Below are 72,089 nucleotides of genomic sequence, written 5' to 3'. Positions count from 1 at the left end.
TCAGGTCCAGTAACCATGGGGACTTTGCCCCTACAGGTCGTTATGGAAGAACACACAGAAATGATCATCTTTGATGTCATCAAGGCAGCACACCTTCCAGTTATACTTGGAATCTCCTGTTTAAGACAGCACAACCCAGATATCGACTGGAGCGCTAATCGCTTGAGTTTTAACTCAGACTATTGCGACAAGAACTGCATTGAGGAACATCGGGTAGTGGTCTCTGGCTTCCCTACAAACCAGTCAGCCGTTTCCATATCTGCTATACCTACCCAATACAAGGAATGCGAAGAAGTCTTCAAAGATGTGGTACCCAAACTCCTCCCACCTCACCGTCCCGAAGATTGCAGAATTTACCTCAAGGAAGAAGTACCTCTGCCCTTTGGTAGAATGTATCCGCTGTCACAACAAGAGCGGTCAGTCCTGAAGGAGTATTTGGATTCGAATCTCGAGAATGGCTTGATAAGGAAGTCACGGTCTTCCGGAGGGGCATCTCTATTTTTCGTTGCCAAGAAAGGAACAAGAGAGTTGCGCCCTTGCATTGATTACAGGGAATTAAACAGGATTACGGTACGTGACCGTTATCCCATGCCCCTCATAAGAGACATCATCGACGCAGTAAAGGACTCTAAGGTCTTCACTAAGATCGATCTACGTGGGGCTTATCATCTTCTCAGAATCTATCCAGGGGACGAGTGGAAGACTGCTTTTCGAACACCGTTGGGGTTGTTCGAATATTGCGTGATGCCGTTGGGACTAGTCAACGCCCCAGCGGTGTTCCAAAGGTTTATGGACCATGTTTTTTCCAACATGCTGGGTACTTCCTTTGTGGTATACCTAGATGACATTTTGATATATTCCACAACTCTCCAGGATCATTGGAACCAAGTGAAGGAGGTGTTACGAAGGCTACAGGAGAACCATTTGTACGCCAAGGCCGAGAAATGCACTTATGAGGCTACCGAAGTACCTTACCTTGGGTTTATCCTGTCCTCCAAGGGTATCCGGATGGATCCCGATAAGATAAAGGCCATACTCAGATGGCCAGAACCTACCTCCATAAAAGTGATCCAACGATTTCTCGGTCTGGCGAATTTCTATCGCTGCTTCATTCCAAATTTCTCTGAGATGGTTCTTCCTCTGACTTTACTCCTTAAGAAGGACAGCATCTTTGATTGGAACCCAGCAGCCCAGTCCGCCTTTTCTGAACTGAAAAGACTATTCACTACTGCTCCGGTGCTTATACAACCGGACCAGTCTAAACAATTCATAGAGGAGACTGATGCCTCAGGTGGAGCCATAGGAGCAGTTCTACTTCAAGAAGATAGCGAAGGTGCAGAACGTCCTATAGCCTATTATTCACACACTCTGACGGCTAGTGAGAGGAACTATTCCGTACTCGAGCGTGAACTACTGGCTATGCGACGAGCATGCGAAGAGTGGAGGCACTTGCTTCAAGGAGCATCTCAGCCATTCCTTATTCGCACGGACCACAGAAATCTGCGGGTTCTCCAACAGATGGAATGCCGGAACGCACGTCATGCCAGATGGGCTTATTACTTTTTGAATTTTGACTTTCTCATCTCCTTCATCCCAGGTACCCAGAATGGGGTAGCAGACGCTCTTTCTCGAAGCTGGGCCAACACAGAACTAGAGATCGGATCTACACCTACTGTAAGGGATAGAATACTACCTAACCCTAAGATCATAACCACCATCAACAGCTTTTTGCAGAATGTGCAGTGAGCATATAAAACCTTGTCTAGACGAGAGGTCTTGTCTATGAGTCTCCAAGAAAGAGAAGGATTGTGGTTTCTTGAATCAGCCCTCTTCCTTCCAACAAAGGACCTCCAGGAGCAAGCCCTTCATCTCTGTCATGACCTACCCTTGGCTGGTCACTAGGGGCAAAAAGCCACCTTTGAATTACTTACTAGAAGTTTTTGGTGGCCTTCTGTACGGATCGACGTCAACACATACGTCAGATCATGTTCAGTTTGTGTAAGTGCCAAGGTCTCTAGGAAAATGCCGCTCGGTTTGTTGCAGCAAGCAGACTTACCTTCTCGTCCTTGGGAGAATTTGTCGATGGACTTTATAGTTGAATTACCTCCCTCTGAGGGAAAGACAGCTATAATGGTCACTGTCGATTCCTTTTCCAAACTGGCTCATTTTTCCCCCCTTGTTGGGGTACCTTCTGCCACTTAGACTGCCTCTGTGTTTCTCCGGGACATAGTGAAGCTCCATGGACTACCTCGTGTCATCATTTCCGACCGAGGAGTAGAATTTACCTCAAGGTTTTGGTCCATTTTGTGCAAAGAGCTGGGAATTAACAGGGCATTATCATCGGGATATCACCCCCAGTCTAATGGACAAACAGAACAACTTAATGCCACTCTGGAAGAATACCTGAGGTGCTTCTGCAATGAAGAACAAGACAATTGGGCATCTATGTTGTCTATGGCAGAATTCACGTACAACAACACCGTTCACACTGCTATCGGTATGAGTCCATTTTACTGCACCTATGGGTACCACCCCCACTCCCTACCGACATTACCTTCTGGCGGTAACAAGGCACCGGCGGTGGACGAGCTTGTCTCCAGGATCCAACGGATTCATAAAACAGCTCTGCAAACTTTGGAAGAAAGTTGTAAGACATACAAGAAGTATGCTGATGCAAAAAGAAGACCTAACCCTCAATGGAATCCTGGCTCAATGGTCTGGCTGTCCACCCGATATTTACCTCGTTGGGCACGAATGGGCAAGTTCTCACCTAGATATATAGGTCCATACAAGATTGAGGCCAAGATAAATCCCGTTGCCTACAAATTGAAGTTACCTCCTCAGTTCAAGAGAGTACACCCGGTCTTCCATTCTTCTCTTCTTAAGGGTCATGTGGAAGATCCCTACCAGAGGTCTATCAAGAAGACACAGATAGATGTACCAGAGGAAACCCAGGAATACGAGGTTGCTAGACTGGTGGATTCCCGTTATCAACGAGGAACCTTACAGTACCTAGTACACTGGAAGGGTTATCCCAGTTCTGAGAGGACCTGGGATCCCAAGGCTCATATCAGTGCACCAAGGCTGCTTCAGAGGTTCCACAGATTGTATCCGTGTAAACCAGGTGGCCCCGGTCATAGAAGGGGGCATACTGTAATGCATCGCCCGTGGAAGATCTGGAGTCGCTGGAGATGTGCCTTGTCTGGCGACTGGGAACGCCTTTAGCGGTCTATGCTTCTCCCAATAGGGCCGCCGACACGTATTTACATGGGATGCACCGAGGCTTTGGTGCGTTGTATCTGTTTACCTTGTTAATACTCAACGCTAGTTTTTTTGAGCCTTCGTGCTATTCTGTAATACTTTCAGTTTCCTGTATTTCCATTCAGTTGTTCTTTCCCCACCGCGGTTTCCATCTTAATGGGTTTATTTTCTTGCGGTTTGTCTTTGTTAAAGTGCACTGAGAGGTAAGCCCTACACCTCTGTCTATCTCCCCTCCGTTTCTCTGCGTGTCCTGGCTCTTCCGGTCTTCAACTCTCCTTTCCTTCCTATCTCTCCCTCTCTCCTTCAATCTTGCTCTTTCCTTTGCCTTACCTTCGTGCTCTTCTGTCCGACCATCGGACGCCTGCGAGTGCTCTTCTGTCCAACCATCAGACGCCTGCGAGTGCTCTTCTGTCCGGCTATCGGACGCCTGCGAGTGCTTCTGTCTGGCCTCCGGACGCCTGCGAGCTCCACAGTCAAGTTGCATTTCCTTTTGGATTGCCGTTTCCTCTCATCTCTATTCCTCACCTTCACCACCGGTAATAGGAGTTGGACTTCTAAAGGACTCCTCTCCCAGACACTGGAAACAGTGTGTTCAGTTTCATTGGACTATTTATACTACGGATTCACTGCTTGAAGCCTATGGAAGGACTCCATCTCAACAGGGTTTTTTCTAGCCTAACAGCTTTTTCCCTGACATTGGGGACTGACGCCCGGGGGCCTCCCGGGGCTTAGTTCCCCATCCGGTCACGGTGGCCTCTGGGGAGTCACGTCCATATCTGCATCAAAAGAAAAGCAAGGAACTCAGAAAGCCTAGACGAAAGGACTCCACCGGAGATTCAGGTGAGGAGGAGTTGGAAAAGAGGGGATCCAAAGGTTCAAAGTCTAAGAAACTGCATAATGAAGGCGGTGGTCATAGACCCCACAGAAACTCACACTTGGGAATCCTCTGTGATCTCTCTGATGCTAAGAAAAAGGGAAATTCCCTGGAGACGGTGGCTAGTGACATCAATAGCAGCAAATGTATTATATAGTAAGACATTGTAAAACCACCATAGGTTGCCTGTTTATTTACAGAATGGTGGGAAGAGATTAGACTTCTGGCTAAATACCTGGCCCTATAAACAGAAGAACTGGTCAATTATTGTGTGGAGAGTTTATAGAGAATATGAAATAATGAGCAATGACTCAGGTGAAGAAGAACAGAACCGCCACAATAGCAAGCAAATGTACAAGCATTAAAGCAGGGTTGGAGTAATACATATATTATTGCCCACCCCAGTTACTGTGTCTATACAACCCTTTGCAAACAATTACTTACCTGCATCCGACCTTACTACATTTCTACATCCTTTTGTATGTATATGACACATTCTTTGACCCAATACTACATTTTAAAACACAGGTCACACTGACATGAACAATTTTCTGTGATAAATCTGAAAACGGATATTTATTGCATTAAACTTTTTTTCTAAGCATTTGTGAGGGGTCTAAAGAGGTTAAAGTGGAATAGGAGGGTCCATTTCTCTGCAGACCTCATGTATTCCGAAACATAAATTGCATTACCAACACGCTCCGCACAAGCACACAACAAACTCATGCAGCTATCACAGTAGCAATAAAGATTGCCCACGCTAATAGCTTAGGAAAGTCTTCATTCTATTAAAGACAAGGAGGTGAGCATTATGCTTATACTTTCTTTAATACTACAATCTTAGCATTTGAAAACTTTAACTTTAACATTTTGCTTTAGTTTTTCTTGCATGTCATTAGGAAAAACAAATCAACAAGTTATACGTTCCATATTTGAACAAAATGTAAATTATAGTTCCAGGGATCACGACTCCCATGATCCTGAGGCTCTTTGTAGTCCTGTCCTCTATCCACCCACCAATCAGTGACCAGTCCGGGGTATAAACCTTCTCCCCCCCCTAGGTCCCTTCCTCTTTCTTTGCCATCATAGTTCTAGATCCACAAAGAGTCAACAATATGTTCAATACAATCCATCAGGTCTGCCTTGATCTGCAGCTGGCGTAACTTATCGGTCCGAAAGGGACAACTTGCCAGAACATCACTTGTTCACAGTTTAACTTGCTCACAACGCCTTCTGATTGTCTCCTGTGACAACAGAAAAAGTAACATGAGGGCAGGAATGCACCAAAAAATGCCACACAGTACATCACAATACTCATTAATTTTTGTCATTTCGTATGGGATATAATGCTCGCCTCCTTGTCTTTAACAGAATGAAGACTTTCCTGAGCTATCAGCGTGGGCAATTTTTATTCTATGACAAGACAGGAGGCTTGCATTATGCTTGTTCTAAGCTTGCTATTACTCTATTCGGTATATCAGATACTGGCTCGAAATAAAACGTCTTAAAGGAGGACCAATCTGCTGATTTCATAATATCTTGCAAAGACACTCCTGTCGCAAATGCTCTAGAAGCCATTGCTCCTCTAGCAGAATGTGCACCAAATAAGGATAAGTCCATCCCTGCCCTTTGCATCACCTCTCTCACCCATCTCGCAATGGTCACTGTTGCTACCGCATGGTGGGGCTTCCTACGCGCTATAAGCAACTGGGTTACGTTGCACGGTCTAATCTGTGCTGTTGCTGCTCCATAATCTTTAATTCACTGTGTCATACATAACTTCTTATTCTCTGCAAAATACGGGTAGGAAATTCTTTGTAATCGGTCTTCGTTCTTTTTGCGATAGTAAACGCTACTCCTTCTGGATAAAATATCTTTCTATCAATTTCTAATGCTTTCACGTCCGATACTCTCTGGCATGCTACAAGACACAGGAGCATAGCTAATTTGCCTGACAACTGTGAAGGGGACAAAGCCTCATTCTCCAGCCACCTAAGGAATAGTTGAAAAACGTCTCTGACATCCAATAAAACCGCATACTTGGGTTCTGGCGGTCTTCTCAATTTTATGCCTTTGAGGAGACGCAGGACTGCCGGATGCTCCCCCACAGGATCATCTTCCACTTTGTTGTGTCCTGCTGAAATTGCGGATGTAAAGTCCCATTGTTCTGTAGGTACAACCCTCCTGAAACCTTGCAGCTGAAAAATTGAGGAAGTGCACTAGAGGTGCTGAAACAGGATCCAAACTGTGTTCTGTACACCACCGCGTCCAACTGTTCCAAGCTGTGTTATAGCTCCTAATGGTGGAAGGCACCCAGGAATCTCAGATACAGTCTGCAGCGAGGTCCGAAATTCCTGGCAAGTTCCATCTTCTCTTGAAACCTTGCAGGCAATCAGCTGCAAGGAGCCCACTTCTATTAGCAGATGGACTCGACCGGACGGGTCGAGTTGAAGGCCGGCGATGTTCAGAACTATCCTTGGAAAATCCGTAGAAAGTTCCATTGCTACTGGAAACCAGGCCTGCGCTTTCCAACAAGGCAGCACCATCACCACTTCTGCTTTGTCTCTGCAGACTTTCGCTAGAGCTCTCGTGATCATTACGAATGTCGGGAAGGCGTAATGGACTGCTCTGTTCCATGGATGCAGAAAGGCGTCTGTACCCGCTGCTCCCGGGTCTATCCTCCACTGTTGTATTTCAGAGTTTGCACATTCAGCCTGGACGCAAATAGACCTATGTCTAGAGGTCCCCATATCCCTTGTAAACGCCTGAAAATCAAAGGTTGTAGCTTCCAATTGCTGGAATCTACAAGATACCGAGAGTACCAGTCTGCTATGCTGTTCTGACTGCCTGGAAGGTATTCTGCAGTCACTGCTATGTTGTTCTGGAGACAATAATGCCAGAAAACCTTCACTTGTTCCGCCAGCATTCTTGATTTCGTGCCCCCTAACTTGTTGGTGTAGCGGATTGCTGAGATATTGTCCATCTTGAGCAGTACGCAGCATCTTATTTTGTCTCTCGTAAACGCTCGAACTGCGAAGGAGCCTGCTAGAAGTTCGAGGAAATTTATGTGAGGACTCAGTGCTCCGTCAGATCATTTCCCACCTGTCTGAGTCTGCTCGTACCTGGCTCCCCAACATGATCTGCCTGCGTCTGACTTAATGGTCAGCTCTGGCACATCTCCGAAAATCGCTCGTCCGTTCCAAGCTTCCATATTCTCCAGCCACCAATGAAGCACTGTAATGGCTTCCTGATCTAGGCTCACTAGCTGATGGTATCCCAAGCCTCCGCGAAGATGCTTGATTTTGAGCCTCTGTAATGCAACGGTCCCGGGAAAATGGCTTGAATGGAGGCTGCTAGTAGACCCACTACTCTGGCTAGACTCCACAGCGAAATAGTTTGCTTTGCTATCACCTTCCTGAGCTCCTTCTTTATTGCTCTTACTTTGTGACATGGGAGCTCTAAAATCGCTTTTACAGTATCTATGGTGAAGCCTAAAAATTGATTTCTCTAAGTTCACCAAAAATCCCATAGAGGATAGGAACTTGAAAATCCACTGTACATCTCTCTAAGATGTCGTCCAGGTAGATCATCATACAAACCCCTCTCTCCCTGATAGCTGCGGCTACTAGTTTCATCACCTTCGTGAAAGCCCAAGCGGCTGACACCAGACCGAACGAAAGGCACATAAAGCGCAAAATCTCCCCTCTCCATCAAAACTACAGATACTTCCAAAATGCTGCTGCTATCGGAATCGTTAGATAAGCGTCTTTGAGGTCTAGGCGTGCTAACCAATCTCCTGAACGCAATAGGTCTCGGAGGAGGTGTATGCCCTCCATCTTGAAATGGTTGTACTCTAGCCAACTGTTCAAGTCTTTCAGATTTATGACGGGACAAATCTTTTCTCCCCTGCGCACAAGAAACATGTTGCTGAGAAAGCCTTGACCTTATATGCTCTCGCGCTCTATCGCATTCTTCTTCACTAAACTGACTAACTCGCTGTGTAAAAGCGCTTTCTCCTCTTGCGGCATGCAAATGGGGTAAGGCTCCCTGTCCTGCCTTGGGGTGCCTACGAAATCTAGCTGAAGGCCCGCTTCTGCTTGCAACACCCAAGCATTGCTTGATAAAGCTTGCCTTTCTTTCAGAAAGTGGAGAGTTTTCCATCCCATAGGAACATTTGGTGTACTCACCTCCCTCTGCGACATTTCTGATTCCTTCCTCTAGTTGGGAAAAAGGTATCCTGCTGGCGGCCTTCCAATATTGTGCACGTGGACCTTGAGGCCTTCTTTGATAGTTGTAGTGACCAGACGAGTGACCTCTGAAATGTCCGTTCCCAACAAAAACATGTCCCGGAAATATCTTTCTGATGGAGCTCTGGGCTTTTTCGAGCACTGAGTATGTACTCACAAATTGGGACATCTCCTTTGCAAAGGCTTCCCCGAAAAGAAGACCTTTGGTGCTTTCACCAGCTTCATATATGGCTAGGTCGCTGAGTTTGCCATCGATCTTTAGGAGGACGCCTCTTCTCCTTTCAGAGGAGAGGGCGCAGTTGGCGTTTCCCAATAGGCATACTGCCCTCTGTGCCCAGTTACCTAGTGCTTGAGTATCTACTGGGGTACCAGTGTCTTTTGACTTCTCCACCAAGTCCATAATTTTAGCAAGCGGTCCTGCCAAGTCAAGGAGCTTGTCCTGACAAACTTTCCATGCGCGATCAACCCCTTTTCTAAGGTCATGCACGGATTGGGTAACAAAGGTGACCATCTTTGGGTCTAGGTCTCGTGTATCCGCTAGCTTCCCTGGCAACTCCGGCCTTGGACATTCTGATCGCATGCGGGATCGAACTTCCCTGTCTAGAGGCTTCCTAATGTGTTGTGCCATGTATAATGCCACTCTGGGCGAGGACACCCATTCAGATGACTTTGGGTACCTAATGGCCTCTGGATCAAACATATCTATTATGTTGTCTTCCTCTTCGGGAGCGTTCTGTGGAATGGGCTGAGGAATGGGCTGAGGACTATCTTCTTCTTCGCCACCTTTGTCATCGGGGGCATATCTTTCCTCATAATCCCCTGAATTGTCCACCCCTGGGGCAGGGGGTCTGTTATGGCAATCCACCATTTTTGCTAGAAAAGCCTCTTTCAATCTGGCGACTGGGTCACTCTGGCTTTGGGGAACAGAGTTAACCCTATCGTTTGCGCCCGCGGGGGTCAAAGAGTCTGCGCTCTTTCTGGGCTTTCTTACACCCCTTTTCTTCTGAGGGTGTCCAGCTGACGTCCCTTCCCCAGGGCTGTCTGCCCGTCTTTTCCTGGCTGCTAGCTGTTCTTGCTGCTCAGCCATGCATGCTTCTAGCATCTCCAACCTTTGTGTCAAAGGTTGCACCCCCTGAGAGACCGCTTGTGTGAGTGAATCTCCCAGTACCCTCTTGAAGCTGAGGGACAAATCAGTATCTTATCATGCAGGCTCTTCCTCCCACTCTTGTTCACTCCACTCTGGTGTGGTGGATTGAGAATCTCTGGGGTGCGATGAGTGAGCCATTGTATTTTGTTAGCAGAGCTAACTTCTTGAGAGTCAGCTATTAATAGTGGCTCTGAATCAGAGTTTGTCTGAAGTGCACTCTGTACCTTTCTAGCTGTGTCTGTGTTAACTGCCCAACGTTCACTGCAGGATACACAATATAAAAATATATATATATATATTTTTTTTTTTTTTTTACATTTATAAAGCGCTCACACAGCCCGCAGGCATCGAGGCGCTGTTACAGGAATTGTTAGTTTTTCTTAGTTGTGTAATTGTGTTTTTTCTTTGTCTTAGTTACGTATTTATAATGCGCTTAAACACTCAGAGGTTTCTAAGCGCGGACCCGGGGATCGAACCTGTTGTTGCTTTGTGTCGTCTTGCTTCCAAGACGCGCACGCTGCCGCTGTGCTATCCTCCCGGGACATATATATATATATATATATATATATATATATATATATATATATATATATATATATATATTTTTTTTTTTTTTTTAAATCCTTCAGAACTGTCTCACACGACTCTCCGCTTCGTTTTGCTGTGTTCTTGCGCGAAAACGAGATTTGGAGGCCATTAAGGATGACAGGAAGGCTTGTAGGCAGGCTCTGATGCCACAGGGTCCTAAATTCCTCCGCGTTCGGCCGTGCGAGCCACCTGTACACACACACGTGAAGGCAGGCCCTGACTCTGCAGGGTCCTAAAGCTCTCTGTGTTTCGCGGCACGAGTCAACCGTATAAACACAAGAGGAGAACGGGGTGGCTGCCTGAAGCGAGCGGCTTTGCTCGCGGCTCTGCCCTGCTTCTCTTTACAGAATCTTGCGTGTGAAGCAAACGCTTACACTTCTCTCACAATACGGGAAACCTGATATTGCGCACGCGCGCCTATTACAATTCACCACAGCGTCGTGAAACGCTCTAAAACACGGGATACATTCTTCAGGGATATAACAAATCACCTCAACAATGTGAAATGCTCTTAAACACGGACTACATCCTCCATAGAGGAGCCGTTAACCCAATCTTTACCCTGAAGAAATTGCTATACCCTTAACATAATCATTAACCAAGTAAATCACACTTACCTCTAGTATGGCAGCAAAAAGAAAGAAGAAGGGACCTAGGGGGGAGAAGGTTTATACCCCAGACTGGTCACTGATTGGTGGGTGGATAGAGGACAGGACTACAAAGAACCTCAGGATCATGGGAGTCGTGGTCCCTGGAACTATAGTTTAAATTGTGTTCAAATATGGAACTTGTAACTTGTTGATTTGTTTTTCCTAATGACATGCAAGAAAAACTAAAACATAAAGTTAAAGTTAAAGTTTTAAAATGCTGAGATGATATAAGCATAATGCGAGCCTCCTGTCTTGTCATAGAATTCAGATTACTGCACTCAATAAGCAGTCAAACATAAACACACACCGACGAGGCACACACCAGGTGCACCAACGCGGTTCTCCCACACAAACAACACAATGCCAAAGACAACAAGAATGACAACATGTCACGATAAAAGAGTATAAACCTTAAATCATTATTTCACACTATCATACAGTTAGGAGAACTGGACCAGGCTGCTTGTTGAGCCATGGCCTCTGGATCTCAACACATCACACGAGACACAATCATGTTCCATCCCACTACATACTATCTACAGGGCACCAGTGCAATTACAGTACTTGCCTACAGCATAACACAGATACCAGGCAGTGGGCAAACATTTGGCATCATATGAGATGAAACCACTGAGATACGACCGTGGATTATATGGTGATTCATTAGATGTAAGACCAGAGTCCAGAATTCCAAGGTTGTATTAAGAAAGGTTTTGTCAGGTGTAGCACTCATAATGTTTCCTGGTCAGTAGCCACATATCTCAAAGCCCCAGTATCCGGAATGGCTATTAACATTGACAACCATTCCCAGCAGGTCATGATTGTCCTTTCAGTCTATATAGTCTATATGTGAGGTGCATATATGAGCATGGACTTTAATGCTCAGCATGCAGTTGTTTTCCATGCACTCTCTTTATCAGATGCATTAGATAACATGTATGACACTTCACCAACAAGCAATGAAGCTCCTTTCAGTCGCTTCAGCAGATATAGTTGGGAACTTTGAATTTGGAATTCAATTTCCAGTATAGAAAGTTTATTGCTTCACTCTCTGTGTTAGACATATCTGGGAATGTTGACTTCAATTCCTGGCATGCATTGATTCTCCTTCCATCTCTGTGTTAGATAGGCAGTGATCCTTTGACTTTAATTCCCAGCATGCACTAGTACTCCTTTCAGTGCCTTTTGAAGAGCTTCTTAGAACCTGGACTTCAATTCCATGCAGCCAACATTTCTCCTTTCAGAATATTTATCAGATGAATCTGAGAACAAGGACCTAAATTCCTAGAAGGCATTAGATCTTCTTTCAGTATCCGTAGAAGATGTGTATTAGAATTTGCACTTCAAGTATGAGAATACAGCACTTCTCTGTTCAATCACTTTTTGAATAGTGCTAGGATCTTTGCCCTAAAGTTCCATCAGGCCGAGATATTCTGTTCAATATTTTTGTAAATGCATACATGCCAACCCTCCTGATTTCAACAAGACTCTTGATTTTTCAACTAAAAATATTGCTATTTTTCCTTTCTCCTGCCTAAAAGCATCTCAACCCAATGCAAGCCTATAGCAAAATTCCTTTCTCCCGCTTTCCGTGACAAAATCCCCCTCCCAGGTGCATTCATGTGCATTTATGTAAATGGCTCTGGGTAGCCTGCTCTCATTTTCAAGAAACTAGTAGTAGTCTGCTCAATCACTTTATCAGTGAATGCAGGGTCTTTGCTGTGAATTTACAGAATGTAGGTATATTATGTTCAATCACTCTAGGTCCACTGCCATACCCACACCCTTCCTTCCAGTCTTAGTCCCTACACCATCACCACGCACCTCCAGCATCCCAACCAACAGCCATAGGCCTAAGTCACCACTGATAAATCCACTGCATCCCTCATATGCATCCTGCCTTACTGGCACCACAACAATTAGCCACTCCACCTGTTGCCCACAACCATCCTACAACCAAATTGGTTTGGCCAACTTCAGATCCTTGTTTAACTGGCTTCACAGCCAATAATGACTTGATGAAGCCACCCAGAGCATACACCTCTGGCCCCTCAGCCAGTATCCTCTTGCCCTCTCTGTCTTGCACTACACATGGCCTCTTAACTATGAGCCAGCATGCTCTGAAACCCACGGTACCCTGCCTGCAGAAATGGAGTAAGATGGCCCTCTCCTATCCATGCTTTGGAACCCCCGATTACACAAGCTCCATGCCAATCTGTAAGGACGTGTTGTATATGTTGTAGTTGAGAAAGATGTGTAGGGAGATATAAGGGCCTGAAGCACTGTGGAGTCATGATTCTATGGTGGCCAAAATGTGCACAAGGACTCTCAAGACTTGACCTACTTTATTTCTGCCAGACTTATGTGAAACATACTCGGTTGCCTCAAGGGTACTATGAGTCCCTGTCTATCTTTAGTAGGGTCCTCCAGATGGACCTAGGCAATATTGATTTGAAGAGCATCGTGATACAGTATGTAGATGACATTCTGATTTGCAGCACTACAGAAGATGAGTGCAGGCAAGACTCGATCCAGTTAATGACTATCCTAGCAGACAAGGGATACAAGGTAGACAAAGAAAAGTTACAGTATTGTCAAGTAGAGGTGTTGTATATAGGCCAGTTGATCTCACATGAAGGAAAGAGGGCCACACCTGAGAGAGCTGAGGCGATCATGAAAACAGCAAAACCGCACACAGTAAAGCAAATGCAGCAGTTTTTGGGACTATGCAATTATGTTAGAGCATGGTTGTTAGATTATAGTTTGTACAAAAGACCTCTTTTCCAAGCTCTAAAGGAAGCACAGGTAAAAATGAGAAAATAGAATGGTCTGAGGAAATGGAGGGATGGTTTGAAGAATTTAAGAAAGCAATTTGTACAGCTCCTGTTTTAGGAATTCCCAATTATGCTGAGGAGTTATTTTTATTTTCACACACAAATGGGACAGTTATGACAGCAGTGTTTACAGAGAGGACTACACTAGGTCATAAACCTCTGGCATATAACAGTGGGATTCTGGATCCAGTTATGAAGGGACCCCTGCCTTGCGAAACAGTTGCTGGGGGCAGCCATGTACACAATTGAGAAGTCTGCCAGTATTGTAAAGGGGTGTCCTATGACGCTCTTTGTGGAGCATGCTTTGTTTGCCATTTTGGAGAAACATAAGGGTACATTGACATCTCAGAGAGCTTCTGCATATGAGGTGATCATATCAAATCCAGGGATTAAAATAGTCTGATGTAAAATAGTGAACCCTACCACGTTTGTAGCTGAGCCTGTGGCAGAGTGCAAGCATGTGCATGATTGTGTGAACTACGAGGAGTTCTACGACGACATCCCACGAGTAAAGGAAAATGTGCAAACAGAAAGAGCTATTCTCTTTATTGATGGTTCTTTGAAAACTGATCAAACTAGTGGGGAATGGCATTCTTGTGCAGCAGAGTGCAACACAGAGCCAACAGCGAATTTGAAGTTGTAGCAAGTGCAAGACTACTGTCTCACATTATAGCACAAGCAGCAGAACTGGTGGCACTTATTGCCGCACATGAAAATCATGCAGGGCATTAAGTGACCCCGCTTATGTGATGTGAACCGTGCATGCAGGATTAGCATGTTGGAAAAGGAGGGGCTACCTCCGAGCGGATGGCACTCCAGTGAAGCACGCAGCATTATTGGACAGGCTTATTAAGGCACTACAACTCCCAGTAGCCATAGCAATAGTTAAATGTGCAGCAGATACTTAGCAAACTGACTTTATTTCTCGCTTGAACGAAGCTGCAGACATAGAGGCCAAAAGGGTTGCATATTCACCAGATATTTCAAGTTTTGATACTCCAGATGTAAAGGAGAAAAAAGTAGTCACGATTATGGTAGTACTTACCAAGAAAACAGTTGATGGAAATTCAGGGCAGTACAGTACAGGAAGAGCAAGAATTATGGAAATGAAGGGGGTCTTCATTATTCCCCTCAGAAGCATTATGGTGACAAAGCAGCAATGGAAAGCCAGTGATGCCAGTAGCATTGTTAAAATTAGCACTTGAGCAGCTGCACTACCATTGCAGCAACTATTACTATTGCACGTTATGTAGTAAATTACGTCGTATGTCAAATGTTTACCGCTGGGCATACATTGCAAATGATTAGAGGAGTGATTCCTTGACCAAATGGTCCCTTTCAGCATTTACATATTGACTATGTTGATATGCTGCAATTATGTAGTGGATACAGGTATATGATAGTGGTGGATTGAAGCAGGTCCTTGTACATACCCTGATGCCACTTGCACAGCAAAGTTTTTAGTACGAGTAGTCTTTCCAAGCTGGCGAGTGTGTGAGGTGCTGAGATCCGACAATGGGCTCCATTTTGTTAATTAAGTATTTGAACAGATTAGTCTATTGTTGAATATTAAGCACAAGTTTTCTTCTGTTTATCACCCGCAAGCGAATGGAATATGTGGGACACTCAACAGTCTCCTTAAGGAGAGGATTGCAAAGCTTAAATTGACACTGAAGAAGGGATGGCTGTATTGCCTACCCCTAGCCTTGTATGCATTAAGGAATCAACATGGGTCAGACCACCACCTCGCACCCCACGAATAAGTGACAGGTAGGCAAATGAGAACACCTTTGTTTCCTCCGAGGAGCAGAAGTGGTGCCCAGAAGAATGCAAATATGTTAGGAAATTAGTTATGTGCTTATTTGACATGTATGCCTGCTAGGATTTCTGTCATTTCATATCATCTGAAGCGCCGGGGGGTTGGGGGTCGGTCTCAGAACTCAGATGAAGACCATTAAGCAACTGGAATTTCTAAACCACTACCTGTACTTAGACTTTTTGCTGGAGACACATTTTGGACTCTGAACTTTACCAGAAAGGGGCATGAGCCGCGATTTAGTGGACCTTACATAGTGGAGTACTTTACTCCCTCAGCAGTGAAAGTCCAAGGAAGACATGCTTGGATCCATTTGAATGATGTAAAGTTAGACACCGGTGAGGCCGACACACCCCTAACGATCGATTCAGAAGCAAGACAAGGAGAAGAAGTTCAGCACGTACAGACCCGATCAATGATGACAAAGAAGGACGCTAAGGTTGCTGATTAAATAAATGCGCATTTGCACTGTGGCTCGCCCTGGGACACTCTTTATAATATTATAGCAGGAGTGCAAACTTAGTTCTTGAGCCGCAGGATTCTTAAAAAAATTAACTTTAGAAAAGTGTTGACATGTTTTGGATGTGTTTGAGCAGCAACACCTGATAAAAGATTGGAAGTGTGAGTAATACACTGATTCTTTTCATACAACGCAATTGTTTCGTTGAATCTATGGTTTTGAGAAATGACTATACTCATAGGATGCTTATCGCTGTTTTTGTATTTATTCTGACAGCTTATCCTGCTCTTGTTGGGTGTAGTGTCAACATACCTATTTTTGTGCATGATCACAAAAATGGCCCTGCGATAAGGAGGCTACTTGTGGCAATAGTTGGAAAGATCCTGCAGCTACCTGATTTGCCAGAATTGTCTGATTAAAAAGGTTTTTTTCCTTCCTTAAAGCTGTACACAGGCACAATAAGGGATTATGAAAATGGTATAGTTTTGGAAAGTGAGCTAACCCAACGACGTTTAGAGAATCGTAAATGGTGGGGGTAAATGTATTGGTGTATAACATATGCATGCTCAGCATTTATTCTGGCTTTCCTTGTTCTTTTCATTCATACTGTTTATTTCTTTGGTCCCAGCAAAGCAGACGTCCCCTTGATTCTTCCCACTCCAGGGACTCATGTAGAATTGTCTGTTACTGAAAGGCCAAGATCTTTTGTGATTTTCCGAACTCCATGTAAAGTTGCCTATTGCTAAGCCAAATATTCCCATGGTTCCCCCTATAGGGAGGGCCATTGCTGATATCCTTCTTGAGTATTATGCAACCACTTACTTTGCAAAAGGGAGACACAAGAGAAGCATAAGGGAAGATGATAATGAATTAAATAATTATCTAGACAGTACGGCACACTTGGGTAATAACATGTGGTATTAGCACATGAAAAAGGTAGGAGAGAGAACATCCAATGAGAGTTGCAATGTTTGTGCTCTCATACCTTATGCAATGGAGACCTCCAAGATATTCATAGTAATAGAAGTAGCAGTCTAGAAAGCTCATTGCCTTACCTAGCACTCTGCCAGACGAGAGGTCAGTTCCAGTGTCGAATAGCATCCTTGATATGGGTGACTGAGAAGACGTCTCCAAGAGAAGATGACTATGTGCAAGATTTAAAGACAAGAGAGAAATCAGAGACAAGGAATCAAGTGATAAGATATGGACAGCCTGGAATGAATGGAGCAGGAATCAGAAAAGAAGAAAACAAAATGCTCAATTGTCGACGAAAGAAGAACTACAAAGAAATATGAAGATTCAAGGAGAGAGGTCAGCTCCAAATCAAGGGAATAGTGCTGACTCCAGAAGAATGGACAGAAAGCCTGATTGTGTGCAAGGCACCAGCACTAACAGGATATTAGGAGCATGTCATAAATACTGCAGAGAATGAATGCAAGCATCATTGCCCGAATATAGTGAAATTGCTGAGATGGGTCGATGAAAAAGGAGGACCTTTGCAGTTAGTACCTCTAGCGAATGCATCCCTGTGTTTTAGAAACAACAGCACGAGAAAGGTTAGAATGAGACAGCAGTGCGGCTGAATTTTCAATGTACCAGGCATGAAGGATGGAACAGTAGTGTTAATGGACCACTGCTGGGCCTGTGGATGCGCAGCTCATAAGAAGTTGCCCAAAGATTGGGGAGGGCTGTATTCAATAGTACTTATTCATGTTCCAGCATAAGTGATTTTAAAGAGTGACCTGAACATTGGAGAGTTTCTGAAAGCAGATGCTCATATGAGGAAGAGGAGATCATTTGAGTTTCTCAATCAGAGAGAGAATTATTTTTCAGCTAAATCGATAGAAGCCTTCAATGTTATTCCATATGAGCACAGGTTGTTCAGTCAGACTGCTGCAGTATTCACAACTATCTTTATGACAGGGATTCAGACAATGGCGAATGCAAAGTGGTTGCAAATGACTAACTGGGAGCTCCTGCAGATGATCAACCCTACCATAAAGGGATTCAACGCCATCAAGGAAAAATTGGGAGCCATAAGACTGATGACTCTCCAGAATAGGTATGTCCTGGACATGATTACGCCAATGGATGGAGGTGTGTGTGCCAAAATCGGGGATCATGGTGCAGATTCATACCTTCTCATGATGACAAGAATGGGACCTTGACAGAGGCCATAACATTGCTAGCAAACTTGCATATTAAGATGGAAGATGAGACAGAAGATATTGCAGATGACAGCTGGTTTGTATCTCATGGGTTCCACAATGGATGGCGAATATATTCAAGTTTCTTGGAGCATTATTGGTGATGATCATGTTCAGATTCTGTGTGATCAGGATAATAATCGCACAGTGTAAGAAGACAGCAAAGAAAGCAGTAGGAATGAAGTTCATGATCGATGTTGTGTCTGGGTTTGGAACCAACAAGCTGACAGATGAAGGGATCAGAAATTATATAGAAGCAAGCATTCTAGCACTGAGGGACCAAAATTCCTGTATCCGAGAAACCACAAGAAGTATGTGGGACAATGGATTTACTGCAGCCCAAATGGTCAATATAGTCACATGACATGGAGTGTTGATGACCATGTAAAATTAACAGTATCTCTGAAAGGAGTAATGAAGATATGGACTCCAAAGAAGCCCTTTTTAAAAAGAGGATGTCTAGATGTGAAGGCTGATGGGAGAGTGGCAGATGAATCAACCAGAGGGGGGAGTGTAGAGGAGGAACCAAATGCCTCTACCAGAAGTCCTGCCCCTATTCTGCCTATATGTTAGAAACCAGCAATTGCGACATTCTCAACACCGATAATTATACCTATACAGCGAAAGATCTTTGAAACAAGGTATAGAAAGCCCTATAAGATGTACCCACAGAGAGATGACAGTGTCTTAGGGCAGATCCCTGAAGAAGTGTGAAGCAGTGAACAAAAGAGGTTGGTGAGGTCACAAGAAATGAGAGTGACGCACTGAAAAGGATGATCAGAGAAGAAAGTGCATAGACCTTATGGAATCTGATGATGAAATTAAGAATGAAGTAACCTTTCATATGCGCAATGAAGATTGCACGTGCAAATCACACTGACGAAAATGTTAATCATTTTATAACTGTATAGATGCTGCAATGCAAGTAGACTAAGTAATCATGAAGGCTGGCTATACGTAGTGAATAGACTGCAGGTGGTGCCGCCAATATATATATATGTATAGAGTCTGAATGTTCAATGTCGCAACTTTAGTAAGCAAATAACAAGGAGGGGTCCTGGGAGTCCCTCTGCCAGACATTAGTCCTGGTTACGAGAGCCTTACCCAAAGTCTTTAGCTTAGTATCTTTCACGGAGGAGAAATATCCCAAACATGTCAGTCTTTGTACTGCCCTGGGGCAGTCCAGCACCGAATGCTAGGCAATTCTCCTCTGAACAAGATTACCAATAACAAACCCAGACAAGTGTTTTGGTCTGGTTGGACCCCATCAGTAGGGTGGAGCTGTGCTTCTCTAAGAATAGTGAGCAAGCGGTCCACGTTTGGATTCCGCTAGTAACTTAGGGTGAGACCCAAAGATAATTAAAATATGCAAATAACAAGGAGGGTCCGGGGAGTCCCTCTGCCAGACATTAGTCAACTTAGTAAGCCAGGTCCCATGAAAGAGAAGGGCTGAAAGTGTGGAACAGTAGAGAAAAGAGCTGAAAATCAAGGAAGGATCGAGAAGGCTGTCTGGCCCAGTCTCAAGGGTTGGGGCAGCCAAGAACTGGTTATCTATTTAAGGAGATACAAAGAACGCAAGAAGCAAGGCAAGCTCCTGTTAAGGTGCACTGGAAATACTATGAGTGCCAAGTTTTATTCATTTAATATCATTAAATGCAAAGAAAGTAGTTCAAACACAGTCTCCTGTCACATGGGATGGATGGAAATAGAAAACGGGCAAGCTGTATCGAGACTTGAAGATAAGAAAATGCTTGGACTCCCTTCTGTTCTCAAGTGCAAGTGATCTTTTCCAAGGTCAAGTTCAAAGACAATTTGAATGGCAGACGGCATGAGTGATGATGGATGATGGGCTAATTGGGTGGGGAGTGGGGAGGCATGGTCAAGCCCACCCACAAGCACCTGAGGAACCAGCTTGTGTGCTGCTAGTGAGCAGAATGTTCCAGAAGGGTACAAGCGTGCCAACCAATTGAAGAGCCTCATAGTTTGAGAGCCAATGGTGTATCGTGTGTCTAACAAATATTGAGGATTACTTGCACAAGGGGTGGGAATAAATTGTCCACCTGACTATAGAGACCCAATCACAATCCAATCCCCTACAGAAGGTATACTTAGCAGACCCTCCAGTTTATAGCGATTTTGCGATCTCGCAAAATGCCGCGAAAACGGCCGTTTTGCACAAAATGCTGGAAAAATTACTGCAAAAACAGCATCTTAAATTTTATTTTATTTTTTAACATTTATTTTAAAGTAATCTGCAAAAATTACTGTTTTAAAAAAAATAATACTCAGGGTGCCAGGTTCTCAACTTTTTTTTTTTACACAAGAGTTGAAATGCGCTAAAACGTCTCATCACTTGCGCCCCAAAAAAGTGCAGCCCAATCCACAAGAGACACATGAATGGGCACATTTTATATGCAAGCCCATTCAGATGGCCTTTTTCACCTCCTTCATCAAATAAAGTGGCGTTTCTGTCAATTTAAAAGCGCATCCCTCATTTCCAAGCAAGATGGTCTTTTAAATGTGCAGAAATTGTAGGCAACCCTACACGCATGGGATGTGGGGCTGCCACTGCATGACAGGGTCTTTCCTGACCCTGTCATGCATTTCTTTTAAGGTATGAACCGCTGCTGTGTCGCTTGCATTTCTGTTCCTCAAACAGGATAAAAATGTATTTTTTGGGTCACATTTTACAGCGGCAGGCACCTGGAGGACCTGTGCCTGTGAAATGCGCTGGGAGCTTGCAGAACACTGTCGGGAGAGCGATTCTATTCAAAGTACTGGCCATTTTGATGACAAAAATCTATCGAATGTTACAATTTGACCTATTTCGTCCAGTACTATTCGATCAATTTTTATAAATACTGAACATGTGTTGCAGGGGTGCCACCCGCTCCCCATGTTCAGTATCTTTGGTCTAGGGTGGTTGCAGAAGAGTTTTCCCCTTTTCCTCAAAATTGGAGGCGGGGACAGAAAAAAACAAAATAACGAAAAAGGGTCGGATCCACCCGCATGCAGGGGAAGCGGCAGCGACCAAGCCGTTATGTAGGAGAGGGGGTGGGGTGGTGGTGAAAGGTACATTTTGGGTTGTTTGGCTGAAGTGCAAAATAAATTTGCAGCGAAATTGACTACAGTCAATTCTGCCGCAAATAATTACACTTCGGTCAAACAACCCAGAACACCATTGAAGGCAGCTGGCCAGCACACAATTTGCGCTATAGCTCAAGCCTGTGGAAATGCACCGGTCATCTTTGAGAATAAGGTGACCTGTTCATTTCCAAAAATGGGTTGTCTAAAAGTAGCATATCCTCTGTTCTTTTTTTAAATGCCCCATTATTTGAGGAACTGGGTCAAAATCGACATTTAAAAAAAATAAAAAAATGGTTACACTACGAGAGAGAGGGAGAGTGATGGGTGAGATGTGAAGTGATAACAAGAAAGCAGAGGGAGAGCAGTGGGTCAGAGGAGGAAGCGCTGCGCAAGAGAGCAGAGGAAGCAGTGATGCGGTGGGCCAGAAATCTGAAAGCGAGCAGAGGTACAGAAAGTAGAGGGAGCGTGTGGTCAGTGAGCTAGAAAGCAGAGAGGAAGCGATTGGCCAGAAAGAGGCAGTGAGCTGCAGATTGGGAAAAAGGATGAGGGAAGAGTGCGATAGAATGGGAGAAAGGATGCAAGATGCAGAAGCAGCACAAAAGAATGAAGGACTGTATATTGCGGGAGGAATTGTAGAGTTTAAGGTGTGAGTTGGGAGTATGATTTGGAGTGTGGCAGGGGCTGGGCAGTGCAAATTGTGACTTGACAGTGTGACATAGCACGTGAGTATTTGTATGACAGAGTGAGAGGTTAGGAATGTAAGTTGTGATGGAGAGTTGGTGAGATGTGTGTTGGTGAGAGAGGTGTGTGGGTGTTTGGGGGATTGGAGAAAATAGAACGGGAATATTTTCAGCATTACAATTCATAATGATCAATTTAGTTAATACTATTACATAGGCATGAATATTAAACCAGAAATGTAGCCAAATCAAACACTGTTCTGCCAAGCCAGACATCTGGGACTCTTCCTATTAAATTAATACAAAAGATACATAATAATGGTGCCCTGGCTCTCTTGTAGACTTGCACTCTGTCTATTTCCTGCAATGTGGCAATCTTACACCCTCCAGTTAATACAAAATGTCCCGCAAAAATGCTGCAATAAATAAAGGTTTGTGACGCAAAATTTGCCATTTCAAAATCCTAGAAGGTCTGAAGACTTAGATGTTCCCCCGTAGGCCTATCACAATCCCAAGTAGATTTTCTTAGTTTGCCACGTAGTATGATGTCAGGTATGACAAATTTGTACTATATAAATTTTATTTTTTTAGTGTTGAGATCATACTGTGAGATGTCAGTTGATTTCCTTTGTACTCCCTGTTTTAGACAATTGATAATAAAACAGATTTTGTTTGTGAACTTCCTGAGTCAGTCTTATTATTGGTGTAATGACGCACTTCCTCATTTAAAAGGACCTCACGGTTCACGACTGTTAAACAGGTGGGCCTATTCAGTAGAGATGGCTCAGTGTTTGCTTTTTCTGGTCTTGTGGGCTTGCATCTCTGAATCTCCCCCTTAAACTGAGCCCCTATCAAGCAAGTCTATATGCAGTACTAAAATACGTTGTCAATACTTTTTCATTAATTCCAAAAGAGATGATTTGGATGATTGTGAGATCAGACTAAGAATGTTTGCTGGAGTGAATAGCCTATCACCTGGCAATGCAAAGTGGGAGCTTAAACCAAAATAATGGGCGCCATTCTTGAACCTTAACATCTGAAAATTTCTCTAGATGCCTAAAGCAAGGGGTGGGAGATCACAGCCCTCATGATTTATTCTAAAAAGGGAAGATTAGAGAAAACCAGCTCCCTACATTTTCACAAAAAGTAAAGGTTCCCTGTACAAGGAAAACAGGGTTGTCATATTTGTATCCACACTTAAAGATATTGTTTGTTCTGATGAAGCCTCTCTCAAAATTCTACAAGGACGTCCCAGGATAGAGGCATCTTGAATATGGGGCCAAAACACAGTTTGTTGACCCAAAGTCTGGCTACATATTGTGTATATACTAGTCTGTTACTCTATGGACGAACACTCTTTTTTCACAACATACCAGACCTCTGTACTGTGTAATAAATGACTATCCATTAGAAAGGCTACCCAAACAGCGCATATAAAAATATTGTATATGTCCAGTACATGCGATATGGAATGTGTGATTTTTTTGTTATCATTTTATGTAATCTTCATGTTGTGTGGTATCTAAAAATTGTTTTGACACATTTTCAGTGTACTGGCACGACGGTGTGAACATTGTATTGCTTTGTTTGCTCTCAAAAATTGTTTTGCTCAGCATAAACTGATATTGCAACAGTGCATGCTCGTATATGTCTTTCGTGTGAATAATTTTAATGACAAAAATAAATCATGACATTGTTTTTAACATCCTTCTGGTACATGTGTAGATTTTTTGATTACCTCTTGGCACTTGAGGTTGTAACACAAGATCAGTAAATGCACATAAAGGGAGGGTAGACTGTTTCCCAGTTTGTTGCAGATGAGTATACCAGGCAGTTGTGAGTGCAAGAGAATTCCTGGCAGGATAATACACCAGGCAATTGGAAGTGTATGAAGACTCCTGACAGGCGAGTATACCAGGGAAATTGCAAACTTACAAAGAGTTTCAAGAAGAAAGAGTGTTTGTTCAACAAGGAAGGAACTTGTGTTTAAAGAAGGAATTTGAGTTTGAAGAAGGAACTTTGTTGAAGAAAAAGGAACACTTCTGAACAGTTGTTTCTCTAACAGGACTGTTGTGGGCCATTATAAATTACTAAGAACTGTTAGACCCAGAGACATTTGTGATACCAGTAAAGAATCCAGGGGAAGTGAATAACCCTCTGGTACCAAGGACTTCTTCCATTTTTGGAGAACATTTATGTTGGGGCCATTCTACTTTTATTTAGGAACAGTTTTTGCTAATAAGTGCAGACGAGATTGCTTGATCTTGATCATAGACACTGCGCGCGAGATGATGTTTAAGATCACGGGTGACCTGAACGAGATGGAAGAAGCAATCAAAAAGTTAGTACCGTTGGAAACATATAAGAAACGGTTCGATGAAATTGCACGGAAAATGGCTGAATTCAAAGTATTCTGTACTAAAGTTTGGGTCAAGCAGATGAAGATGGATTTAATACAGTTTACACATGAAAGCACGTTTCAATATACAAAGGAGGATACATCTCACCTAGTCTTCACCAAAGAGGACAGGGTTAACAAAGACAAGGAAAAATGGGATACACATCCTACAGCTCAGGCAGCTCTAGTGAAGGAGGCAACAATAGTAGCTATGGTCAAAACCCTATAGGAGCCGGATGCGCCAGCAAAGGGTAACAATCGGAATAGGCGACCTCAGAGGAGAGGTGGAGCTAATAACCAATTCTATTCAGGCCAACCACCACCCCAGCACCAACATGTGCAGGCATCTTCTGCGGTCTCTTTTTTAGACGAACACTCAATGGCCAACAACTGGGAACAGGAAGAGAGAAGGACTCGCATCAACCATCCCTATTAGTCAATTTACCCAGTTTTAGACCTAGGCCTACGGAAGAGGCAGTACTGAACAGGGGGTTAGGGTTTGTACCCACTGCTCGGTATGACAGATTCCAAACCCGCGTGGAAATTGAACAACTACTGCACAAAATACAATTAAAACAGTACTTTCAAGACAAAGCATATGATAAAGTAAATAACAAGAGTGGACTGCAGAACCATTCACAATTTGGTCCACCATTTGCAAGTTATACACCTGAGGGTGTGGTCTTCGCCAAGCGAGTTTGACGTGATCTCCACCAGCTTGAGAGTGAAAATACTCCAGCTAATTTTCACAACTTCAGTAATGAAGAAAGAATTGCAGTCAAAACCTCGCTAACAATAAAGATATTGTGATAAGGAAGGCAGACAAAGGAGGAGCGATCGTTTTACAGGACAGACTAGCATATATCTCTGAATGTAATGACAGCTTGAAGATCGGTATTTCTATTCACACATTGTTAAGGACCCTACGGAAATACTTTCTATCCTAATTCGCAAAACAAAATTGATAAAGCACTCGAAAGAGAGTGGATTTGCAAGCAAGAGCAGGAATATCGATCAGTACCCAAAACTTCTTTTCCTAAATTTTACACGCGGCCCAAAATCCATACATCTTTGGACAATCCACCCGGACGTCCCATAGTATTGGGCACAGGCTCTCTGTTGGAACCTTTTTCCAAATTGACGGACAAATACTTAAAACTATTTGTCTTAACCATGTTTTCATGATTACAGGACACTACTGGCATTGACTGGCGTTAACAGAGAATTATTTCTGTTTCGATCAAAAACTTTATGATCAAATCCACGGAAGCGCAATGGGGTCTCTAGCACCGACCACAGCTATTTTATACATTGAGAACTTTAAATTACGACACATCTACCAGCCAACCAATCCTTTTTTTTCCCCAAATTTCTCTTTGCGGTTCATCGACGACATCCTAATTGTTTGGGATGGTTCTGAAAACTCTATTTTAGAATTAATTGAATGGATTAACCAGCAAAAACGATTTTGAAGTTTACCTCAACGCACAGCAAGAGTGAGGTCAATTTCTTGGCCATTACGATTTGGGTTGACAACCACGAGAGGGTTTTAAAAGTCAGGCCATTCCATGAACCCACAGATAGGACTGCCCTTCTGAATTTTGATAGCTGCCATCCGCAACACACACGTGAGAATCTACCCTTTGGGCAGTTCCTTCAGTTAAAACGGAATAGTACACTAAATAGCACATTTTTGGAAGAAGCTGAAAATCTTAAATTGAAATTACAAGATAGGACATACCCCAAAATTATTGAGGAGGGTTGTCCACTAACAACAATCGGGAAGCACTTTTAGAGTATCATCCGAAACCTGAAGCTAACTCTGAAATAGTGTTTGTGAGTACTTTCACTTCAAAGACCAATCAGATAACCAAGATCATCAGAAAAAACTGGCACATCCTTTCGGGAGGGGAGTGCCCTTTGAAAACTCCTCTATGTGCATATAAAAGGGCCCCAAAACTCAAAGAGCTGTTGACCAAGAATGACATCGCCCAGAGGAATGACATTCATAAAGGAGTCACACAATTATGGGGTTTGGCGGCATTGACAGGGCACTCACCATACGGTCAGTGTGTGAACTGTAAATTCACCAGTAGAACCACAGAGGTGGATCTAGGACTCTCAAGACCATGGGTGCAGACACACTTTACCAATTGTAATTCTGCTATTGTGATTAATGCAATATGGTGCCAATGCCCAAAATTGTACATAGGGATGACGGAGCATAAAGTAAGACAACGTATTAGCGAACACAGAAGCAGTCTAAAGAGGAGAAGCTGTATAAAGAGGAAACATCTAATGGCCCCACTAGTGAACCATTTCGTTGCAATGGGACATGATGGTGAAGGACTAAAGTGGACAGTACTATGGCAGTTAGAAAGATCCCATAATAGTGAGACTGACACGAGGAAACTTTTTCAAAAAGAACAGTGGCTTCTTTTTCTTACAAAGCAGCAGAAGTTGGACTCAATGAACAAGTTGATTGGAGACATAATGAATAAGCATTGAAAATACAGCTGGACCCTTTTAGTTAAGCAGAGTTCTCTAGGAGCCACTGGCACTGTAATAAGAGCCAATGGCATAGCTTTTCCATGATTGAATATATGCAAGATTAGGGACTTTGGTCAACATGTATCGATCAGGAGTCCACATGGTGTACTGTTCGCTCATAAAATTACATAATTGAGGGTGTGTACATTGGTGTCTGACCGATACGTTACAGTGTAGGTGTCCAGCTGTGAATTGACTCTTATGATCAAACACGTATACAAACCTGATAGAATGCGATTTACGAATATGGTGAACTCATTTTCTCACAGTGCCCAGAGGCTTGGAGTATCTCCTGGAGTGTTAATGGGCTGATGGCAGTGCGGATGTGACTTACGTGAATAGAACGAAATAGATGAATATTGATTGGTTGCTACCGGACGTATACGGTCGTATGGTTGTCGCAGGTGAATGGGCGTATCAGGCCACGTAAGATCTAAACACGTGATCGCTGTCACATGTTGAGCATGCACAGTATTTGGGTGATGCAAAAGACCATAGAGACAATGGGCAACTACGACCGATAGACAGAGGAAGATAGGAGGTACTTTGGTCAGCGGACGAGGATCCCCCTGTACGCGGTAAGTGTCGGGATGCTAATGGTTTGCTACCGAAGTGATATTGATGAACGGAAGGTCAAATGTGTACGCAGGCAATAAAGAGTGTTTACCATCTCACTCTTATAGATCCTGACTTAGTTTAAACCACCAAAAAGCAATGACATGGCGTCCTACTGAGAGGCTCGTCCACCAGGAGCTGCTATATTAAAGAAGAGTGCCTATTTTTTAACTGAACGAATGCCGACACTGCAAGACCTGATCTCCACACTCCAGGACTTTTTAAGGTACTTCAAATTGGCCACTGTTACCTACTTAAAATAGTCGTGTCATACTTACAGGAAGTTACATACTCCTATGATAACCAACAGGGGTGCTATGTATACTATTGTGGATAGTAAGGCGTGAAACTACCGACAGTTGGAAGTAGATCGGAGAATGATTACTATTTGGACTAGAACAGCAGACTTCATTGAAAGTCCTGAGCTGTCAGAGATGACATGAACCATAGTTTATGAAAGTGTACAGTGACAAGAGGAAACACGTGTTAGTATCCCTTCAACTAATTTTTTCCTTATTTCTGTCCTTTTTTTTTAGACATTCGTCTACTAAAGAGACGCCCTCCCCCAATCATGTTCAGGATAATTGATATACCTTGAAGTACACGGTAAGCCTGACGTGGGTAGATTCTGGTACCTCGTAGGTTGGGCAGCAGTTAGTAATGAATACTGATCTCACTGCTGTATCTTCTCTTTTCTCTCCTAGGTTTGGATCCGTAGCTTGCACAATTGTTGGTTGCAGAATTGGTTGCCAACACATTTAGGGTGTTGGATTGGCACCTGTGTAGCAATATATGTAGGTGGGCACAGTTGGTTCCCCTAAAGCAGTTCACAGTGATATTTTGAACTAAAAAGATGAACAAAACATGTTGGGTCTTTATTTGTACTGTAAAAATTAACAGTGTGTTAAAATAACATATTTAGTTGGTTACTCAACCCTAGTAGCAAAGAAACGGTAGTAATTCTTTATACCAAGGCCATTGATATAGATTCGGGAGGTATTCCTGACGAAATGAGCCTCCAGGTGCTACTTACCACTGTGTTGCTTTGCACTATATATTTGTGCTGTACTGTGGTGTTCTATGCAATTGTCACTTTTAGATGTCTATAGGTAGGGTGTTTTAGTTTTTTTTTACACTTTGGTACTGTGGTTTTAGAGATGTGTAATATGGTTTACATGTTTTTTATGTCTATGGTTTTATGAAATGAACTATTGTAGTTGTTTCTTTGTCATTTTTCAATAAAATCGGCACATTTTTTAGTAAGAATCGTTACTTGGTACCTATTTGGTCCATGGACAAAATTTTCCAAACTGAGAGCGAGGTAATAGAGAGACACTGGGATTCTTTAGTGTAGGGTTGTCCAGAGCTTGGTTTGGAGCTGAGTCTTAGGGGCCGATTCATGGAACAAACGTGCGCCGAAAATCTACGCGCAAGCAGGCGCAAGCAGCCGCAAGCGGAAAAAAAGAGGCGCACGCGATTCATGGAAGTCCCTGCACGTGTCTTCCTCTGGATGTGCGCTAAACCCGTGCATGGCGCACACGTCACTGCAACATCCCAAAAGACGTGCGCGACGCGCACAGTGAAAGCGCACAACCTCTGCGCATACACTAGAAAGTGGGCGGAACACGGGGCGTAACGCGCGGAATGGGGAACAACTCGCGAAAACAAGGGCGTAACTGGGGATGTACTGCAGGGAAGCAGACGGAACGCCCACACGCATCCGAACCACACGTATTCATGGAATCGAATAGGGCAAAGCCACACACAGCGAAAGACACGCACAAGCCCAAACACGTCCGCCACACGAAGGCAGGCGGTAGCGTCCCTGCGCATTACAAAAGTGGCAACATACATCAATAGTGCCTGTGCGAGCGGGGCACGTGTATTTCGGGGTTGCGCGGGAAGTTACACACGCGATTGAGCGGGCTACGTGTATTTCAGGGGTTCGCGTGAAATTTCTCACGCGATCGGGCCTGGGGGAGCGGGCTACGTGTATTTCAGGGGTTCGCGTGAAGTTTCTCACGCGATCGGGCCTGGGGGAGCGGGCTACGTGTATTCCAGGGGTTCGCGTGAACTTTCTCACGCGATCGGGCCTGGGGGAGCGGGCTACGTGCATTCCAGGGGTTCATCGTGAAGTTTCTCACGGGATCGGGGCTGGGGGAGCGGGCTACGTGTATTCCAGGGGTTCGCGTGAACTTTCTCACGCGATAGGGCCTGGGGGAGCGGGCTACGTGTATTTCAGGGGTTCGCGTGACGTTTCTCACGCGATCGGGCCTGGGGGAGCGGGCTACGTGTATTCCAGGGGTTCGCGTGAAGTTTCTCACGCGATCGGGCCTGGGGGAGCGGGCTACGTGCATTTCAGGGGTTCGCGTAAAGTTTCTCACGCGATCGGGCCTGGGGGAGCGGGCTACGTGTATTCCAGGGGTTCGCGTGAAGTTTCTCACGCGATCGGGCCTGGGGGAGCGGGCTACGTGTATTCCAGGGGTTCGCGTGAAGATTCTCACGCGATCGGGCCTGGGGAGCGGGCTACGTGCATTTCATGGGTTCGCGTGAAGTTTCTCACGCGATCGGGCCTGGGGGAGCGGGCTACGTGCATTCCAGGGGTTCGCGTGAAGTTTCTCACGCGATCGGGCCTGGGGGAGCGGGCTACGTGCATTCCAGGGGTTCGCGTGAACTTTCTCATGCGATCGGGCCTGGGGGAGCGGGCTACGTGTATTCCAGGGGTTCGCGTGAACTTTCTCACGCGATCGGGCCTGGGGGAGCGGGCTACGTGCATTTCAGGGGTTCGCGTGAAGTTTCTCACGCGATCGGGCCTGGGGGAGCGGGCTACGTGCATTCCAGGGGTTCGGGTGAACTTTCTCACGCGATCGGGCCTGGGGGAGCGGGCTACGTGTATTTCAGGGGTTCGCGTGAACTTTCTCACGCGATCGGGCCTGGGGGAGCGGGCTACGTGTATTCCAGGGGTTCGCGTGAACTTTCTCAAGCGATCGGGCCTGGGGGAGCGGGCTACGTGCATTTCAGGGGTTCGCGTGAAGTTTCTCACGCGATCGGGCCTGGGGGAGCGGGCTACGTGCATTCCAGGGGTTCGCGTGAACTTTCTCACGCGATCGGGCCTGGGGGAGCGGGCTACGTGTATTTCAGGGGTTCGCGTGAACTTTCTCACGCGATCGGGCCTGGGGTAGCGGGCTACGTGCATTTCAGGGGTTCGCGTGAACTTTCTCACGCGATCGGGCCTGGGGGAGCGGGGTACCACTCACCGTCTGCCTTGCGTGTAGTAGAACGCGTAGCCAACACCCGCTGTGAAGTAATATCGTGTGAACCCCAATGGATGGAAAACACACGCACCGCACGAAAAGCACGTACAGAACATAAAGGCACGCGGGATCTCCAAGCCCTGCCAGGGCAACGCCCGTGCGCAAAACGTCACAGACGCGCTTACGCTGTAAGGGCCTTTGGTCCAATGAAATCGCGTACGCGTGCTGACGTGCTTACGTGCTAAGGGCCTTTCCTCGAATTACACGCTGACGTGCAGATTTTTCACGTGCCAAATCACTCCGTATCAAGCTGGCCACGCGAAAACACACGGAAGACCACGCTCCTGCCCAGAAGGCCGAATCACTCCCCCCCCAGTGCCCCGAGCAGCCTCCCACGTGCCATCTGCTGCTGCCTGCCTGCCTGCCTGCCTGCCTGCTGCCACCGTGCCCTGCCGTTTGGTGCCTGCACATCAGCCATCTGCAGGGGTCCAGTTGCTGTGTCCACCCCTGCTGGTACAGAAGACTCCCGACTCGAATAACATCGCTCCACAGCCCAGCCCCAGGACCCAGTTGCCCACCCACTCCTGCCCCTAGGGTTGCCATGTCGGGCACATCCACATCTGACCCCAGTGGCAACCCCCGGCGAGAGGGGCAGAGGGGCACCAGCTTCACTGCCACCGAAGTTGGTGTCCTGGTGGAGCAAGTCCTGGGGCAGTATGATGCCCTCTTCGGATCGTCCCGCGCCAACAGGGAAGGACGGGATAGGATCTGGGCCGACTGTGTGGTTGCCATCAACGCGGAGGGGGTGGCAACCCGCACCATCCAGAAGGTCAAGACGCGCTGGGAGGACTTGAGGGCCAGGACCCTCATGAAGGCCCGGCGCCTCGTGGAGGGGGGCCGGGGCCGCATGAGTTCCATCCAGTTGAGGGTCCTGGAACGCGCACACCCAGCGCTCCACGCCCAGGTCCTTGAGAGGGAGACCCGTCTGGAGTTGAGCGGTAAGTGGCCAAGCATTGCTGTGTGAGACAGGGCATGTTGCAGTGTGCTGGTTGTCTGATACTTGCCTGCATGTGTGACATAGGCCATGTACGCATGTATGTGTGCAGGGACATCATGGGAATGCATGTGCGACCTGTAATATGTGAACCGCACGGTTGTTGCATGTGTTTGAATGCGACATGGGGAGCCCTGTACAGATTGCACACATGAGAGCATGGCAGTCTCTGTTCCTGGACATGGGTGGGGGCGAGGGATGGGTGCTGATGCCAGATACATATGTGGTATCCATGTCTGTGTGCCTGACCTGCGTGTCTGTGACTTGTGAGTGCCATGGATGCATGACACATGTCTGTGACAATGTACAGATTCACTGATGCAGCCTAGTCATCCTTGTATGCACTGTGATTGGGGTGTACGGGGCCAGATGGATGTGACTGAGGTGAAGTGTGTGCATGTGACAGGCATGACCCATGATGCATGTGAGTCCCATTACATTGTATGATTCGAGAGTCCATTGGACATGCATTGAAATGTCCATGGCACGCACCATGACTGTCACTGTGTGTGTTTTGCCTGGACTGACACATGTGTTGTGGTGTGACATGATGGAAGTGTACTTTGACAGTGGCACTCATCTGCTATTGCTTCCTGTCTAGGGGACCATTGTACAGTACCCTGATGCTTGTGTTCTATGTCTCCCTCTACGCAGCGGCTAGTGAAGGAGAGGGCGGAGACGGTGCTGTGGAACAAGGCGGCGGGGATGCCCCCACGGCTGCAGCGGAAGGGGTGGGTGAGCCCCCACAGGGGCCTGCTACGGCGGTAGACGGCGAGGAGCCATCCAGGTTGGTGGTTTCCACAGAGGAGGAGGAGGCCGCCACTGAGGTGCACATGGGGCCTGGTGGGGGCATCCCTGCTGGTGCAAGTGGTGCAGTCCAGGGGCAGGAGACAGCACAGGTCACCGTGGAGGGGCCTGTGCATGTCGCTGTCCCTGAACCTGTGGGTGCACCACCTTGCACCAGCAGGGATGCCCCGTCCCAGGCCCGTCCGCAGGTAGAGGGGATGTCCATGTCATCTGACTCCCCTCCACCTGCGGACGAGGGGACCCCTGGCCGTGTGGAGAAGGTCCTGATTGGGGTCGCGATGCGCACGGCTGTGATTCGTGATGCCGTGCGTGCTTTCCAGGAGGAGCACGCACGTCATCACGAAGAGCACCATGCCGACGTGGCCCAATTGGGATCGGCCATGTTCGGGGGTTTCCTGCATGTGTCGGCCAATCTGGCGGCCCTCTCCTCCTCTGTGGAGACTATACGCCAGTCGTTCTCCTTGCCGTCTTCCGGCCCAGATGCCACCAGGGCCCCCTGTGAACCTGCCCTGACCAATGCAGCCAGCTCGGTGGGGATCCCATCCCTGCCACAGTCAGGAGTCAGAGGTCCAGCAGGGGTGGACAACACAGCAACTGGACCCCAGCAGATGGAGGATGTGACGGCATCATCGGGCAGGGCACGTGCACGACGGCGTCAGTGGTTTCCATCATCCTGGATGCCGTCGTGCTGGCAGAGGCAGTGGCGTCGGAGGCAGCAGCAGGCTCGACGTGGGAGGCATCATGGCTCGGGGCCATCAAGATCAGAGGGGCAGGCATCGGCCAGAGGGCAGGAGAACCCTGGGATGGTAGTGTCTTCCGTGTGGGAGCAGTTGGTCCAGCGGATAGGTGCGGAGCAGCAGCGGGCGGAAGAGGAGCGGCTCACCATGGTCAGGGCGGAGTTCTCCATGCGTCGGGCGTTGAGGCGGGCTGAGTGCCTCGAGGAAGCTCGCAGGGAGTTTGAGCTGAACATGGGGTTATCCCTGCGAGACCTCGGGGCCAGGACAGAGTCCCGCCTCCAGGACATCGACATGGAGTTCGATGATGCCCTGGCCGGCAACATCACAGAGTGAGCCGCAGGACTTGCCCGCTGCCATTGTATATAGTTATATAGTTAGTGGTAGGTTTCCTTTGAATCATTTTTTTTTTTTATTTGGTTGCGATTGGACAATGCGCCACTTTTTTGTATATAGTTCAGTTTTTAGTTAGTTGACATAGTTAGGTTTCATTTGGTTGGGCTCATGGACCCGGGATTGTCTTGTATATAGTTCTTCTATGGATTTTTGGATTTATTGGATTTTTTTCATGGACATTCAACTTCTTTTTGTTGTTTTGCTTTGTGGTTTTTCTTATTTCATTTCCATTCTTGTTGATTTTCAATACATTTTTATTTTCATCCTTCAATGTGTCGTATCATCTCAATATTTTCATGCTTGTCATGTTGGGTGTTTTAACATTCACTTGCAGCCATTGTGTGTGACAGACATGTGTTCATTTGCATTATTTACATTGGGTGTGTAACATGTAATTGCCTTTGATATGTGGGTGGGTGTGATAGTTGGTTGGGCCTTTTGGCAGGGGAGGATGGCCATTACGGACATGATTGGGGATTGTTGGGACCCAGGTGCAGGGGGGCATGGATGGGACATGGGTGGGGGCCTGCTGGCAGGTGCCCCACAGTGCTGGGGGGTGGGGGTGGTGGGGGCATGGATGGGACATGGGCGAGGGCCTGGTGGAGGGTGCCCCGCAATGCTGGGGGTGGGGGTGGTGGGGGACATGAGTTGGACATGGGTGGGGGCCTGCTGGCAGGTGCCCCACAGTGCTGGGGGGTGGTGGGAGACATGGGTGGGGGCCTGGTGGAGGCTGCCCCTGGTGACTGGGGGGGTGGGGGTGCTGGGAGACATGGGTGGGGGCCTGCTGGAGGCTGCCCCTGGTGACTGGGGGGGTGGGGGTGCTGGGAGACATGGGTGGGGGCCTGCTGGCAGGTGCCCCACAGTGCTGGGGGTGGGGGTGGTGGGAGACATGAGTTGGACATGGGTGGGGGCCTGCTGGCAGGTGCCCCACAGTGCTGGGGGGTGGGGGTGGTGGGGGCATGGATGGGACATGGGCGAGGGCCTGGTGGAGGGTGCCCCGCAATGCTGGGGGGTGGGGATGGTGGGGGACATGAGTTGGACATGGGTGGGGGCCTGCTGGCAGGTGCCCCACAGTGCTGGGGGGTGGTGGGAGACATGGGTGGGGGCCTGGTGGAGGCTGCCCCTGGTGACTGGGGAGGTGGGGGTGCTGGGAGACATGGGTGGGGGACTGCTGGCAGGTGCCCCGCAATGCTGGGGGTGGGGGTGCAAGGGGACATGAGTTGGTGATCATTGGTGCAAGGAGACATGTGCCTTTGCTGGGGGGCATGCCCATGTTGGGTGGGCTGCCTGCGGGACATGACCAGGGATGCAGGGTAGTCCCCTGTGGTGTGGGCTGCCTGCAGGGGCCGTGGAGGGTGTACAGGGAACACCTGGGAGGACCCACACTGGCAAATCACATGTAGGACTCCCCGGCACCCCTGAAATACACGTACCCTGCTGAAATCGCGTGTAAAACTTTGTGCGCACCCCTGTAATACCCGCACGCAGCCCAATCGCGTGTGGAACTTCCCGCGCACCCCTGAAATACACGCGCCCAGGACAATCGCGTTTGGAACTTCCCACGCACCCCTGAAATACACGCGGCCAGGACAATCGCGTGTGGAACTTCCCGCGCACCTCTGAAATACACGCGGCCAGGACAATCGCGTGTGGAACTTCCCGTGCACCCCTGAAATACACGCGCCCAGGCCAATCGCGTGTGGAACTTCCCACGCACCCCTGAAATACACGCGGCCAGGACAATCGTGTGTGGAACTTCCCGCGCACCCCTGAAATACACGGGGCCAGGACAATCGCGTGTGGAACTTCCCGCGCACCCCTGAAATGCACCTAGCCAGGACAATCGCGTGTGGAACTTCCCGCGCACCCCTGAAATACACGCGCCCAGGACAATCGCGTGTGGAACTTCCCGCGCACCCCTGAAATACACGCGCCCAGGACAATCGCGTGTGGAACTTCCCATGCACCCCTGAAATACAAGCGCCCAGGACAATCGCGTGTGGAACTTCCCGCGCACCCCTGAAATACACGGGGCCAGGACAATCGCGTGTGGAACTTCCCGCGCACCCCTGAAATACACGCGCCCAGGACAATCGCGTGTGGAACTTCCCACGCACCCCTGAAATGCACGTGCCCAGGACAATCGCGTGTGGAACTTCCCACGCACCCCTGAAATACACGCGCCCAGGACAATCGCGTGTGGAACTTCCCACGCAACCCTGAAATACACGCGGCCAGGCCAATCGCGTGAGAAAGTTCACGTGAACCCCTGAAATACACGTAGCCCGCTCCCCCAGGCCCGATCGCGTGAAAAAGTTCACGCGAACCCCTGAAATACAAGTAGCCCGCTCCCCCAGGCCCGATCGCGTGAGAAAGTTCACGCGAACCCCTGAAATACACGTAGCACGCTCCCCCAGGCCCGATCGCGTGAGAAAGTTCACGCGAACCCCTGAAATACACGTAGCACGCTCCCCCAGTCCCGATCGCGTGAGAAACTTCACGCGAACCCCTGAAATACACGCGCCCCGCTTGCCGTGCTGGTACAGGGTTAGCGCAGCCCTTTGCGCTGGATTGGGGATTTTGATGGCTTTTCCCTGCGCGGAAGGCGTTCTTGGGGGCGTAACTGGCGCTGCTGCAAGGTCGCTGCGACACTGTGCGCCACGGCTGGTTTTGGTGGCTGGAATCCATGAATACGCTGTGCGCGGAAATGGGTTTTGGCGCACTCGGCTGGCGCAGGGATTCGCACGCGCACACTGTGCGCCAGCCGCGTGCACCACTTGTGCGCTTAATTCTATGAATTACCCCCTTAGTGTCTTTAATTTGCTCCCCCGGTCTCTCTTTTTAGTTGTCAGTATTTGCAAATACCAGACAACAGACATTTCCCTTGTCACTTTATTATTTTGTATTAGTGTGACAGTCTGGATAGAACGTTTGTACTCGAGTACGGATTTGATTTGTGACATCCTGACAAAGACAGAGCTTTAGTTTTTGGTACTTATGTGGGGAAACTCCTCTTTACAATAGGGTCAGAGAGGCATTTTTCCCAACCCATTTAAGTTGAATAAAAGTCTATAACCAAAACATGACAAATGTATGTGCACCTTTAATTTCTGATCTCTCACATATGATGTCAGTGGTGGGATCGAGCTCAGTTGACATAAACTGCAGGAACCCTTAGATTTTAGAAACTCAGCAACTGAACTTCTGATCCATCAGTTGCCACAGAAGACTCTATCAGATTTGACTTCTGCAGTAGTAGGGGAGAATTGATCCAGTCTGGGGACTGAGTTTTAATACCCACACACTTGGTCCTCATTCCCCACCCAGAACTTACATTAGACTCGCCTCTATGGATCTAGCATGGGAGAGCATAGCCCAAGGTATTTTAGAAAAGCCACTCTATTTCCCAAGCCCAAGGAAGGTAAAAGCTCTGATAAGACTGACAGAGGGACCAAGGGTTGAGGGGAGGCAGATATAGAGTCTCACATTTCACCATCGGCCGTCCCACCTCGGATATCAGGGGAAGAGCTCAAAGTTTTTCCTGATCTAGCCTTTGCCCAAAGGAATGATCCCTTACATGCTGAGCCTTTCCTTCAGGTCTTACCCAAAGAGCAGGGTAGGAAAAAGGGGTGGGCAATTGTTCTTCCTAGCAATGTACTGTTATACAGGGGAGATAGTGGACCAGATGGTACCCCTAGATCACAAAATATGGTGCCCAAAACTAATACTGGAAATGACCTATTCCAACTTGACAGGCTGACATCTAAGGACAAACAAGACACAGCTTCTGAACCAGTTCTATTGGCCTGGGATCTCTGCAGATGTAAAGAAAGTTGTTCTCACTTTGTCCCTATGTCAGAAGATACATTTCCAAGTTCCCCCTCCAGCTCCATTACAGCCTTTTGCCAATCATTGATATACCTATTTCACTCATAGGCATGGATATAGTTTGACTGCTTGAGCCATACAAATTGGGAAACCGATACATTCTGGTAACATTAGATTATCCTATCCATTATCCTGAAGCCTTTCCTTTACAGAATAACACAACACAAGCATTTAATTAAATTTTTTGGGGTTTCCGAGGAGATCTTAACAGACCAATGATTTACCTTTATGAGTAAACTCATGTCAGAAGTAAAAGATATTCTTCAAATTAAAACTTTGCAAACTTCTATCTATCACCCCCAAACTGATGGCTTAGTGTAACGGTTCAACAAGACTTTAAAAGACATTTTAAAGAAACTGGTTGAAGCTGATGGCAAAAACCAGGATGTTATGCCACCATTTATTTATTTACATTTTTAAAATGCTCACACAGCCCACGGGCATCGAGGCGCTGTTACAGGAATTGTATGTTTTAGTTGTGTAGTTGTTTGTCTTAGTTGCGGATTTATAACACGCTTAAATACCCAGAGGTTTCTAACACGGACCTAGTGATCGAACCTGTGTTGCTTCGTGTCGTCTTGCTTCCAAGGCAAGCACGTTGCCGCTGAGCTATCCTCCGTCATGTTATGACACCATTGGCCCTTTTGCATTAGAAATACCCCACAATCCTCAAAAGGATTCTCCCCATTTGAACTGGGAGGAACAGGAGAAAGCCATTCTACCACTGTCCTAAACAGCCCAGAGACTAAAAGAGCATATGGCTACAGTTAGAACTATAGTACAAGCCAACATGATCGAGACCCAAGAACACCATAAAGGCTACCATGATAGAAAAGCTTTATTATGATACTTTTCTATTGGACAAATGGTTCTGTTTCTTCTTCCTTCCTCTGAGAACAAAATGCTCTCTAAATGGCATGGCCCCTACGAAATAATAGAGCAGACAGGGCCCTATGATTCCCGGCTCTCACAACCAGAGAAAGATCAAGAGTGACATCTGTCATGTGAATCATCTTAAGGAGTGAAGACAGAATTCCATTAAAGACACTACAGTGGTACTCACCTGCTGGTTGCCTGATGAATCAATGAATCAATTAAGAACAACTTGGTTTCTGCTGAACTAACCCAAAACTAAAAGGAGGATTTAATGGAGCTCCTAGAATAGATCCCTGATGTCTTCAAAGCTGAACCTGGTTGAGTAAAAGGATTGTACCATTATATCCATACACCCCCAGGGAAGGTAGTCCTTTTAAAGCTCTATCAGATACCTGAGGCTTAAAAAGACATAATTGTAGAGGAAAGAGAAAATATGTTAGGTGTTCATATCATCGAGGCCTCTCAAAGATTCTGGCTCCCCAATATTATTTGTTGCCAAGCCAGATCAATCGTGGAGGTCTGCATTGATTTCAGAAGGGTGAACATGATCTCCCAATTAAAAACTACCCCATGCCCATAATTGATGATCTAATTGATCGATTGGGGTCTGTCATTTTCTTCTCCACAATTGATCTGTCAGAAGGTCGCTGGCGAGTCCCTGTCAATCCAGCTGACAGGAAGTAAACAGCATTCTCTACTCCCATTGGGCGTTTCTTCAGTTTAAGGTGTTACCTTTTGGATTGCATGGGGCACTGGCTACCTTTCAATAGTTAATGGACCAAATCCTCTGACCCTATGCATCTTTCTGTGGAGCATATATTGATTATTTCACCATCCACAGCATGTCCTGGAAAGAGCATGTAATCACCTTTACCTGGTTACCAGAGAATTAAGAAAATCCGGGCTCACGGTAAATCCAAAGAAATTCCACTTGGAAAGATCAGTGGTCAATTATCTTAGGTTTTCCATAGGTAATGGGCTGGTCCAACGCCAAAATGAAAAAGTCAAGGCAGTTAAAGAAACCCAAAGCCCAAATACAATGAGAGCCTTTGTGGGTTTAGTAGGATATTACAGACAATTTATCCCTAGGATCCCATCCATCACATCTTGTCTTAATGATAAACTCAAAAATGCTGGACCACAGAAAATAAAATGGCAAGAGGAAGGTCAGTTGTGATTTAACAAACTTAAGCACATTCTGTGTTGTAAGCCTATGTTGAAATTGGCAGATTACAACCAGGAATTAATTCTGCAGACAGATGCTTTGCATGCTGGCTTAGGGGATGTTATTTCACAAGATCATGATGGCATTGAGCATCCCATCCTTTACATCATCAGAAAATAGTTCCCACTCGAGAAAAACTATGCCACTATTAAATTAGAGGCTTTGGTGATAAAGTGGGCTATACCCTACCTCAAATGCCATCTAGCAGGTAGAAATGATAGGCTGATCACTGACCATGTCCCATTAGCATGACTGAGCCTTCACAAAAACACAAATGCAAGAGTCATCTGCTGATTCTTAGATTTATAGCCCTATTGCCTTACTGTGGAACACAGGAAAGGAAGGGAACAGGGTAACATGGATGTCATCTCCTATTTTCCAATAGGTACTGAGAGAACCAGTGACATTAGGGGAAGGGTATGTGATGAATCCAATGGATTCATCACCGATTCCCCTGGGATAACCTCCTCCCATAACCTCCTCCCATGTGGCCAAGGGATGCAGCTGTTACCTGATCCTAATCCTGGGGGAAACTATATGAGGGAGTATCACATGGGAGGAGACAGCCACCAGACATGTGTTATGGCTTCATTAGATGAGTCAAGGTATTCCCCATTTTCCCATGAGTAAAACCCCCTGGTGCCCAATACCCAAATGGCCTATTGTTATGTACCTGTTCCCCCCATAGGGAAAATAAGAAAACCATTTTCGGTTTGTGTTTGTCTTCATGAATAACTGATCTTTCATATGAAGAGATTTTGAGAAAGACTCTCTTAGAGATATGCATCAGAAACCATCAATGAACTTAAATTGCAAGTCATCAGTTAATATCAGTGGACTTCAAATCCCACAACCACCTAAGTACTGAGATGAGAAGGATGAAGGAATTGATGCAGAGCAGAAGAAACGACAAGCCTAATGGATGTGCTAGTTGTTGAAGAAAAACAACTGTGTGCAGGACCTTTAAAAAAGTTCACTGAACTGTGAGATGGAGACATGAACCGGTGCACGGAAGCTGGAAGCGAGAGCCAGTGTGGCAGAGCAAAGAAGCTTGGCAGCCAAGAAGGAAAGTATTGCGGTGTGAGAGAGGCATGCTGTGGAGACGCCAGGAACGGCATAAGAGAAGCAGCATTGGCCTCACCAGGAGTCGAGAGGCGACCAACAAGCAGGAGCAGAGCCACGAGAGAGAGCCTAGAGAGTTGTCAGTGCCACGTGGACTTGGAAGCAAGCAGCAAAGTTATGCAGTGTAAGTGCAAGCAAGCCCAAAAACACTACAGAGAACAAGTGAGACTGCCAGAGCAGAGTGTGGATGCTGGGACATTTCGGCAACCGCGCCAAATAGAATTCGAACATTGTGAAGTCACGGACCCCAATAAGAAGTGAATTGAAATGTGAGGGAAAGCATATTCGAGCTGTGAAACCTAGTATATATACCAAGCCTAAAAAGATATATGCTAGTTGGAAGTAAAGAGGAACTATGATATACAATAAGTCCTGGGAAACATAAACCAGGCACTTAATGTAGAAGAAGAGAAGTCCTGGCAGGGGAGTATACAAGGCCGTTGTGAGTGCAAGAGAAGTCCTGGTAGGAGTATACACCAGGCAATTGGAAGTGCATGAAAAGTCCTTGTAGGGGGGTATAGCAGGCAAAATGCAAACCTACAAGGAATTTCAAGCAGGGCTGAACAGTTGTTTGTCTAACAGGATTGCTGTGGGCCAAGAAAAGACACCAAGAACTTTTAGACCAAGAGACATTTTTGATAGCAGTAAGGGGAAGGGATTCACCCTCTGGAACTAAGATCTTTTTTCCATTTTTGGAGAACATTTCTCTTGGAGCCATTCTACTTTTGTTTAAGAACATGTTTGGCAAATACCAGGTTATAGGCATTTCCCTTGTCCCTTTATTATTTTGTTTTAGTGTGAGGGTCAGGATAGAATGTTTGGCTATACGGACACAAGAACAGCTTTTGATTTATGATATCCTGATTCATGATATCCTGACAAAGACAGATCCTTAGTCTTTGTTTCTTAGGTAGGGAAACTCCTCTCTAGAATAGGGTCAGAGAGGTATTTTCCCAACCCATTTAAAAGTCTGTAACCAAAACATGACAACTGTGTGTCTGCCTTTCATTTATAGCCCTCACATTACCTAGTAGCACTCTTCACATAGAGCCTGATTGGCCCCTCAGCCTCTCAGCCCGTGGCCGGACCGAAATCATCCCTGGTGAGTGGGGGCCAGTTTCTGCCCATGCCTGTGGAGGTTTTGAAAAAAAGAAAAACATGTTTTTTTTACATTTTTGAAAGAAAAAAAAACACCTGCAACAGCATAATTCAAATCAAGGTAATGCATGTAACCTTGCTTTGATGATTGATTTGCATGCATGATGTGTGCATCATAAATTATGATGCATGCATCATTCACATCCTGCTGCAGCATGCAAAGTTGGGGGCTGGGGCCTCCGCCGGGCAGGCAGCTGTTACTGTGCCACCACTCCAAGGGCCAGTGGCTGTGCTGTTGTATTAGTGATAAATATGTATCAGTGATACTAGTGATAAACAACCAATTTTAGAGTAGAAAAAGCATCCATTTCGGACTATGTATTTTGCCTTTTGAAAAGTTGCAGTAATAGCATGTTTTATTTTTGCGGTTGTCTCTGTTACCATCATCCCAAGACATTCCATCTCGGTGTCCTCAGTCACTTGACAAAATCCTTGTGCCTAAAAGCTTCTGTACAGTGTAGAAATATTTGACCATAGCACATCAAGTGGCCATTCACTTCATTGTGCCACAATGAATGCTTTGTTGTAATGTGTCTATCTTTCCCATCTCCCTGGCATGCTGTTCAGGATGTCTGTTTGCATGTGCGGGGTAACGAGTGCTCAGAGTATGGGATGTCCTGTGGGTGCTCTGCTTTCCCTATTTTGCCAACCTCTGAAGCCTGAAAGTAGATTCATGCAGGCTTGACATGTGGCCAACTTTGCACCAGACCTGCAGATGAACTTAACTGGTCTGCTGTTAAATCTCAGTTAGCAGTTTAATGGTATCCACTACAGAATAATTGCTCATTTTACTATAGCCGATATGATAGCTCAGTGGGTTGAGCGCTCACTGCTGCGATGTGTGTGTGATCTGCAGGTTAGAATCCCAGCAAGGCTATCACAGCCTTTCATCCTTCTTAGGTCGATAAATGAGTACCAACACAGATTGGGTGATATCGTATGCATATTTGTTATATAAAAAGAGTTTAAGCGTAAGTGCTATACAGTAACATATTATCATTTGGCCTTGGATGTCTGTTTGCATTCACAGTAATTTGACAATATGGAGCTATACACATAGATATTAATGATACATATGGTGATCCATTCTTGTATGAAATGTATATCACATTAGTGAAATCATTACCAAATTGTTCGTAGTGTACTTAGGAACAATGCTATTTGATGCCTCTTCCTGTTTTGTCAAGGGGTGAAAGGTCATGTTTCATCACTTCCCGGATGTCACTTTGGGGTGGGGTCAAATGACATTACTTCCAGTGATTTCATCAGAGGTCAAGGGTTATGAGGCGAGGGGTGGGTCCCTTTTTTGAGGCGAGGGGTGGACCACTTTTTTTGGGTGTCTGAGCCTATTTCTTGTCCCAGTCCGACCCTGTCTTCACATGCCATGTCGAAATAATCACTAGTTCACTGTTGAATTTCTCCACATATGGGCAGATTCAATCATGAGGGTTCTGCATCATCAGATCTTGGAGAGCTCTAGACCATTTGTGTGGATTGTTCTACTACATAAATAAGTATATTTCAACATCTCACAGGATTATAATGTATGGATGCAGTTGAGGAAAACACGCCATATGTGAATAAAGTAAAGCACCATTTCATAACCTTGTTCTTAAATGATAATTATCAATTCAATTTTCTCTGAAAATCCTACCCACAGACCTCAAGACAGCAGGCAGATGAAGAAATGTGGGAAGAATGTTCCCTATCATTTGACAATCTGCTGTTCAGAAAGTGTGCCAGTCTAACTATTATAATTCTTGTGAACTCGTCTAGGTGAAGAATCAAATAGGCGATCCAAGGATATAAAAATAATTTCCTTGAGGAATGTCTTAACCTCACAGACATGATCCCAGAGATGTTTTACGTAACTTAAACCTTTGGATGAAAAAACGCACCAAACAGGATGCTAGTGATTTCCTAATGAGCATGAATAACCCTGCCTTCTCTAAGGCCATAGAGTAATCCACCCACATGGGCAGCAGCCCTCTCAACATGATCCTGCCCCACAGCGGGCCTATCTGACAATCACACATGTCTCATATTCAGACCATGTATTCATTACGTGCTCTATTCTCAATCCCAAGGTCTCCTAAAATATCAGGAAATCCACCATAAACTTGACAACCACTTCTTTCAAACTGCTAAGCACCATTGGCACAGACAGCTTGCTAAAATCTTCTGAAATCCTATAAATGTATAAGATAAAGTATGAGATCTTTTCATGTGATTGATGTTCTGTGATGCCTAAACCGCAAGCATTCTGGGGGGAGGACTGCTCCCTATGTTTCTACAGAAGAAACCCTGTATATCTGTGCTAACATACATGGAGCATGAATAATTGAGGCTATGCAAAGATGTTCCCCAAAATAGTAGTTCAAGCTGTGAGAGAAATATTAAACATAGTTCAGGATATCATTTGTATGAGACGATTACATATACAATTGCAAATTATGACTGTGAACACAGATAACTACAATATCACACACTGTAACCAGTATACAATGTGAAAGATACAGCTGTAGTGTTTATTGTTAGAAGAGCCCTGAAGAAAAGCATTGCTCAAGGCACATATAGTGTCATTTGGCACATTTTGTTTGTTTAACAATCACTGGCTCGTTTGGCTCTATTTGATCAACAATCATTAAGTCAAAGTGCCATAAATTAGCCTTTCAAAAACCTAGTACAAATCACAGTGTTTTTTAGATAAAAAAGAGGGAAGGCTCTCTTAGAATATAAGTAAACATGCCTATGTCTGTAATGAACACTGTAAACTGGCAAGCTACAAATACAACAAAATACTTCAAATCACTGCCAAATCTCTACAAAAAATGGCTCTACAGCAAGCCAGCTGTACTGAATGGAGTGGCCATACAATTGAGAGAATATGCCATAAATCACTGCTTTAGAAGGACTAAATTACCTGTCACCGACATCGCCAGATATACCAAGATGCCATTGACAGGACTGAGGACCGTGCTACCAGTCACAGATAATGAGAGCTTCCAACAAAGCCTTGTTCTAAATAGTCAAAGAAATCACCAAACCCTACCACCTTAACAACACCCCTGGCCCATCAATCTCTAACAGGTGAAATTGCAACCTTCTTCACCAAAAGGATCCTTAAAATCACACATGTATTTCCTACCTATTTCTACTACTTATACCTCCTCTTGAAGTGGACATTTGAAGCCACTTCATTCCGACCTGTAGCCCATAATACCACCATCAACACTGTCACCAATCTGAAAGCCTCAGGTGCCCATCAAGAACCCTGCTTGGCTAGGTTCCTCAAACAGCACACAATCACAATGACCCCACATTTTTTTTTCACTCTGTAATGCCTCCTTTCTAACTGGTTGCTCTACTCTGGGTCTGAAATATACTAAGATCTTCCCTATCTTAAAAGAGGTCTATGACATCCCTTCCTTACCGGTTAACTTCCAAGTTGTCACAAATCTTGTCAACAAAGCCAATTTAATGGAAAGAATAGTAACCAAGCTGGCCAAAAAGCTATTCAGAAGAAACCAGACCTCTTCTTAAACCTCCAGGATGCATGAAAGCCACATTGGCGGAGATCCGTGAGAACTCTTTTCAGGCCCTTGATTCTGACAGGCCCACTGCCCTGATTCTATTAGATCTTTCACCAAATAAGACAGCTTTGCCATTGGGTGCCATGCCCTCATCTTGCAAGACTCCTTCTTGAAAGCCTGATCTCACTAAGTCAAAATGGGCCTCTTTTAGTCCAAAACCTCCTGGCTTCCTTATGATCTCTCCAATTGATCAGCAGCATCTCTGTGTCTCTTAAAGGCTTATATGAAGTTCCTTCCTCTCATTTAGACATCTTTCTATACGAATATTACACAGATGACATCCAATTGCTCATCAAATAGAATTCTCACCTTGTACAATATTAAGCAAGTGGTTGTCAGAGATCTTACCTAAACTCAACAGGGGTAAGATGGGAATGGTAATGTTTGGCAACAAGGTTTTTGGGACCATACCATTCCCATTACCCCAGAATCTAGGTCAGTGACCTACATCTACCTTACTGGAAAAGAACCTGTGTGTTATTTGTGCCACTACCCTGTCTTATAAAAACAAGTTAACTCCATCAGCTGGAAAGCCAAATTTCAACTCCACCTCCCCAAAAAAATCACCGCTCTCCTGGTACACTCCAAAGGAAAGGAACTTGTTGAAACACTTATGCTACCACACTTAAATGATTGCAACCACATGTTTTTTCGAGAAGCAGGCTGACCGAATCATCTTTAAGATAGCAAGACAGGACAATGCCAAGCTGGTTGCTCTTCAATGTCTGCAGATATACCAGAAATGTTGCACAGGATTCTTTGCCACATCCACAAATACCTACAGATAATGGGTTCGAATTACCTGAACTTTGCTATTTAACTTGTACAACCCTGTAAAATATTGCTCTTCTGCAGTGCAAGATTTAAAAAAAAATGTACAGTGGGCAAGAGGCTGCTTTCCAAAGTCCCGATTTTTTCTAATAAAATTCCTCTTAGCCTAAGTAATCAACTGATCTGCAAATGATTTGCAATGTATCATAGGAATGTGAGTCACAATAAAAAATGGACAGCCCCATGTTCTGACACCTCCTGCCCTTTCCCCACAATTGCAACTGCCCTTTATTTTTATTTTATTTTATTGTTTGCTTGTTAGGCGCTTATACAATAAGAAAATAATGCTTCAAAGCGCCCACAGGGAAGGGAGGGAGCAAGGGTGGTAAATACATTCAAACACAATAGAGCAGCAGGGGGGAGTGGGAGAGGGACAAACCTACTATCTCTTGTGAGTTTTCAGAATGTGCAAGTGCAGCAAGGAAGAGGGGGTAAGGGCTGAGGAGTCTGAGCTCATGTGTGAGCCATAGATGAAGTGCTGGGAATGATTGAGTGCTACACAGACTGGGCCGTGGTGGGTGTAAGTGCGAAACCTCCAGAGCGGAGGGTGTGCAGATGCAGATGCTGTAGATAGACAGGTCAGGGGCCTGAGGATGCATAACTGCCCACAACACTGATTCAGCAACTGTGGGATTAGCAGAGCAGAGAAGAAGGGATGGAGGAGGAAAAGAGGAAAGTCTTAAGGAGCTTTCGGAATTTGAGGAGATCCTGCTCAAGTCGCAGGGGGAGGGAGAGCCCGTGCCATAGGAGGGAGCCTGCAGAGGAAAGTGAGCGACCCCCTGCCCTCTGTTTAGTAAAATGCTTTACACACAAAGAGTTAGTGCCAGAGGAGCGTAGTGGTCTAGCAGGAGAGTATTTAGTGAGATAAAGTTGAAGAAAGTGTGGACCCTAGGCCCAGACAGCCTTGTGGATGATGGAGAGGTATTTTAATTTAATCTGTACAGCAACCGCGAGCCACTATACACTTTTTAGTGCAGGACAGTTGTGATCCTTGGGCTTAAGACCAAGGATAAGTCTTGCTTGCTGCCCTGTTCTGGATTAAGTTAAAATTCCTTTGAGAAGGAAGAGCTGAAAGTGGGACTTCTTGGCGATGTCCTGAGTTGAGGAAGGGATTAAGGAGAAAGAGGAGTCGAAGATCACTAGGAGGTTTTCTGGCTTCAGTTCAAGTCACAGGGGAGAGCCCAGTGAGGAAGGCCAGAGTGCAGGGGAGAAGGAGGGAGCAGGGGTCGGAATGGGAAGGATCTCAGTTTTACAGGCGTTGAGGCAGAGATCGTTGGAGGCTCACCAGGATTGGAAGGTGGATAGACAGTCACGGATGATGGAGGGTGCAATAGGTTCAGCAGGGAGCTAGAAAAAGAGCTGTGTATCATCTGCATAACACTGGAGGTTGGAGGAGAAAGAGGCGATGAGGCATGCAAGGAGAGCAAGGTATATGTTAAGGGCCAGGGGGAGAGTATAAAGCGAATAGAGCCCTGGGGAACACAAACGGTGAAGAGGGAAGTGGGAGAGGAGAAAGGGCCCAGGATGTCTTGGGAAGAGTGGTTAGTGAGGAAACAGCTCAGAGAGTGCAGTGCCCGATGTGAAATGCCAAGAGTATCTTGGATCCTTTGTATGAGGATGGAGTGGTTGACTGTGTCAAATGCAGAGGAGAGATCAAGAAGGATAAGGACAGCTGGGGAGTTGGAGTCCAGAGCTGTGAGCAGTTCTTCATGGTTGTTCAGAAGAGCAGTTTCCATGCCTCTAGATGCTTGGAATCCAGATTGATTGTCATGGAGACCACCACCAACAAGTTCAGTGTGTGAGTTGAGTTGGGGCAAGGCCAGCTTCTCCAGCAGCTTCCCCAGGTTATGAAAGGGAGTAGAGGTTGGTGTGCAATACAGTGCACTATACAACTTCAATAAAATAAAATAAAGTAAAAGAAGAATGGTGAGACATGTCAAGTGGCAATATTGAGCCTCCTTGGTTAAATATCCTTGCATCTTTCAGGCAGTGGTCGAAGTGTGCGAAAATAAGTAGTGGAACATATGTTCCCTCCTGGCCTATTAACTGGCACGACATTCATTATTTTATTGTGTTTTACTACTAAGTGGTTAAAGTATTATAGACCTTGGGAGGGGTCATCACTGCTTCGAAAGATGTCCTTACCCGACATATTGCTTCGGGCAATATATTGGGGCGGGTGCTATCCTAGATATCACAAGAGGTGGACATCAGCGTAATAATGAAAATAATTGCAATCAGACTGTCTGCAATTGCATTGAATTCTTTGGACAATGAGGTATTTTGAAAACTGCGCCCCTTTCAGTTGATTATATTGCTGAATGTGGAGACATTATTATGCCACAATTAGACCATTGTGCTTCGGTGCATCTGCATTATCCCCAGCAGTGGAAACCTCCATCTCCTGACCTCAAGGGAGGACCCCCACAAATTAACTTAAACATAGTTCTTTTTTTTAATTTCTTCATTGCAGTCCTGCACCGTCGTTTCTGCTGCTGATATTACTGCATTATGGGCAGTTGCCCATCAATATGTCGTGTTTACTTTATTTCTGCTTATGCTAATGACTTCTACTATTCCCAAAACCTCGAACTGAAAATAGAATTCCACAGAGTTAATTATATTTTGGACATAATGCCTTTCTCTGCTCCCTCGGTTTGAAATCGCATTTGAATTTTCTATAATTGCATATTTGCAAAGTCACTTCTCCAGGGGTCTGGGTGGCTGAATTCAGGCAGCCTTGACTTTGTTTTAAACTAAATATTCCTCACGAACTCTGGAAACACTTTCTTCATTTGAGAGATGACTCAGGGGCTGATTTACAAAAAGCGATTTCCAATGGGATTGCACCATTGTAAAATGTTTTTGTAAATCAGGCCCTACGCCTTTGATGTTTTAAGGTCTATAACCCATACTGACTTGACACCACCCCGTTGAATGTTAAAGACCATGGATTACGTGCGTTTAGGTTCCTGTGCTGGTCTGCCAGTCCTGGTTTTGGTGTCACTTAAGTGCAGAGAACATGAATGGCAAAAAGGTTGAGACTTCAAAAATGTGCAATGTTGCAAAGCTTCTTATATCACATATATGCAAAGTAAAGCATTGCTTGGTTTCTATTTATATATTGTTCAATGTGAAAATAATAATGCAAAATAATTCGGTGCAAAGAACATTTTAGAAATGTATTCATAAAGGGTACATTACATTTATTATTATTAGCATCAAAAATGAAAATAATAATAATAATAATAATAATAATAATAATAAATACATACTTCATTTTCGTTTTAACAGTAAACCTATTAATCCAAATCACAAAAAGTACACATAAATGTATACATATTTAATAAAACTAGCATGCACACATTAGTCACAGATTGATATTGCACAATGTAATTGAACAAACTCTATGAACTAGCAAATCAAAATACTAACAGCAGTCGCTGACACCGGAAAATACAATTAATCAGATCAAGCAAAGACATTATTTGATAGGCATGTGTTTGGTAACCATTTGTATGACGTTACAAGATGCATTGCATTATGGTCCATAGCTTCTTCCACCAACCCACAAAAACAAGCACGGTTTTGTGTCATATTCAATATTAAGCTACGCACCCTCGACCACTAAAATCTGTAATTGTTTTAAAACGGTATTTCATAACTGTAATTCTTTATGTTTTCCTAGACATTTGTAAGTAATTATGAAATATTGGTGACAATGAAAGATAAGGCATATATATCCGCTATGAGGGAAGATACCCACGCTATCAACATGTGTTTTATAAATTCTCTTCAATTCAAGAATTCAAGCTACGTCTAGATGAAACAGTATGGAGTCCAGACTACAAATCTCAAACTACTGAATAGAGCCAACATAGGAATAATCAACATTAAGTAGCTCCTTTATAATTAATCCTAAGAATCTCCCTACCTGAGCATTTGTCATTTTCCAGAGCAGTTGTGATAACCAAACAACGACTTTAGGAAACCTTCTGCACAGTTCAAATCGAGGAGATACCAGTGGTCTTATCATTCTCTATAAAGACTTCCCGATAATCCACTCAAATTATACATATAGACTTCGCCATTACAGACTTATTACAGCCTCAGACACAACCTGCAACATGGCCATAATATTTTCCCTAATGGTCTCCACAATCAGCCACAGTGAAACGCCATCACATGGGCAATCAAACCTGTTTAGGCATTGCATGCCTCACAGTTATCTTGACTGTTGATTGAAATTGTGTTTTGGTTCCTAAAATAATTTGTGGTCAGATCTGAACCCCTAATATATCGCTACCTCTAAACTTTCCACCTCGATTTAACAGTAACATTCAAGAAACTCGATCCAAAACACCATTATGTTCCTTTTTAGATGTATTAATCAGTAGGATATTGATGTTGTAAAATGACTGACACTCCTTGGGGTCTGGTCCAAAAAGACTGTATAAACTGCACAGATCAGGAGGATCATAAAGATTGACCTACGAAATTTGGGAGGAACAGGAGAAAGCCATTCTACCACTGTCCTAAACAGCCCAGAGACTAAAAGAGCATACGGCTACAGTTAGAACTATAGTACAAGCCAACATGATCAAGACCCAAGAACACCATAAAGGCTACCATGATAGAAAAGCTTTATTATGATACTTTTCTATTGGACAAATAGTTCTGTTTCTTCTTCCTTCCTCTGAGAACAAAATGCTCTCTAAATGGCATGGCTTCTACGAAATAATAGAGCAGACAGGGCCCTATGATTCCCGGCTCTCACAACCAGAGAAAGATCAAGAGTGACATCTGTCATGTGAATCATCTTAAGGAGTGAAGACAGAATTCCATTAAAGACACTACAGTGGTACTCACCTGCTGGTTGCCTGATGAATCAATGAATCAATTAAGAACAACTTGGTTTCTGCTGAACTAACCCAAAACTAAAAGGAGGATTTAATGGAGCTCCTAGAATAAATCCCTGATGTCTTCAAAGCTGAACCTGGTCGAGTAAAAGGATTGTACCATTATATCCATACACCCCCAGGGAAGGTAGTCCTTTTAAAGCTCTATCAGATACCTGAGGCTAAAAAAGACATAATTGTAGAGGAAAGAGAAAATATGTTAGGTGTTCATATCATCGCGGCCTCTCAAAGATTCTGGCTCCCCAATATTATTTGTTGCCAAGCCAGATCAATCGTGGAGGTTCTGCATTGATTTCAGAAGGGTGAACATGATCTCCCAATTAAAAACTACCCCATGCCCATAATTGATGATCTAATTGATCGATTGGGGTCTGCCATTTTCTTCTCCACAATTGATCTGTCAGAAGGTCGCTGGCGAGTCCCTGTCAATCCATCTGACAGGAAGTAAACAGCATTCGCTACTCCCATTGGGCGTTTCTTCAGTTTAAGGTGTTACCTTTTGGATTGCATGGGGCACTGGCTACCTTTCAATAGTTAATGGACCAAATCCTCTGACCCTATGCATCTTTCTGTGGAGCATATATTGATTATTTCACCATCCACAGCATGTCCTGGAAAGAGCATGTAATCACCTTTACCTGGTTACCAGAGAATCAAGAAAATCCGGGCTCACGGTAAATCCAAAGAAATTCCACTTGGAAAGATCAGTGGTCAATTATCTTAGGTTGTCCATAGGTAATGGGCTGGTCCAACGCCAAACTGAAAAAGTCAAGGCAGTTAAAGAAACCCAAAGCCCAAATACAATGAGAGCCTTTGTGGGTTTAGTAGGATATTACAGACATTTTATCCCTAGGATCCCATCCATCACATCTTGTCTTAATGATAAACTCAAAAATGCTGAACCACAGAAAATAAAATGGCAAGAGGAAGGTCAGTTGTGATTTAACAAACTTAAGCACATTCTGTGTTGTAAGCCTATGTTGAAAGTGGCAGATTACAACCAGGAATTAATTCTGCAGACAGATGCTTTGCATGCTGGCTTAGGGGATGTTATTTCACAAGATCATGATGGCATTGAGCATCCCATCCTCTACATCATCAGAAAATAGTTCCCACTCGAGAAAAAACTATGCCACTATTAAATTAGAGGCTTTGGTGATAAAGTGGGCTATACCCTTCCTCAAATGCCATCTAGCAGTTAGAAATGATAGGCTGATCACTGACCATGTCCCATTAGCATGAATGAGCCTTCACAAAAACACAAATGCAAGAGTCATCTGCTGGTTCTTAGATTTATAGCCCTATTGTCTTACTGTGGAACACAGGAAAGGAAGGGAACAGGGTAACATGGATGTCATCTCCTATTTTCCAATAGGTACTGAGAGAACCAGTGACATTAGGGGAAGGGTATGTGATGAATCCAATGGAGTCATCACAGATTCCCCGGGGATAACCTCCTCCCATAACCTCCTCCCATGTGGCCAAGGGATGCAGCTGTTACCTGATCCTAATCCTGGGGGCAACTATATGAGGGAGTATCACATGGGAGGAGACAGCCACCAGGCATGTGTTATGGCTTCATTAGATGAGTCACGGTATTCCCCATTTTCCCATGAGTAAAACCCCCTGGTGCCCAATACCCTAATGGCCTATTGCTATGTACCTGTTCCCCCCATAAGGAAAATAAGAAAACCATTTTCGGTTTGTGTTTGTCTTCATGAATAACTGATCTTTCATATGAAGAGATTTTGAGAAAGACTCTCTTAGAGATATGCATCAGAAACCATCAATGAACTTAAATTACAAGTCATCAGTTAATATCAGTGGACTTCAAATCTCACAACCACCTAAGAACTGAGATGAGAAGGATGAAGGAATTGATGCAGAGCAGAAGAAACGACAAGCCTAATGAATGTGCTAGTTGTTGAAGAAAAACAACTGTGTGCAGGACCTTTAAAAAAGTTCACTGAACTGTGAGATGGAGACATGAACCGGTGCACGGAAGCTGGAGGCGAGAGCCAGTGTGGCAGAGCAAAGAAGCTTGGCAGCCAAGAAGGAAAGTATTGCGGTGTGAGCGAGGCATGCTGTGGAGACACCAGGAACCGCATAAGAGAAGCAGCATTGGCCTCACCAGGAGTCAAGAGGCGACCAGCAAGCAGGAGCAGAGCCACGAGAGAGAGCCTAGAGAGTTGTCAGTGCCACGTGGACTTGGAAGCAAGCAGCAAAGTTATGCGGTGTAAGTGCAAGCAAGCCCAAAAACACTACAGAGAACAAGTGAGACTGCCAGAGCAGAGTGTGGATGCTGGGACATTTCGGCAACCGCGCCAAATAGAATTCGAACATTGTGAAGTCATGGACCCCAATAAGAAGTGAATTGAAATGTGAGGGAAAGCATATTCGAGCTGTGAAACCTACTATATATACCAAGGCTAAAAAGATATATGCTAGTTCGAAGTAAAGAGGAACTATGATATACAATAAGTCCTGGGAAACATAAACCAGGCACTTAATGTAGAAGAAGAGAAGTCCTGGCAGGGGAGTATACAAGGCCGTTGTGAGTGCAAGAGAAGTCCTGGTGGGAGTATACACCAGGCAATTGGAAGTGCATAAAGAGTCCTTGTAGGGGGGTATAGCAGGCAAAATGCAAACCTACAAGGAATTTCAAGCAGGGCTGAACAGTTGTTTGTCTAACAGGATTGCTGTGGGCCAAGAAAAGACACCAAGAACTTTTAGACCCAGAGACATTTTTGATAGCAGTAAGTGGAAGGGATTCACCCTCTGGAACTAAGATCTTTTTCCATTTTTGGAGAACATTTCTCTTGGAGCCATTCTACTTTTGTTTAAAAACATGTTTGGCAAATACCAGGTTATAGACATTTCCCTTGTCCCTTTATTATTTTGTTTTAGTGTGAGGGTCAGCATAGAATGTTTGGATATACGGACACAAGAACAGCTTTTGATTTATGATATCCTGATTCATGATATCCTGACAAAGACAGATCCTTAGTCGTTGGTTCTTAGGTAGGGAAACTCCTCTCTAGAATAGGGTCAGAGAGGTATTTTCCCAACCCATTTAAAAGTCTGTAACCAAAACATGACAACTGTGTGTCTGCCTTTCATTTATAGCCCTCACATTACCTAATAGCACTCTTCACATAGAGCCTGATTGGCCCCTCAGCCTCTCAGCCCGTGGCCGGACCGAAATCATCCCTGGTGAGTGGGGGCCAGTTTCTGCCCATGCCTGTGGAGGTTTTGAAAAAAAGAAAAACATGTTTTTTTAACATTTTTGAAAGAAAAACAAAACACCTGCAACAGCATAATTCAAATCAAGGTAATGCATGTAACCTTGCTTTGATGATTGATTTGCATGCATGATGTGTGCATCATAAATTATGATGCATGCATCATTCACATCCTGCTGCAGCATGCAAAGTTGGGGGCTGGGGCCTCCGCCGGGCAGGCAGCTGTTACTGTGCCGCCACTCGAAGGGCCAGTGGCTGTGCTGTTGTATTAGTGATAAATATGTATCAGTGATACTAGTGATAAACAACCAATCTTAGAATAGAAAAAGCATCCATTTCGCACTATGTATTTTTCCTTTTGAAAAGTTGCAGTAATAGCATGTTTTATTTTTGCGGTTGTCTCTGTTACCATCATCCCAAGACATTCCATCTCGGTGTCCTCAGTCACTTGACAAAATCCTTGTGCCTAAAAGCTTCTGTACAGTGTAGAAATATTTGACCATAGCACATCAAGTGGCCATTCACTTCATTGTGCCACAATTAATGCTTTGTTGTAATGTGTCTATCTTTCCCATCTCCCTGGCATGCTGTTCAGGATGTCTGTTTGCATGTGTGGGGTAACGAGTGCTCAGAGTATGGGATGTCCTGTGGGTGCTCTGCTTTCCCTATGTTGCCAACCTCTGATGCCTGAAAGTAGATGCATGCAGGCTTGACATGTGGCCAACTTTGCACCAGACCTGCAGATGGACTTAACTGGTCTGCTGTTAAATCTCAGTTAGCAGTTTAATGGTATCCACTACAGAATAATTGCTCATTTTACTATAGCCAATATGATAGCTCAGTGGGTTGAGCGCTCACTGCTGCGATGTGTGTGTGATCTGCAGGTTAGAATCCCAGCAAGGCTATCTCAGACTTTCATCCTTCTTAGGTCGATAAATGAGTACCAACACAGATTGGATGATATTGTATGCATATTTGTTATATAAAAAGAGTTTAAGCGTAAGTGCTATACAATAACATATTATCATTTAGCCTTGGATGTCTGTTTGCATTCACAGTAATTTGACAATATGGAGCTATACACATAGATATTAATGTACATATGGTGATCCATTCTTGTATGAAATGTATATCACATTAGTGAAATCATCACCAAATTGTTCGTAGTGTACTTAGGAACAATGCTATTTGATGCCTCTTCCTGTTTTGTCAAGGGGTGAAAGGTCATGTTTCATCACTTCCCGGGATGTCACTTTGGGGTGGGGTCAAATGACATTACTTCCAGTGATTTCATCAGAGGTCAAGGGTTATGAGGCGAGGGGTGGGTCCCTTTTTTGAGGCGAGGGGTGGACCACTTTTTTTGGGTGTCCGAGCCTATTTCTTGTCCCAGTCCGACCCTGTCTTCACATGCCATGTCGAAATAATCACTAGTTCACTGTTGAATTTCTCCACATATGGGCAGATTCAATCATGAGGGTTCTGCATCATCAGATCTTGGAGAGCTCTAGACCATTTGTGTGGATTGTTCTACTACATAAATAAGTATATTTCAACATCTCACAGGATTATAATGTATGGATGCAGTTGAGGAAAACACGCCATATGTGAATAAAGTAAAGCACCATTTCATAACCTTGTTCTTAAATGATAATTATCAATTCAATTTTCTCTGAAAATCCTACCCACAGACCTCAAGACAGCAGGCAGATGAAGAAATGTGGGAAGAATGTTCCCTATCATTTGACAATCTGCTGTTCAGAAAGTGTGCCAGTCTAACTATTATAATTCTTGTGAACTCGTCTAGGTGAAGAATCAAATAGGCGCTCCAAGGATATAAAAATAATTTCCTTGAGGAATGTCTTAACCTCACAGACATGATCCCAGAGATGTTTTACGTAACTTAAACCTTTGGATGAAAAAACGCACCAAACAGGATGCTAGTGATTTCCTAATGAGCATGAATAACCCTGCCTTCTCTAAGGCCATAGAGTAATCCACCCACATGGGCAGCAGCCCTCTCAACATGATCCTGCCCCACAGCGGGCCTATCTGACAATCACACATGTCTCATATTCAGACCATGTATTCATTACGTGCTCTATTCTCAATCCCAAGGTCTCCTAAAATATCAGGAAATCCACCATAAACTTGACAACCACTTCTTTCAAACTGCTAAGCACCATTGGCACAGACAGCTTGCTAAAATCTTCTGAAATCCTATAAATGTATAAGATAAAGTATGAGATCTTTTCATGTGATTGATGTTCTGTGATGCCTAAACCGCAAGCATTCTGGGGGGAGGACTGCTCCCTATGTTTCTACAGAAGAAACCCTGTATATATGTGCTAACATACATGGAGCATGAATAATTGAGGCTATGCAAAGATGTTCCCCAAAATAGTAGTTCAAGCTGTGAGAGAAATATTAAACATAGTTCAGGATATCATTTGTATGAGACGATTACATATACAATTGAAAATTATGACTGTGAACACAGATAACTACAATATCACACACTATAACCAGTATACAATGTGAAAGATACAGCTGTAGTGTTTATTGTTAGAAGAGCCCTGAAGAAAAGCATTGCTCAAGGCACATATAGTGTCATTTGGCACATTTTGTTTGTTTAACAATCACTGGCTCGTTTGGCTCTATTTGATCAACAATCATTAAGTCAAAGTGCCATAAATTAGCCTTTCAAAAACCTAGTACAAATCACAGTGTTTTTTAGATAAAAAAGAGGGAAGGCTCTCTTAGAATATAAGTAAACATGCCTATGTCTGTAATGAACACTGTAAACTGGCAAGCTACAAATACAACAAAATACTTCAAATCACTGCCAAATCTCTACAAAAAATGGCTCTACAGCAAGCCAGCTGTACTGAATGGAGTGGCCATACAATTGAGAGAATATGCCATAAATCACTGCTTTAGGAGGACTAAATTACCTGTCACCGACATCGCCAGATATACCAAGATGCCATTGACAGGACTGAGGACCGTGCTAGCAGTCACAGATAATGAGAGCTTCCAACAAAGCCTTGTTCTAAATAGTCAAAGAAATCACCAAACCCTACCACCTTAACAACACTCCTGGCCCATCAATCTCTAACAGGTGAAATTGCAACTTCTTCACCAAAAGGATCCTTAAAATCACACATGTATTTCCTACCTATTTCTACTACTTATACCTCCTCTTGAAGTGGACATTTGAAGCCACTTCATTCCGACCTGTAGCCCATAATACCACCATCAACACTGTCACCAATCTGAAAGCCTCAGGTGCCCATCAAGAACCCTGCTTGGCTAGGTTCCTCAAACAGCACACAATCACAATGACCCCACATTTTTTTTTCACTCTGTAATGCCTCCTTTCTAACTGGTTGCTTTACTGTGGGTCTGAAATATACTATGATCTTCCCTATCTTAAAAGAGGTCTATGACATCCCTTCCTTACCGGTTAACTTCCAAGTTGTCACAAATCTTCCCAACAAAGCCAATTTAATGGAAATAATAGTAACGAAGCTATTCAGAAGAAACCAGACCTCTTCTTAAACCTCCAGGATGCATGAAAGCCACATTGGCGGAGATCCGTGAGAACTCTTTTCAGGCCCTTGATTCTGACAGGCCCACTGCCCTGATTCTATTAGATCTTTCACCAAATAAGACAGCTTTGCCATTGGGTGCCATGCCCTCATCTTGCAAGACTCCTTCTTGAAAGCCTGATCTCACTAAGTCAAAATGGGCCTCTTTTAGTCCAAAACCTCCTGGCTTCCTTATGATCTCTCCAATTGATCAGCAGCATCTCTGTGTCTCTTAAAGGCTTATATGAAGTTCCTTCCTCTCATTTAGACATCTTTCTATACGAATATTACACAGATGACATCCAATTGCTCATCAAATAGAATTCTCACCTTGTACAATATTAAGCAAGTGGTTGTCAGAGATCTTACCTAAACTCAACAGGGGTAAGATGGGAATGGTAATGTTTGGCAACAAGGTTTTTGGGACCATACCATTCCCATTACCCCAGAATCTAGGTCAGTGACCTACATCTACCTTACTGGAAAAGAACCTGTGTGTTATTTGTGCCACTACCCTGTCTTATAAAAACAAGTTAACTCCATCAGCTGGAAAGCCAAATTTCAACTCCACCTCCCCAAAAAAATCACAGCTCTCCTGGTACACTCCAAAGGAAAGGAACTTGTTGAAACACTTATGCTACCACACTTAAATGATTGCAACCACATGTTTTTTCGAGAAGCAGGCTGACCGAATCATCTTTAAGATAGCAAGACATGACAATGCCAAGCTGGTTGCTCTTCAATGTCTGCAGATATACCAGAAATGTTGCACAGGATTCTTTGCCACATCCACAAATACCTACAGATAATGGGTTCGAATTACCTGAACTTTGCTATTTAACTTGTACAACCCTGTAAAATATTGCTCTTCTGCAGTGCAAGATTTAAAAAAAAATGTACAGTGGGCAAGAGGCTGCTTTCCAAAGTCCCGATTTTTTCTAATAAAATTCCTCTTAGCCTAAGTAATCAACTGATCTGCAAATGATTTGCAATGTATCATAGGAATGTGAGTCACAATAAAAAATTGACAGCCCCATGTTCTGACACCTCCTGCCCTTTCCCCACAATTGCAACTGCCCTTTATTTTTATTTTATTTTATTGTTTGCTTGTTAGGCGCTTATACAATAAGAAAATAATGCTTCAAAGCGCCCACAGGGAAGGGAGGGAGCAAGGGTGGTAAATACATTCAAACACAATAGAGCAGCAGGGGGGGGGTGGGAGAGGGACAAACCTACTATCTCTTGTGAGTTTTCAGAATGTGCAAGTGCAGCAAGGAAGAGGGGGTAAGGGCTGAGGAGTCTGAGCTCATGTGTGAGCCATAGATGAAGTGCTGGGAATGATTGAGTGCTACACAGACTGGGCCGTGGTGGGTGTAAGTGCGAAACCTCCAGAGCGGAGGGTGTGCAGATGCAGATGCTGTAGATAGACAGGTCAGGGGCCTGAGGATGCATAACTGCCCACAACACTGATTCAGCAACTGTGGGATTAGCAGAGCAGAGAAGAAGGGATGGAGGAGGAAAAGAGGAAAGTCTTAAGGAGCTTTCGGAATTTGAGGAGATCCTGCTCAAGTCGCAGGGGGAGGGAGAGCCCGTGCCATAGGAGGGAGCCTGCAGAGGAAAGTGAGCGACCCCCTGCCCTCTGTTTAGTAAAATGCTTTACACACAAAGAGTTAGTGCCAGAGGAGCGTAGTGGTCTAGCAGGAGAGTATTTAGTGAGATAAAGTTGAAGAAAGTGTGGACCCTAGGCCCAGACAGCCTTGTGGATGATGGAGAGGTATTTTAATTTAATCTGTACAGCAACCGCGAGCCACTATACACTTTTTAGTGCAGGACAGTTGTGATCCTTGGGCTTAAGACCAAGGATAAGTCTTGCTTGCTGCCCTGTTCTGGATTAAGTTAAAATTCCTTTGAGAAGGAAGAGCTGAAAGTGGGACTTCTTGGCGATGTCCTGAGTTGAGGAAGGGATTAAGGAGAAAGAGGAGTCGAAGATCACTAGGAGGTATTCTGGCTTCAGTTCAAGTCACAGGGGAGAGCCCAGTGAGGAAGGCCAGAGTGCAGGGGAGAAGGAGGGAGCAGGGGTCGGAATGGGAAGGATCTCAGTTTTACAGGCGTTGAGGCAGAGATCGTTGGAGGCTCACCAGGATTGGAAGGTGGATAGACAGTCACGGATGATGGAGGGTGCAATAGGTTCAGCAGGGAGCTAGAAAAAGAGCTGTGTATCATCTGCATAACACTGGAGGTTGGAGGAGAAAGAGGCGATGAGGCATGCAAGGAGAGCAAGGTATATGTTAAGGGCCAGGGGGAGAGTATAAAGCGAATAGAGCCCTGGGGAACACAAACGGTGAAGAGTGAAGTGGGAGAGGAGAAAGGGCCCAGGATGTCTTGGGAAGAGTGGTTAGTGAGGAAACAGCTCAGAGAGTGCAGTGCCCGATGTGAAATGCCAAGAGTATCTTGGATCCTTTGTATGATGATGGAGTGGTTGACTGTGTCAAATGCAGAGGAGAGATCAAGAAGGATAAGGACAGCTGGGGAGTTGGAGTCCAGAGCTGTGAGCAGTTCTTCATGGTTGTTCAGAAGAGCAGTTTCCATGCCTCTAGATGCTTGGAATCCAGATTGATTGTCATGGAGACCACCACCAACAAGTTCAGTGTGTGAGTTGAGTTGGGGCAAGGCCAGCTTCTCCAGCAGCTTCCCCAGGTTATGAAAGGGAGTAGAGGTTGGTGTGCAATACAGTGCACTATACAACTTCAATAAAATAAAATAAAGTAAAAGAAGAATGGTGAGACATGTCAAGTGGCAATATTGAGCCGCCTTGGTTAAATATCCTTGCATCATTCAGGCAGTGGTCGAAGTGTGCGAAAATAAGTAGTGGAACATATGTTCCCTCCTGGCCTATTAACTGGCACGACATTCATTATTTTATTGTGTTTTACTACTAAGTGGTTAAAGTATTATAGACCTTGGGAGGGGTCATCACTGCTTCGAAAGATGTCCTTACCCGACATATTGCTTCGGGCAATATATTGGGGCGGGTGCTATCCTAGTTATCACAAGAGGTGGACATCAGCGTAATAATGAAAATAATTGCAATCAGACTGTCTGCAATTGCATTGAATTCTTTGGACAATGAGGTATTTTGAAAACTGCGCCCCTTTCAGTTGATTATATTGCTGAATGTGGAGACATTATTATGCCACAATTAGACCATTGTGCTTCGGTGCATCTGCATTATCCCCACCAGTGGAAACCTCCATCTCCTGACCTCAAGGGAGGACCCCCACAAATTAACTTAAACATAGTTCTTTTTTTTAATTTCTTCATTGCAGTCCTGCACCGTCGTTTCTGCTGCTGATATTACTGCATTATGGGCAGTTGCCATCAATATGTCGTGTTTACTTTATTTCTGCTTATGCTAATGACTTCTACTATTCCCAAAACCTCGAACTGAAAATAGAATTCCACAGAGTTAATTATATTTTGGACATAATGCCTTTCTCTGCTCCCTCGGTTTGAAATCGCATTTGAATTTTCTATAATTGCATATTTGCAAAGTCACTTCTCCAGGGGTCTGGGTGGCTGAATTCAGGCAGCCTTGACTTTGTTTTAAACTAAATATTCCTCACGAACTCTGGAAACACTTTCTTCATTTGAGAGATGACTCAGGGGCTGATTTACAAAAAGCGATTTCCAATGGGATTGCACCATTGTAAAATGTTTTTGTAAATCAGGCCCTACGCCTTTGATGTTTTAAGGTCTATAACCCATACTGACTTGACACCACCCCGTTGAATGTTAAAGACCATGGATTACGTGCGTTTAGGTTCCTGTGCTGGTCTGCCAGTCCTGGTTTTGGTGTCACTTAAGTGCAGAGAACATGAATGGCAAAAAGGTTGAGACTTCAAAAATGTGCAATGTTGCAAAGCTTCTTATATCACATATATGCAAAGTAAAGCATTGCTTGGTTTCTATTTATATATTGTTCAATGTGAAAATAATAATGCAAAATATTCGGTGCAAAGAACATTTTAGAAATGTATTCATAAAGGGTACATTACATTTATTATTATTAGCATCAAAAATGATAATAATAATAATAATAATAATAATAATAATAATAATAATAATAATAATAATAAATACATACTTCATTTTCGTTTTAACAGTAAACCTATTAATCCAAATCACAAAAAGTACACATAAATGTATACATATTTAATAAAACTAGCATGCACACATTAGTCACAGATTGAAATTGCACAATGTAATTGAACAAACTCTATGAACTAGCAAATCAAAATACTAACAGCAGTCGCTGACACCGGAAAATACAATTAATCAGATCAAGCAAAGACATTATTTGATAGGCATGTGTTTGGTAACCATTTGTATGACGTTACAAGATGCATTGCATTATGGTCCATAGCTTCTTCCACCAACCCACACAAACAAGCACGGTTTTGTGTCATATTCAATATTAAGCTACGCACCCTCGACCACTAAAATCTGTAATTGTTTTAAAACGGTATTTCATAACTGTAATTCTTTATGTTTTCCTAGACATTTGTAAGTAATTGTGAAATATTGGTGACAATGAAAGATAAGGCATATATATCCGCTATGAGGGAAGATACCCACTCTATCAACATGTGTTTTATAAATTCTCTTCAATTCAAGAATTCAAGCTACGTCTAGATGAAACAGTATGGAGTCCAGACTACAAATCTCAAACTACTGAATAGAGCCAACATAGGAATAATCAACATTAAGTAGCTCCTTTATAATTAATCCTAAGAATCTCCCTACCTGAGCATTTGTCATTTTCCAGAGCAGTTGTGATAACCAAACCACGACTTTAGGAAACCTTCTGCACAGTTCAAATCGAGGAGATACCAGTGGTCTTATCATTCTCTATAAAGACTTCCCGATAATCCACTCAAATTATACATATAGACTTCGCCATTACAGACTTATTACGGCCTCAGACTGGCCATAATATTTTCCCTAATGGTCTCCACAATCAGCCACAGTGAAACGCCATCATATGGGCAATCAAACCTCTTTAGGCATTGCATGCCTCACAGTTATCTTGACTGTTGATTGAAATTGTGTTTTGGTTCCTAAAATAATTTGTGGTCAGATCTGAACCCCTAATATATCACTACCTCTAAACTTTCCACCTCGATTTAACAGTAACATTCAAGAAACTCGATCCAAAACACCATTATGTTCCTTTTTAGATGTATTAATCAGTAGGATATTGATGTAAAATGGCTGACACTCCTTGGGGTCTGGTCCAAAAAGACTGTATAAACTGCACAGATCAGGAGGATCATAAAGATTGACCTACGAAATTCGGGAGTGATTTTAAATCCCTATATCCATGGTGGCAGCTAGATAAACAAATAAGGAGAAGAGCAGGAAAAGGCCTTGTTTATCATTCCTTGTGCACAGTTTCCTTGAGCGGCAACCACTGGCATTAGAAGTAATCACAACCTAACTTTCCCAACACAGTTCTTGTATAAAGGTGAAATAAAAGGGAATTTCCCCACTGATCCAATTTCATCCAAATCATCCCTATGTGCACTGTAGATGGACAACAACCGCATTAGGAAAATCAATAAAAGCAAAACATTGCAATTTAGAATTCAGTTAAGGTTTTCTTGAGCTAATTTGAAAACAATCCAAAAGAGGACCTCTGGCAAGAGGCCTCTGTGTTTTTTATTACATTTTCCTGAATGGTTAACTTGTCTGAAGAACAGTGTGTCATGTTGAACAGAAATTACTTGCAAAGTAGGCAATAACAGCGAACAGAGACAGTCCTTTGGGCAAGACACTTTTGCATAAAAGTATTGTTCGAGTGACATACATCAGGCATTGAAGAAGGTTAAGAGTGGGAATATAGAAAAGGGAGAGTGACCTAAGGATCTTTTCTTTTAACATTGATAGTCTGAGGCCATTATTTGCACATTATTTAGAATAGTCCTGAGGACAGAATGGATGAGAGTAGTGCTGGGCGACATTATTGGCAGGGCTCAAGGTGCTACTTCCATCACTAGCAGGTCGAATTTGAGCCATCATATGGTTAACATGAGCAGAATATGGTCATCCCTTTTCCTCCCACACTCTCACACTCCAAAGTGATTCTCCTCATTTGAACCAGGTAGTCAAGCATTTTCCCTTTCCCCTTCCCCATAATTTCAGGCCTAGCTTCTCCTTTTCAAACCTGCAGCATTCCTGGGCGTGCAAGACACTTCCATCAGCAACAGGAGACAGGGAATCCTCACCTCTCACCCCAACCCTCAAAATGCTACAGAGCTGGTCTTTCATTGCCTGTCACCTCACACCAAGGTAAGGCATCCTATGCATTTTGTCCTCCTTTATTTCCTTGCTCTCTCTCTATGAGTGCATATTTAGTGCTTGAACATTTTGGAATGGCTAGACTAAAGAAGAAGGCAGCAGCTCTACATTGGTCCATAGAGAACTTCATTTGGATAAACTACCAATTTTGAGACAGGCATGGTATCAAGAGAGACACAGAATCAAAGGTAACAGTTTCAAAAAAACTTTATTTTATAAAGTTCCGGGGTTGATGTGATACATGTCTGGCCCTGACCCTAAAGGGGTTGTTCCCTCAACTGATGTTTCTAAGGACTGTTGATGTCTAAAAGTCCAAAACCAAAATCCGTTTGTGTCTATACCTATGCTTGTCCTCACTCTTTGACAAAATGTGATAGGAAGACTTCTTAAAGAAAATTAGCAGTTCAGGAAAAAGGAAATGTAAACCACAGCTGGTTTCAGGTAGTGTTACCAATAGGTGTAGTACTGCAAGTGCAAGATAGTTCAATTGAAAAGGGGAGCCCTTGGAGCCTTCCATGCAGGGCTCTTGCAGCAAATAAATACAGTTCAAAACGTTCTTGGTCACTTGGGGTTCCCTTCCACAAGCTCGGACCTCTCTTGTTCCAAACAAAAATACATAAATTGTATCATGCATCTCAGGGTTCCCTTTCCCAAGTCTAGGCCTCATTTTACAAACTTTAATACTTTTAGTGGGACTCTTAGGGTTCCTTTCACCAAGCGTAGGCCCTGTTGGTCTATAAATAACAAAGTTCTCCCGATCAGGAAGCACCTTTCACTGTACATGTCTTACATGGGGGTAGTATCAGAGACTTTTGAAAATGCTGGGCTCTTTGCTCCTCCCAGGCACGACTCCTCTGACCTCTAACCCCCTCTCCTTACTCTATTTAGCTTTCTTCTGGAACCTTTTCCCTTCTGTGCCTCTTTCACTCTGTTATTTTCCTCTTTGCCGTGCCTCCTGCATGCCTTCTTTTCTATTGTGCACATGTGCACCCTATTTTCATCTTGCTGTGCCTCTTACACATTTCTCTTGCCTTTATCGTGCCCTTGCACCCTCTATTTCATTTGGTTGTGTACCCTTGCACCCTCTTTTCACTTTGTCGTGCCGCTCGAACTTTCCTTTTTCAACCTTTGGGTCACTCCTATCCTCTTTTCACTTTCTCGCTTTTACTTTCACTTTTCCAGTCTGTCTTGTCATGTGCACCCTCTTTTTCTATTACATTCCTTAAGGTTCACTTTCCTCTTATCTCTCTCTTGATCAGCGTTGCTAGAACATTTATCTTTAAGCTTCCTTTCTTGCGTTTAGCTTGCTTTACTTTCTCTCTTGCTTTCAGCTTTCTTTACCTTTGTGCGCTTATAAATCTCTTCTGTCTTCACTCCCCGCTCTAGCCACCCGCACACTCCCGAGTTTCTCTCTTCACTGAAACGAAACTCACTGGGTAGCGCAGCGCTGGCAAGTGGTCTCCTCGGGATGTACTTGATTGAGGTCAGGGTCTCACCACCTGCCCCTCAGACACACTTGTGACTGGCACACGTCCCAAGGGAGCAACCATCTTTCTGGACTCGGCCAGCAGGTCGCAGTCTGCCTCACTCCAGCTCTCGGGAGACACATCTCCTCAGCCACACTGCAGCCTCTCAAACACACCGGGCCAGCGTCTCGGCATGCTCCACCCTTCCAGACTCTCCAGGCTTCTCTTGCTGCCTCTTCCCACACCGTGGCTCCTCTGGTCCAGTCGGAATCCCCAGATTGCTCATTGCTTCTTGCAAAACCACACCTTTTATACTAGCGTAAGGAGTCAATTGGAGTCAGATGTGCACAGTTGGAGAACAGTGCCTGACCTTCCCTGACTCTATTAGTGGGACAACCTAGTGGTAGGTTGTAGAAGGCCCTGTCTTGCATCCCAATGCTTTTCCTATGGGTAATCCTAATTTTTCTTAGCTGTATCTTCTCCTTATCAGTATTTGTTGAAAATGGGGAGGGGGAGATAAAAGGTGACTGTAGATTGGATTTATTTAGTTAAACATTAGTAGATGACTTACAGGGGATATAGGAAAATCCACTAGCCTTGGTTGTATTTAAAGGGATAGCTTTGCCTCTCGGTAGGTCACTCAGTACCCCTGACCTACTGACATATGAGAGTGGGACTTGATAGTAGTCCCTGTGGTCTAGAGTAGTGGAAGGTGAATGGATAGTTCCCTTAAAACCATGTCTTTGTCTTATTAGATATGTTTCCTCACCGAGTTTCCTATAATGAAATATTTTCTTGTCCTCTTTTGGATCAGGATTACTGAGGCCTGGATCAGGGAGTATGGAACCAACCTATCCCATGAAAACGTTTGGGACTTCTTCTTCCCCACTTATCGTTCCGTTGGGATACCACGTCTCACCTTTCAACGCTCTCCCCGTAGTTACCAAGGACCCCATGTCCAGGTGCTCCTCCCTCGCTTGTCCAATCCCAGGGTTGGAATCCAAGAGTGATGGCCCTCCCCTGGCCACCTGAGCAGCGCATCCCCGGGCACTACTTGTGAGAGCGCCTTAGGTTTCTCAGACAATTCATCCCTGGATTTGCGTATGCATATTTATGTATATATTTAGTGAAACATGTTATTTTTAAGCGTACTCTTTGAAACCATGCAAATTCAGTGGAAAAAAACTTAAGTTGAGAGGAGGTTATGCTTGCAGCACAACATCTCAATACCCTCAAGATTAATACATTATGGGATGCTACACAACTATAACTCGCTCCAACCAACATACATGATATTCCAGACATCACAGATTGCATGATCAAATACATTACTGTAGGCATCACAAATTACATCACCAATCACATCATATGTAGGCGATACACAATACATTGCACCAACACAAAGGCTATAGCTCTGGAAGCTTGCCTTGTTTGTTGGGAGAAAGCAGAGGCCTAGACCTGTAGGAAGGACATTGATAACATACCCGAAGGATATCATGGAAGTGCTGTTTATACAGGCCATCTCTTTGGGGGAATGAGCTTGGGTCAATGTCCTTATGATTTGGACAGTTCTCATGGAACACATACACTAAACTTATAAACAGCACACATACAGGTTATTCCTACCTTGACATTGGTGAAAGTTTTGATAGGTCTGGTTGTGTGGTTCTGCTACCCGAGAACACAATATGAGCACTATGCTTCTTGCTGCATTTGTGATATTTGGTCATTGTTTTCTAGGTTTGCTGCATTCTCAATAGGACCTCAGTCACCAGTTTCACTGATGCTATGATGCCTCTATAGTCAATGACATGCCCACCTAACAATGTTGTCTGCAATGTCTTAAACACAACCAATGTCCCAATATCTATAATTTGGTGATGTGATGTGTGATGTCATCAGAAATGTCATCGGTAATGTCATCAATGATGAAATTTGTGATGCCATATGTGTCAATCTGTGCAGTGCATGGGGCACGATTTATTGTTGTGTAGGTTACCATAACTGTCAAATTGCTATGGTTTTTTCGATTTTTAGATGTTGCACCGCCGCCATAACGTCCCTTCAACTAAGATGTGTTCACTGAATTTACAAGTTTATTAAAGCATAAGCTTATCCACAGTGACCCCGTACAGTCTTTTTCACTGAATGTAATTTTTTATTTAAAAAACAGTTTTCCAACCTTAACTAGCCATAATATCCACTTATTAACATTTCAGTGGTTTTGAAATTATATAGCTTTGTAATTTTCGGCTGGGGCCTCTTCCGGAACAGCCTCCATGCCACGCTAAAACTTGAAGAGAACCATCTCTGGTTCCGGAAGCACCTCAAGACCTTCCTCTTTGCTTCTGCCTTCGCCCCCACCCCCTGCTGATCTGTTCTCTCTTGGCACTGTGCACCTGGCCACCCTCTGCCCTCCGGGCCCAGGTTCCTGCTCACCGTGCCACCCTCCCGCACTGCCTCTGGCCCACGCCTTGCACTGGGATCTGGATCTGTACCCATACAGCCCTGCCCCCTTTTTTCTTCCTGCACTTATCTGGCCTAGCCTCTCTGTTGCCTTAAACTCAGCAGTCGCCACTTGCTGGCTGCACTACCACTTTTGTTGCTTGTATTATTTATTTATTTGTTATTTATTCTGTTCTGCTTTTGCACCGCACTTTCCACTTCTACCCCCCTTCCTTGCACTTTTCGCCTCCCCCTTTCCCATGCACTTGTGTGTTCTCAGTGTCACTGGGCATAGTAAAATTGTTGTTTTGTTCTCCCCTGTTCTCCCTTGTCTTGTTGGGCTCTGAAACACTCAGTGTGCAAAATGTAAAAATACCAAGTAATAGTCAAACCTTTTTTTTGTTATTTGATGTTCACAATGTTACACCTCTTTAGTAGTACTAAATTTGTATTTTTGTTTTTATTATGCAGTAAACAGTGACCAATATTATACTTAGCTTGCACGACCGATATGACGTGTTTCATTTAAAGAAAGTAGGAACAAGCCATTTTATTAAAAAATTGCACTTCTGAAATTAACTTTATTTTTTGAAGATTTTCTTTTGTTGTTTTCAGTTCTTTGCATAAAAAACAGAAACAAAGTACAGGAAATGAAAAGTGTCATTGGGCTTTAAAAAACAGCCATGAAACATTTACAAAAAATAAATAGAAATAAAGCAATGTACCAAAAGCATTAAGGATAGGAAGAAACCATGTCATGCTCCACCAAAACAGAACAGAATGTTTCAAATGTTGCTCTCTGATACAAAGCACTTATGCACACAGGGCACGTGGAGGAGCAGCATCACTAAATTCTGATAGCACAATAGGATTTTTTACTGCAGTCCCCTGTACAGAATAGGGTTGTTCTTCTCTCCTTTTTGCATTCCGTTAAGCTGTCAAAGCCCTCTTTGCTGGGTTCTTCCCATCTCACTCATGGATGAAACTCGAAATGAGTAAGCACCCCAGTGGTCACGGTTCATTACAGCTTCACACACACTGAAAACTGCCAACCTAGCCTTTGCCTTGGGTAGGTTGCCTTTGGAGTGAAAGAAACGGCACAGCCATGACTCTCTGCCATGCCTTCCATCTGATGGCTCAGGTATGTCTTCTCTTTCCTTCTCAACCTCACACACACCGCCTCCTTCACCTGCGCACTGGAATCATGCTCTATATTGAGTTAACACTTTGACTCTGATAAATGGAGCCACCTTCACTGAAATCAATGATAACATAATACTCAAACAAGGTAGACAATTCCAGTGTTTAAATTCAACCAATGATTGTTTTTTTCTAAACTCCAATTACAGTTGGACTCTATAAGACGTATCTTTTGGTTTCAGGGCCTCAAATTCTAATATAGACCTGTACTAGCCGAGGTTGGTAGAATGGCAGAGGAGCCAGAGACATCTTAGGAGGAGAAATGTGATCTGTAAATCAGTACGTAGACATCTGAACATACGTAGATCCAAACAAACACTAACACACAAAGTAATATAAAAAATAGTGATTTATTTTTACATATACACAAGGCAATAAGTAGCCAAAGAAATACTGTTTCAACTAATAACATCACACACATTTCAGGGTAATACAAAGAAATAATGCAGGTGATAAAATTACAATGTACTCTTGTAGCCACACATGAATGACTTCAATCAAGTAAGTGAACTAACTTTTTGAAATAACTCATCAATACTTTGTTGTAGGTAAATGAAGAAACTAAATAACCAACATGGACAGGTAGGCAACACTATATCAGTTCTTTGTAAGGCTTAGGCAGTCTTGACCAAACTAGAAAATAGTTCTTCAGTTCAGGTTTTGGAGGGAAACAACCGATGTCAAAGTCAATAGGAATGGAAGATATCCTGTTGGGGAACAAGCAAGGCCCAAGTCAACAGGTAGCCAGCAGTCCTTATGAAAATCCTCCTTGTACAAATGAGTAGCAAGTTTGTTGGTGATAAAACACACAGGGACCATAAGGAAGCCTCCCTGTAGGTGCACAAGCTGTTAGGCCAGGGGTGACTGAATTTGGGTGAACACCCAAACAGCAGAAACAGCACCCCAAGAACAAAGGAGCAACACAAATGGCTCAAGGTAAGTTTACCAAGAGGCCTACAGTACCTGGAGAGTGAAGAAGATGACGCAGCTCAACGCCTTCATGACGCTCGGAGGCAACCCCTTTCTTCTGTTCCTTGGTTGTGATGATGAAAGGTGGGACTCTGTATGGGACCCTGCAGCAGTAGTCGTGAAAGGGGCTCACCAGCAAAGGATTATTGTTACGCCCATGTCAGTTTGGTGCCTTTTTATCAGCACCAGGAGTGAACGGTCACCGCCAGTTGGAATCTTCCCATGTATTTGGTCCAGCACTCTGGTGAGGGGATGCTGAAGAGAGGTGTCTTGCTTCTTGGGGTCTACATGGATGCCATCAAAGTACCAGCGAGATTCGTCCACAGCAAGATGATGCACTCCAAGATTGTCAAAGTACCCCACGTATTGGGTTTCTGCCATCCAGGAAGGTTGCAGAACAACCGGGGATGGCTCAAATTGATAATGGTCCAGAGGCTGATTATGCCAACTAGCCCAAAGGAGGAAGTCATCCTTGGTGGAGCTTCCCTGTTGATTCGAAAATGGGGTCAGGACAGCAGCAGTGCTTCAGCAGTGCTTCTGTGGGTGCTGCAGGTGTCTCTGGTGATCTTCCTTACATCTTCAGGTCCAGTGGTTGACTCTGCCTTTTGTTGCAAAATCCTCACTCTTTAAGCTGAACTCATTCATTCAGTCCTTTGGAGCTGTCACTCACCTTAGGCTGGCTGTCTTGCAGGACAGCCAACCTCCCAGTTCAAACTGGATTTAGCCAGGCATACGATCAAACAAATGCCAGCAAAGTTTCTGAACCCTCTCTCACTCCTGCCTGAAGAGACAATCAGGCAGGCTTCATAAAAGATTCCCACTGAAGACAAAACTCAAAGAAGACCCATCCCCACCTGGAATGGTAGAAGAAGGGCCAAGAAGGAACTTACAAATGAAAAATTGCCAAAAAAAGAAGATAGGGGCCATTTTGAGAAAATGGTCACCCAAGGGTGCTTTAATGCAGCTGTGGAAACAGCCTGTTATGTAGTATGAGAGAAGTGAATGAGAGGTAAGGTTGCAAATGAATGCACAATAAAATATACAAATATTGCTGCTTGTGAATGTATACATTATTGTTTTGCTCAATGATCTCCACTTATCTTTTTCAACATTAAAAGGTTCAATGCTATCTGACAAATTTGGGATTTTCTAGATGCCTTTTTGTGTTGGCATCTGCTTTCCTCTGCAGTAAGAAAAATATACATGCGCTTCTAACAAAAAAGTTCACTTGCATTGTTTTGTCATGGAAGTCTTCCAGAAAGTTAAGCCTGGATGTATTTACACTTCCAAAACCATGGACAAGCCTCAATTTATTTGTACTTCCAAAAACATGGAAAAACAACTAAAATGTATAAGATTAGAATTCTATAATGTTCTCACACAAAATGTTGACTGAAGTATTGTTTCATGTACTCCTGCACCTACAAAGCTCACATGCATCGAGGAGTGCTTTGGGGTTTGGCAAACTCCACCTGCACAATTCTCAAGTTCCTAATAGTGCTTTGGCCATCTACCACACTTCCTCTTCTACTAGTTTGGTGTTGGCCCTCTC

This window comes from Ambystoma mexicanum, chromosome 4p, assembly GCF_040938575.1.
Source record: "Ambystoma mexicanum isolate Mex_15411 chromosome 4p, UKY_AmexF1_1, whole genome shotgun sequence".
Classification (NCBI taxonomy): domain Eukaryota; kingdom Metazoa; phylum Chordata; class Amphibia; order Caudata; family Ambystomatidae; genus Ambystoma; species Ambystoma mexicanum.
This window is presented reverse-complemented; position numbering follows the sequence as displayed.